Source organism: Corvus kubaryi, unplaced genomic scaffold (genome assembly GCF_017639235.1).
Source record: "Corvus kubaryi isolate FWS band 111438036 unplaced genomic scaffold, C.kubaryi_AGA036_p1.0 37395, whole genome shotgun sequence".
In the NCBI taxonomy this organism is placed as follows: domain Eukaryota; kingdom Metazoa; phylum Chordata; class Aves; order Passeriformes; family Corvidae; genus Corvus; species Corvus kubaryi.
Genome location: NW_024581134.1, coordinates 5,113,695 through 5,185,783, shown reverse-complemented (window position 1 = coordinate 5,185,783; position 72,089 = coordinate 5,113,695). Strand labels below are relative to the sequence as shown.

The following is a 72,089-nucleotide window of genomic DNA, read 5'->3' as shown; positions in this document are numbered from 1 at the left end:
TATTTAAATTCCAGTGTCCCTGGTATGGTTCATATTAGGATGTCATGTATCAATGCATTCCTAAATTTTGCATGCAACAGTCAGAAAGGAGTGACTTACAACAGGAATAGGCAGCCTGAGTGATGCTGGGGACTCCAAAACTGTGGTGAGGGATGCAGAGGTAGACAAGGGGTTCAGGGAAGCAGTTTAAAGCTGCCTTAAATCTTGGGGCATCTGGAGAAATACTTAGAAATCCAGGATCAAGGCCATGTGGCTGGAAGGTGCTCCCTGGTATCAGGAGCAGATAATTAAGATGCTCCATGGATGGCTGCAATGCCACAGCCGAGGCACGTGTCCAGCTGCAGGTGGGATGTAGGGTAAAACCAGACTTGGCATCCCCATCTCTTGATTTGGAAGGGATTCAGGAATAGACAGGCAGTATCTGCACCCTCCCATGTGCAGCCATCCCAAAAGCTACCAGATGTGCAAGACATCCACATCTTCCAGAGAGGAAAATAGCCAAAGCCCTGCTGATGCAGAACAGAGTCCCAAGGTCCCAGAAGTGAGGATTAAAGGGAGAGATTCTTTTGTACCACAGCATTTGGGAGTATGACTGTAGGACACAGGGGAGGCACTGGCATCATCCATCCACACTGCCTGAGCAATCACAGGAACTACTGCTTCTCATCTGTCAAGGATTGGAGCTTTCCTAAATCACACCTGTCTTCTGGAATGTGATATTTTATACTTGTAAAAACACAGATTCTTGCAAGAACAATGGAGCGCAGCTTATTTTTCCTAGAGGAGGTTTAACGCATAATGTGGCAAAGCCCTCTAGGTTTGTTGGAAGAAAGCTCATTCTCACACTACAGAAGTGCCCAAATTCACTCTCTGAACTGGCAGCTCTGGCAAAGTCACTCCCAAAAGAATAAAGTGTTTTCCAAAATATATCTCTCTCACTGCATCTGCTCAGAACCTTCCTCTACAAAGAAATGAAGGATGATGAAAATCTGGAGGGGGTCTGGACTGACATTAGCACCCCTATGACAATCCTTCTCAGAATGAAACTGAGAGAAATTTTCCAGGAAAATCCCTGCCAGGAGGAACTGCTCCTTTTCTGCCTCACGTCTCTTTTACAGCAGCATTAAACAAGTGAACCCAATGGTGCTACTCACTGCAGTGGAGGACAGAAAGAGGTCTTGAGGTTGCACTGCAGACGAATAAAGGCAGAAAATGAAGCTCTTCTCAGGTACAAACCTGCTCATGGATCTGTTACACAGACTCCTAGAGAAGCTGCTGAGACCTCCAGAGAAAGTTTTGCTGTAATTTTGACATTCAGACCATCGTGCACCTGTTGCTGAACAGTTGTTGAGGTTTTTAGCTGAAGCTTTAGATTTGTAGCCATTAATACAACATCTGATGTTTCTGTACCCCAGCTCCTGAATACAGTCATGTAAGAAGAGACAGGTGCAGGGAGCTGAATTGTTCTTTGAGGGATGGTTTAGAGTAAGGCGAGAGTGTGTGGGTCCAGCCATGGCAAAGCTCAGGAGATTATTCAGTTCTTTGGTGGTAAATTAATCCAGTCAGAGTCTTAATCAAATCTCCCCAAGTCTTATCTGGAAAGGCTCAAGGAACAAAGAGAATGAATAATCAAAGTGAGGAGAAAAAAAAAAGAGGCAAGTCCTGGGAGAAAGAAAAGAAGAAAGCAAAAGAAAAAAACAAAAGCATGTTCTACCACAAAAACACACCGCTACAATTGGAAAGAGAATTCTTGAGCTGGCCCCAGTGGCCACTCCCTGTGCTGCTGGAGATCAGATGTACGAAGCTGCAATTTTGTCTAGAATTGGAGTGAGCTAAGGACAGAATGGATATCCGCCCACATATTTTCAGCCTTCACTCTGTCTCCTGACTTTTGTGGGCTCAAGTTACATTCTTAATGCTCTTTCAACATAGTCATCTTCCATGCATGTCTCCAAGTGCCACTCAGAGATCAAAAAAGGGGAATACTACAAGAGATGTTGTCAGAAGAGATTGTCATGGGCACACCTTGGAAGAAACTTCATTTGCAAAACCCATATCTACCCAACCTGCACCAGGTGAGGGATGTCTCACCTTCCCAATCAGAGAGGGAAGATGCTGATGCTGCTCCTGGCTTGGTTCTTACCAGGTCTTTGGAGACCTGGATTCACATGGCTCATACAGAGCATGCTTGTGGGCATACTCAAGAAAAGATCTGGGTTCCCCTGCCTTAGACATCCCTCAGTTTCTCATCAGAACCAGCAACATTTTCCTACTTCCCAGAAGTGACAGGAGACAAAAAAAGTGCTGATGCTGAGGACTGTGTCTATACCTATAGGAAGGTCCATCTACCATTCCCCAGGTACCTGATAAGTTTCACTTGAATGTTCCCTTGTCTCTAGCCTGGGGAAGACTCCCCCATTCCTGGGTGTATCTCTGTACTCCTGTTTTACTTTTTACACTCCCTGCAGTTGTCCATTTTCCTTCACTCCCTCCTTTTCAAAGAGTGACTGTGGTAATTTCTGGTCTCCGGATGGGAAAAAGCACTCAGCAGTTCAGTAACTCCCTCGTGTCAGAACTGGTGGGTAGTGAAGGGAGGAAACCACCCCTCATCCTGCACCTCTCTCCTCCCTGTTTGGGATTCTTTTCAGCTAAGAAACCACAACAACTACTGAGGAGAGCAGAGCCAGGGTCTGCGCCTGTCTGGCTTGGAAGGGCTGCCTTCCCTGCCTGTGCTGCCTGTTCCTGGTGTTTCTGCAGGCAGGATGTGTCCCCAGGCCAGGATGTGTAGCTGGGCATATTTCAGCCTGTAGAATGTCTGCTCTGGTCCATAAAGTGCATTTTGTGATGTTTGCTTCCCTGTTTGTCTCCAGGACTTGCCACTCCCAAATGCATATTTCATCTCCCCTAGCACCCGCTGGTTTCAGGGAGGGCTGGATTAGATGCACAAGCCCCAGAGTAGGCAGGGGAAAAGGAGGACAGAAGGTCTGATGGAAGGTAGGAATTCCTGCAGCCAGCTTAGCTGCCAGCACCTGATGATGAGTCTGCGCTGCACGAAGGGGGACAGGGGTGTCCCATCACCATCTGGTCTGTCCCATCTTTAGGCAGTGAAGCGGTGTCGTCTGAGAGTTGTCACATCCATGCTCCAGGCTGAGGGCTGACCCGGAGCTGTGGCTGCCACTGAAGTCAGCTGGCTCAGGTGGCCGCTTGTCACGCGGTGGTTTTAAACCAGGGCAATACTTTAAAGAGGAGCTCTGGGAGGTAACCTGATCAGAGCATCAACTGCCCAGGGCTGGATGTTTTGGGAGCTATATTAGGAGAGCTGGAGCCATGCTAAAGGTTAGAGCAACTTTCTTCTCCAGTCAATGGAGACATGCAGTCATCAGATGAGATGAGGAAAACCCTCTTCCTTCTGCCTCCCAGCTAAGTAATCCTGCACTGGACCCTGGCAAAACTGCCCATGACCTCTAGATAGGTAGTGTGTGGAATCCATAATAACACAGTTCCACCACTGCCTTCAGGAAGTCTTCCTGGGAAGTTTGAAGGTCCTTACCACTTCAGGTGTTGGGTAGGGGCTGTTTGTTTTTAAGTGCTTCACCAAAGGTTCTGTTACAAGTCTTTCCCCCATTGAAACAGCTGCTGGCCATGGGGGTGCAGCAGCCAGACCCTGCTCTTTCTTTCCAGAGGAAATAAGGCTGCCCCTCATTTTCAAAGTGTCTGACACCATCATAGCAGGCTGCAGCCTGTGGGTAAAACAGTTGCTCTTGCAGGGCTGGGGCTGGCTGGGACAGATGCTGCTGGACTGGGAAGAGGCAGGCAGGAGGCTGGGACAGGCAGCAGGGCATAGGGGGCAGGAGAGGGTTCTGGCAGTACTGGTGGCAGGGGATGACAGAGAAAGGACTGGCAGTGCCATGGCTCCAAATGCTGCAGAGGAAATGCATTTCTATCTGTGTGCTTTGAAGCTGGATTTTATCCCTATGGCTTGTATATACATTTCAGGTTGGCAAGTATCCCACTGGAGTGCCGGGATGAGGATGGTCCTCACAGACATCTCTTCTAGTGCTTTTCACTTCTTTTTACTGAACCCATGACTTTAAAACCTGTGGGACAATAATCTTATTGCAGAAGACAAAATGGCACTCCTTTTGGTGGAGAATAAAACCCAGCATGGTAACAGCCTTCTGACATTTCTAGTGGCCAGGCACAAGTTTCTACATCTGTCTTCTTGGTGATAATTACAAAAAAAAATCCAAACCCAAACCAACAAAACCTTGCAAAGCTTTTCTCATTAGCAAAGGTAATCCCTCTTGGGCAACTCAAATTCACAATGCTGGGGAGAAGCCCAGACTGGAAACCAGAAGATTGCACACAGATGGGACTATAGAGTTAAGAACTGTATTGTTACTGGGAATGGCTGGTTTGTTTTTGTTGCTGGAGCCTGCTGGTGTTTTTTTCCTCTGGATGATTTGCAGTTCTTTTCTTTTTTAGGGATTTTGGAGTTTATTAGCCTGGCAGTGGGGCTGGTGAGCATCCGTGGGGTGGACTCCGGACTCTACCTCGGCATGAATGAGAGAGGCGAGCTCTATGGGTCGGTAAGTTCAGGCTGGGCTGATTCCAGCACTGCAGCCTGTGGCCTCAGCCATGTCACAAGCTGCTCTGTCACAGGTCCCCCACCTTCTTGGGGTGACACTGATCTCCATCCTACCCTTGATGCCACTGCTGTTATAGCATAAATGATATATAGGAATTGGGTTTGAGGGAGGATTCACTCCTGCTGTGAGAGCCCACAGTGGTGCCCAGCCCCCAGACATCACACTGAGGTTTTGCCTTTCAGACATGGTGTGGCAGTGGCCAGGTAAAGGCAGGGGGACATTTAGCATAAAGCCAGGAACTGCTGATGTGTTTTCACAGCCTGAGTAACACAGCAGTTGTATTCTCCGTGTGGTCAGGTCTGCACCTATCTGCAGGTCTTACCTTTGTATTATGGCTCTTTAACCAACAAAAGCTGAAATTGTGGCCTGAGTGTTATTGTGAAATTCTCTGTGACTCCTTTTAGGAGTTCAGGGCTGCTGTTCATGATTTCCTAGAAGTGCCCTTTTCATGCTAAAATTTTCCTCTGTTTCGACAAAAAACCCCAAGTGTAAACTCATTAAGTGTTATGACTTGCAGTCAAAATGCCAGGTCTTAACAGCTGGGCAGAGGTGCTTCCTACAGGTTAATTTAACTCAATTCCTAATTATTTAGCTCAATTAAGGGTGGATCATAAAATAAAATGAAATGAAATAAAGCAGTTTTAAACCAAAGCAGAAGGCACTACTTCCTCTCGCCATCAGGTAAGTCTCAGAGTACAAGTTAAAACTCATGTACTCTGCATACACAGAAGCTGTGAGAAAACCTTTGATTAGCAAACAGTAAACCATGAATTTGGCTCATTTTTCCTTGTCCCATTTCCACCTGAGACTGCCACAGACCCTTCCACCATTTAAGATGCAGTCGCTGATGTTTATCTGAGGTAGTTGCCCAGAGAAGCTGTGGCTGCCCCATCCCTGGAAGTGTCCAAGGCCAGGTTGGATGGGGCTTGGAGCAACCTGGGCTAGTGGAAGGTGTCCCTGTCCATGGCAGGGGGTAGAACTGGATGACCTTTGGGGTCCCTTCCAACCCAAACCTCTCTGTGATTCTCTGATCATCAAATACTGCACGCACCAGTAACTGTTCTTTTCCCACCTCATTTCTGTAACAGCTTCTACCCTGCACAGCAGTTAAATGCAGAGACAGTGGTTAAATTGCAAATGTACAAAAAAGAAAAAAGAAAAATCACCAGGATTCCATAAAACACAAAATCTCCTGAAGCACACTTCAGAAAGCAGGGCTGGAGCAGCATGTCTCCTGTCAAACCCTAAGGCTGCTCAGCAGCTCCTGCAATTGTAGTTTTCACTCGTGCCTGCTGGAGAATGTGAGCCTGTGTATTGCCCCCTTTGCCTTCAAACCCTGCAGCTCTGATTGTGAATCAAGTTTCATGATGGGTTAATTAAATTCTAGAGCCCGTGTTCATGTTACAACACAGAAACAAAAATAGGGTAGCATTTTACAACACTGAATCTGGAACCAGGATTGACCTGAAGTTAGTCGTGGGAGCTGTCCCTGCCCATGGCAGGGGGTTGGAATGAGGTGATCTTTAAGGTTGTTTCCAACCAAAGCATTCTGGGATCTTGTGCACCAGGCAGGACGCTGCAGGGACACAGTCAAAAGGCTGCTCCAAACTGTGCTGGCGTCACGAGCCAGGTCCCCAAATTACCCTGGAGTTTTAAAATCTGGGACACGTGGGTTGTACAATGATGGCTTTTCTAACTCAAAAGCCACTACAGTATTCTTAATTAAAGGTCCATAAAACAGTGCCTGACAACAGCATTAACATTACAATGGTATTTTGGGAGATCACAGTACAGCAGTATTTTTAAATTTTCAGCAAGTTTATTATTTCCCTCTGTGCCAACTTTGCCTGATGCCTGTGTTGATGCAGCCAGAGCCAGCCATCCCCACAGCGACACGTGGAGTCCCCTCGGGACACAGAGCTTTTCCGCCTGTCCCTGTTGACCTCGTGCCAACATTTCTGTAAAGCTTCCCAACGATTTCAGAAATGCCACTAATACTTCAGGCAGCAGAAGTCATGGGCAGCACCTTGCCTGCTGCCTGGATTGGTGTCAAGTTCAGTGGGGACATCCTGGGGCTTGGAAAGGAATAAATCACTCCTTGCAGAGTCACCCCAGACTCTCCAAACATTTTCCACAAACACTGTACTCCAAACTGCCTACTGCAGCACAGGGGAATGGGGGCAAAGCAACAGCCAGAGTTCAGCCAGTCATCAGGTTCCAACATATTCCAAGTAGATGGCATCTGAGAGGAGGGAAAAAACCCAGCCTGTATTTATTGACAGATCTGGGAAGAGAAGTCCGTGGTTCCCTGGGTCTCAGATGGCCAGGGCTGCGGCCTAGGACTTTTCGAGGGCTCACAACTCACCTCAGGCTTTATTTAATTAGCAGCAAAACATTGAAAACAGGTTCTGAGCACAGGTGAGCTCCTGGATTGTGTTACAAAACACATCTACTGTGGGCAGTAACATTTACTGAGCACTCCGTGTGCCGAGGAGGGGACACATTCCCTGCCCGGATAGTTTACAGTGGAGGGACACTGGGTGTAATATTAGAGCCCTCTACATTTGCAGACTGCCCTTCAGCTGAAAGGGCTCCCAGTCACCCTGGCAGTACCCTGATGGGATGGGATGGCTGGACCCTCTGCAACAGCACAGCAGTGCTGGCAAAGCCATCTGTGTCCTCATGGGGCAGGGGGACAGCCCTGCTGCCCACTGCAGCTGGGTACATCCCTGTAGCTGGCACATGGAGATGGGAGAGAGAGGGAAGGAGCACTGGACATGAACTAGAAGTCCATCAGCAAACAGCCACTGCCAACAGCCCCCAGCTGTAAGGGCTGGATGGACAGGCTGGCTGTGGCCATGGTGACACCAGTGCCATCTGTCCCCCCATGCCAGCATGGGATGCACCAGCCACACACCCTCATCACATCACCTGTCACCACCCTAAGTCTTCCCTGGGGTCTGACATCCCACATCCCTCTGGGTCTTGTTACAGCTTCCCATCACAGCTCACTGGCACTCCAGCAGGTGGAACCCTGAGGAATGCTTTCATTCCCATCTCAGCGCATTCAGCTGTGTGCCCTGAACTTCCAAAGCAGTTCTTGCTCCTGTTTTCCTGTTTAGACCCCTCAGATGTGCTGCCTGCTGCTTTTCCCATCCAAAAGAGGCGATTTGGGCTGCGTGATACCTTGGAGGGCACTGCTGCAGGGGGGACATGTCCCTGCCTGGCAGCACGGCCACCCAGTGAGTTCAGACTCACACCTGGACATGTTTGGAGCTTTGCCATGTGCCTAATTTATTCATGGGGCATCTTTGCAAAATCCACACCCACCTTCTCCTGCTTTTGTCTCCTTCCTCCTCCAACTCCAGAGCTCCTTGGGTCTTGACTTGTGCCCATTTCCAGCTCTCATCCAGGGGAAGCATCCCCAGCAGCACAGTCCCCGTCCTCAGGGGAGCCAGGAGAAGGCAGCTGCGAAAATGCTAGAAAAATAAAGTAAGGAAGGGTGACAATGTTTCCTATTTTACCTTTTTGACACGAGTGTCTCTTTGTTTCCCTGCTGCGCTGCCCACGGCAGAAGAAGCTCACCCGGGAGTGCGTTTTCCGCGAGCAGTTTGAGGAGAACTGGTACAACACGTACGCCTCGACCCTGTACAAGCACCCCGACTCGGAGCGCCAGTACTACGTGGCCCTCAACAAGGACGGCTCCCCCCCGCGAGGGGTACAGGACTAAGAGACACCAGAAATTCACCCACTTCTTACCCCGGCCTGTGGACCCTGCCAAAATCCCTGCCATGTACAGAGACCTCTTCCACTACAGGTGATGGTTCCTGCAGTGTCAGTGTACATACTTGGGCTCCCAAGCTTTTTCCCAGAGCACTCTATTAATAGTCATTCCATCATTCCTGTAAGCGTAGATGACCTAGGGAAGCACTTACATTGAATTCAGACACTGCTGTTCCTCCTTGTTTCCAGTGTATATCAAACCTGGGTTATTTATGGGGCAGGGCGGGGGTAGGGGAAGGGAGGGAACCCTACATTTAATCTTCCATTTTCATTCACTTTCGTTACCTGGTTGCTACAAGAGAGGCTGAATATTCAATGTTATAGTTGCTTAAAGGAACAAGTAGGTGAGCAAACCTGATCATTGGGGAAAAGAAAGTCCCAAAACAACAAAAAAATGAAGAGAAGAAAAGATAACAAAGACCACAGAACTGCTGCAGATGCTGCTGCTGAGCTGGGTTAGCTCCCTGCTAAGGAAAAGCCTTTGAGTGGTGCCCTGCTTAAGCAGCCCAGGAGTTTGCTACATGGATGATGCTCCATGGACCAGTCCTGATGTGCGGGGTTCTTCCTGCTGTTGGGGTGGGAATGGGGCGAGGAACATTATTCAGATGTAAGCATGGATACTGTGCATAAGGACAAAACTATTTATAAAATGTATATGATATTTATTTTATATATTTATTTATTTCAAAATAATTTTATTTTTAATGAGAGATGCTATGACCGGATTTTCATCAGGAAGAATAAGGTCCTACTGAACCAGGAAAAAAAATGAGTTTTAAGAGCTTATTGGCAATAAAATTGTCTTTATATTGTAGATTTCTTGCTAGCCCTTTTTTTTGGCACTCTTCAACAACTAACCCAGTATTTCCCCAGCAATATGAACATTAAATCCCACCTCTAAAAGGGCTTTGTACAATAAAGATCAATTACCTACGCCCCAAACTCCTGCAGAAGGATGACATCAAATTACAGGTCTGGGAAGCACCAGCTCAGCTCTTGGCAGGAGTCGTGGGCAGCTCAGTCTCCTTGGGGTGTGGTGCATCCCTGTGGATTTACTGTCCTGTTCTAAACCAAGAGGACAAACATCTGGAGCATCTGCTGTGTTTTGGATGGACCCATCATTCCTGCAATAAAACCAGCACACCTCGCATGAGGTTTACCTGCAGCACCATGAAAAATCGGTGGAGAAAAAGAAAGCAACAACAGCAATTTTAAACCCCCTCACTTTTAGGCAATTACCGTGGATGAGGATCATCCCTGCAGGCAGTGCTTGGATGTTTGTGGCTGTGTGGCATTTTCCTCTGCAGAAGCTGCCTGGTCACACAGTTCTGTCACCTTTCCTCTGCCTCCAGCTGGGCTCAGCAAACCTGGTGACATTTGGCAGCCCTGAGCCAATCCCATATTCCCATCTGGTGCCCAACAGTGCCAGGGAAACACAGCCCTCCTCCAGTCAGGCCAGGCCAGGGACGCTCATGGGGGAGGCTTGGCTGGGCCAGTACAGGCCCTCAGTGCCACTTGTGCCACATGTCTGCCCTTGCTGCCTGCTTGGGATGTCACAGACGTGCAGGGAAAGCTTCCAGCAATGATGCCAGTGTATGTTTTGTTCCCTGTGATCAGCAGAGAGATTTCAGCACACGGTGGGAGCAGGAGTGTGTGGTTGCAGAGGCACTCTGCAGCAGGAGGAGAGGCTGACAGCAAACAGGGTTCTCTGGAGTGTGCAAAAACCTGAACACCTACAGCTGTGGTGGCTTTGGGTTTTCCTTATCACAACTGTTTGTTCACAGTGTTGTTTCTTAACCTCTTCCTTGCAAAACAGTCATGGTAAAACCTCAGCTCCTTCATCTTCAGCCTGTGAATTCCCAGGACATTTTCACTGACCTACAGATGATCCACACCAGCTTCTCCGTGAGCTACATCACTAGTGGAGCAGCAGCCCTAGTGCCCAGCTCTGCTTCCGACTGTCTCTCGCCCTCTCTGCCACCTCCCATGTCCCTGCCACATCCCTTCGCTGTCCCAGCAGGTCCAGCAGCCACCAGACGACAGGCTGGGGTTGGCAATGAGGAGATTACAGGAGCTTTACCTTCAATGATCCAGACATGAAGGAATTTAATCCCGTGTGTGAAATAAAAAGAGTTTATTTAGCTTCTTCCTCTGAGTCACTGCCGAAACATCTCATCCCCGGCTGCTGTGTCGGGAGCTCGATCACTCACGAGATGTGTCCTCAGGTGCACTTTTGACCTTCCCCTGCATGAAGGGAAATCCCTCAGCCCTGGAGCCTCGCTCTGCCCCCCAGGATGGTCCTGCTCCCTCCAGCCAGGGCTTTCCATGGTGCTTGAAGATAAATCTGGTGGTTAAGATCCTGCTCCTTTTCAAAATGAAGGTCAAAACCTGATCTCAGCAATGCCAAGTACATTTTTTACCAGCTCCAAAGGGAGATGATTTGGCCCATGGGGACAACACTGGACTTGTTCTTCTGATACCCAACTCAAAGAGCTGCTGCAGCACAGCCTCCAGCCACAAAGGGACACACAGGTGCCAGGGATGTGATGCACAGGGGGTTTGTGTGGACACACTCACCTCTCCACCCCATCCGATCTCCCTTGGTCCGTCTGTTACCCCACCTGGAGATGCCAACTGCTCCTTCGGCTTGGAGATGTTACAGGGCTGGCAGATGGACCCTGCTAGGAAAGTTTGAGAGGAAAATAGGTTTGGGTTGCTTCAACCTGACAGAATCTTCCAAGTCAGCAAAAGCAAACAGTGTTAGTTTGGGGTCTCAGCTCATGTAGATTCCATGTGCTTCAGAGTCACAGCAGCCAACTGGAAAACCTCTCAAAGGGGAGGCAAAAGCTGGTGCAGGGGTGGCCGTGATCCCCAGAAACCCTACTGTGCCCCCAACCCCAGAGCTGTTCTACACAGAAGACTGTGGGTCTGGAAACACCACAGCAAAGGGGACAAAAGGCATCTCTTTCAACCCTTCTCCTTCCACCTGAGAGGGGTGGGCCTATTCTGTGGGAAACATTATCCCACAGAATGTTTCTGTGCAGAGCAGGAGAGAGGAGGTTCCAGAAAAGAGGTGGGAAAGTGCTGGAGTCTCACTATGGAAGGTGCAGAAACAGAGGGGAGCTGCCTGTGAGAGGCCAACGTGGAGCCAAGCACAGCAGGAAGTGCCCTTCTCCCTGGCTTTGGCTTGTGATCCAAGGCACAGGGATGGATTCAGTGGATTGTCTGGAGACTGACATACCAGTGGCAACATACACATGTTCTCATGGACATCCCCATGGAGACCCTGCTGCCTGTGGGGAGCTCTTCTGGGTGGAATGCACGGCTTAGGGCTCCTTTCTCCAAGGCAGGAAAGGAGAGGAGGCCCCAAAGACTCACCTCCTGTGGAGAGAGCGATGGAGAGCCCAAAACTGTAGAGGGAATCCAGAAACTCAGTGCTGGAAGGCAATGAAGGTGTCCTGGTGTTGTCCCAGCTGGCTGGACATCCAGAGAGATGTGCTGCAGCTGCCAGACTGTGCCTGAGAGGTTCCTGGAAGGGCATCCAGGGATGGACCATTCCTGAAGGAGAAAGGCTGAAATTCCTGTTGATGTGGAGACAAAGACATCTGCACCCCTTGGGATACTGCTGGTTATTGCTTTTTCCAAAGCAAGGAACTGCCTGAGAGCCCCTGAATTCTCATCATGGAAAACACCAAGGGCATCACCTTGTACCTGCGCTGGGTTTGAGCAGGAGCCCTGGGAAGCTAATTCCAAGGATTCTCAGGCTCTTCCCTCACTGTGCCACAAGGTATTTGGCACCAAGATGCCACCGAGCAGGGCAGGTCACCACATCAGACGTGGCCAGGGCACGTGTCCTCTGCCGCTGCTGCTCGTGGGCATCAGTGAGAATCCAGAGAAAAGAGCAACACCACACTGTGCAACTGAATTCCTAAAGCAGCTGTTGTGGCTGGATCTGGCTTTGAGGAACGCCTCAGGTATCAGTTACCATCTCACTCGTTCTCAAGCAGTTTTTGTGCACACACAAGGCCAGGGTGGTGTTCGAGATCAGACCTTGGCTGAGGACAGACCTAAGGGGTGACGCCACCTCCCCCTGCACCCACCTTCCCTGAGCCCCTGCCCTTCTCCAGGGCAGTATCCCCACGCCAGGCCACAGGCCCTTCCCAACACTCTCCTCCAGTGACCCCCAAGCCACCTCATCCCTGGGGAAAGCAGGAACAGAGCTGTGGCTGGATGAAAAGGTCACACACGGGATGAACCATTCACCCCAGCCACACACAGCAGGGCAGGAGCTTCTCCAGACCCCTTAACAGCAGCACAGCTTTCCCAGAGACACACTGGGAATTCTGCTGGTGCTCTATCCCAGGCCACGTCCCCAAGGTGGGTTCTACAGCACAGAGGGTGCACAGGGGGTTATTTGACACCTGAGCAGGTCTGGGAAGTTCAGACACTCCGTGATTACTGGAGCTGCTGCTGCAACACCAGCATTTTTCCATACTCCTCCAGCTGGGAACATTTAGGACATTTGGCTTTCCATAAACATTGAAAATCTATCCAACTTCAAAACTATTTTTTGCTTGAACTGATGAATTTAGTTTAATTTACTGTGCACAGAGCGGTTCTGCTTTTAAGATAAAGGCAAAAGCTGCTCAGGGTGGGCACAGCTGACACAGCAACAGTGCTGGTCAGTGCTGGGGCACCTCAGCACAACATTCAGGACACTTCCCAGCCCAACACAGACAGCCACATCCAGCCTGAGCTGCCCACTGCCCTCCATCAGTGCTCAGCCAAGTTAAAAGTCGCAGGGATATTTAAAAACATGCTGCCCACAGGGCCCCTTGGAGCACAACTCCAGTATCTTCACCCCAGACACCATTTCCACCTCCCTCAGCTTCACCAAGACCAGCTGTGCCCCTGAGCAGCCCCAGCACTGCCAGGGAACAAGCAGAGGGCACATTTAAACACAATTATTACACTTTTCTTTGCCTAGGAAAGGGGGTGTTTTGCCCAACAGGTGGGGATTTTGTAACTAAGGAAGGGAGAAGTACAATTAGGAGGTTAAAATATGGCAGCATGTTATTCTGATTTGACTAAGCAGAACTTCACCTCACTTTTAACCATCTCATTGCTGGATAACTCACTTCATTTTTAACAGACAGACCGGCAGAAGCTGCTATTAATTAATGTAATTTGAAAATCTGGACCACAACTATTTTCCCTAAATGAAATCAATGGTTACATCCACTGAAGTCTTTGTAGAAAACAGTAAAAGCTTCAACTCACAGCACAGTTCTTCAAAGCCACGTTCCCAGGCTGAATCCCTGTGGAGTTAACGCTGGACTGTGAATGTAACACAAGGCACGTTGATGTATTTTGGTCACTTTATTAAATGAGATATTAAATAGTTTAAAGTTTCAACTACTAAAACAGCACTTTGAATGGTGAAAACACAGATAGTATATTGTCATACTTGAATGCTTCTTCTCTTTAAAAACACATTTCCAGTCCTTATATATATTACAAAACAGCCTTATAGGAAGAGGAGACACCTTTTCTATAGTACTTAAGATATTTAATACAGAACTGAAAAGCCATCTAATAGAAACAAAGGCAAGTCTTCACAGCTGTATGATTTCAGCAGCCAAAGCTGGTTGATGGACTGAAACATTACTATACAACTGGGACAAAACATATACAATATCACGATACTAAGCAAAAACGCTTTACATCCAAAGGAATAAACAGGTTACAAAATGTGGATAATTTAGCAGGCAAAACTGTATTACAAGCAACGTTTTTATTTGTCATCTTAAGCCATTTTTATCTAGTTAAAACATCTAGAACAAATATAAAAATGAGCCTTTTATTATCTTACTGATGTATGTTCTGTCTTTAAGTACTGGTTAAAGCCTGATGTTATATTCAAAGCACATTGTTATGCAGCTAAAATGTCGAGTGAGAAACATATGCAAAGTGGTCCAGGTTTTACTTCAATGCTTATCTCGGATTCCTTCTTGTGCATTAGTCTTCTGTTATCCATAGGTTTGTCCAGGATGAAATAAAATGTGCCTTTCAATGTTGCCTAAAACTTCCACATTTAAGTCTTTGAGTTACTGTAAAACTCCATTTAACATTCCCAGGTTTGGTAGAAAGTATTTCTCTTATTCACAACATGTAGGAATATCGGTGAGAGTTGCCCAGAGTACATTTGCCTTCAAATGTCTGTCTCAACGTCTCACGCTTTGTCTCTTCTAGTGCCAACACGTCTGTCTTGCTCCCTCCCCCAGATCAGAGTTAACTGTAGAGCTGGCAGAGCACTAGAACACACTGAGGGTCTTTTGTGGTATCTTGTAATCAGAGTCCAAGACAGCAACTTGTCAGCTGGGTGTGCAGCAGCCCAACCAAGCTCTGTCCACGTCACAAACCAAGTGTCAGTCACACAGCAAAACATCGTGTGACATCTGCATGTTTAGATGCAAAACTTGTCCATTCAGGGCAAGAACTCAAAACTCCTGCAAGAAACTTTCCAGAAACCAAAATGATTTTAGTTCATGCCTGCATCAGAAGAGTCCAGCACAATCTGGAGCCACAGCCTCCATCCATCTCCAGAGCCCCCTGTTGTGCACACACCACTGCCTCCACGTTCCTGCTACTTACTTGTGCCCCCAGATTATCAACGGGGGTTTTTGGGGGGGTAAGAATCAACCAAAATCTATGCAAAGAAAAGCCCTATTTGTACTTAATTAGATCTTCACAAGCACAACAAGTGTGGGCAAAGAACATGATAATGATACAGAATAAACCAGAAATTTATCTCTGGCCTACATTAAAAAAAATCCAAAAGAGAACAAAACCAAAACCAAAACAGATCAAGCTCTTTGTGTCCTAACTCATGTTTTCACACAACTGAAGGGACGGGGAGGAGTGCACAACCACATCTCTATCAAGAAAGTAATTTCACGCTTCTGGCACCTCTGGAAGTTGCTACAGCACTTTCTCTGTATCCATGTCCAATCGGCAATGGTTCTGCCACGTTAAAGGGCATTCTCTAACAGGGTTTGACCCTGGCCACCATCACTATTTTACCCCCAAAACACCAGGAACTGAATTGTGTTGGCCCATCCCCCACTGCCGGCAATGGGAGGAGACAGTAGCACCAGCATGAAGGAGTTACCAGAAATGTGCTTTGCGCTGGACTCCACAGCGAGGGAATTAACGCCTGAAGGAAAAACATCTCCCACCCCCAGATCATCAGCTGTTATTCCATCACATGGAACTGAAAATAAGAAATGGCAGCAGACTGGGGAAGGCCCAGTCGTGTTTAAGGCTGGATGCACAGTTTCCCTGTGCCTCAGAAGGTTCAGAGCAGTAGTATTTACGACTATTGCACTCAATTCTGTTTCAGAGAGTATTTTCAGCTCCTGTTCCATTCAGCACAGATGATCCATGAAGGAAACTAGACTATTTCTCTTAGAACGTTCCCACTAATAGAAAGAAATGGGTAAGCAGAAAAGTATTCCATAATTTGAGGAATCAACTCTAATCAAGAACTCAGCTGTTTACAATTCACATATGTCAGACTGAACATACAGACCTGCAGTCCTTCCTAAGCTTCCCAAAGCTTCGCAGCCACGAAAAGCAAGCGTAGGAGTTTAGACAGGAAACCTGTGGAGATGCTACTGTAACGGGAGAACTTGTTTTCACTGAAAACAACTTGTTATCTCCTGTACTCAACATATGTAAGAAGATTCTAGGCAACATCACTGACAACAGGGAAAACATCGTGTCCTATTTAAACAAAGCTGGAACACTAATATGGAACATGGTATTTAAGGGGAGCAACCAAACTATTCTTTTTAATTTTTTTTTTTTACAGTTGAGTTCTGTTAGGCCATTGATTCCTAAAAAAATAAAAGTTCTTTCTCTGATTTTAACAATCCTTTAGGCTTTTAGTGCAAAATCACATTGATTTCCCTTGGGAAGGCCCTGGATTTTTGCCTCTCATTGGGGGTGGTGCTCGTTGTAGGGGTGGTGGCTGCATCCCACCAGACACTGACTGATACATTCCTCTCACATCTATGGTTGGGTAGCTGGAAGGATTCATGATTAAATTTGGTGGCTTTGGCATCATGAGGTGGCCCATGGCTGCTTGCTGGTAGGACATCTGCTGCTGCTGCTGCTGGTTGTACTGGTGCTGGAGCCGCCTGTTCATCAGGATCCTCTGGACACAACCGATTAACTGTGAAGGGAAAGCAGAGCTGGCTGAGTGCACGACCCGTCTCCCTGCTCCGAGGATCAGGTTCAGAGCTGAAATCAATTTGTTAGGGACAGCATGGCTGGGGGAAAAAGCCCCATTGTTATCACCATCCCTAATGTGATGGCATTCAGCAGCCCATTACTGGAGAAACCATTCAGGAACAGCATTTGGGGCTCAGTTCTCCCGAAGACTTGGCTATTGTGTTGCAGGCAGCATTTAGGTGAGTTGCCATGGCAACATGTACTCTACTGTGAAATTATTCCCAGGTATAAGTTACATCATCATTTGTCAGGTACCATTCATCTTCCCTTTGAAAGTCCCGCCTGTGGACTGTCAGTGTTTGTTTGCCTGAGAGAAAACTCTTCCCTCTGACGTCATCTGGGCAACTTTCAGATTCTGCCAAGTAATTTTAAGCTAAAACATTACCAACACTTTCTAAGATGTGTTTCCTAAGTGGCTGGCTGAGCTTTGGGAATCAGATTTCTCTTTACGCCTCATGACCTTGCAGCAAAGCACTTCAGCTCAAAAACCTGGCGAGTGGCTTTTTTATGAACTTCTCCTGCGTCTCCCCTCGCTGAGGCTGACCAACGAACTCCAGCACACTGCTGACCATTCAGTGAGGGATATTTACGTGTCTAAACATGCACTTGTAGTTTAGGAATGAACACACACAAGATCCTCATTCAAACACTGACAGTAGATAAATAAATGTAAGGTATTTTACCATCTGCTGTTTCCCGAGGACGTCGTTGTAAATGGCTTCTCGGCGCTTCACATCCAGCTCCTGGCTTGCCTGTCTGTTCAGGGCCAGGGCCTGCACCTGGCTCTCTGTCAGGGTTAAGTTTTCTTTCCACTGAAAAACAAAAAAACCCAAAACCTTCTTGGCACTGGTCATTTGAACAAAAGCCTGATGGTAACTGAGGCCCTGAGTCATGTTCACAGTTGCACCAAGAGTTAAAGCAGCCCAGCTTCTGTTCAATGCAAAACTGTGCTTCACCAGAACCAGAACTATGAATTATTAGTTCTTCTAACTGGCAATTAGAAGTCCACAAAATACAGTAACTACTTGCCTATAATTGCTATTCTGATTTATAGAAAAACCAGCATTTTCAGAGCATGGCAAATACTTAGGGATCTAAACTGCCACTCCTGTAAGGCTCTATGCCAGCTAAATACCACTGAGGGTTACTGCAGGGATACAGGTCACTACCAGCTGGAAATGATACTCATTAATAATGCAATTCATTAGCTGAATGACCATTTACAGTAGCAATATCTTTGTGTGATAATGTTTAACATTTTCCACTCCCAATCCAAAGCCAGGGTTATCCATTTGCCACTCACTATGGATGAAATGATGTCTTCAAGGGGCTGGATTCTCGCTGCAGCCACACTGTTGGTTGCTTCCACTACCTTCTCTCTTCCTTGATTAATGAGGTCCTGAGAAAACACCAGAAAATCAGTTATAAAGCACAGAAGCAACAAACACATTTCTTCCCCAACTTTCTTAATCTTTCTCTTGTACATACCTAGACTTCAATTACCTTTTTGCTTTCAATTTGCACAAGTCAATGAGTCTAAGCTGCCACCCATCTGAATTTCAGCACAGAGAAGTTGAACAACATGTATAAACCTGGCAATTTGTAGACAGCATTTGTAAAAACCTATTTTTGTACCCACAGGTTTTCAGACCAGCATGAGAATGCTGCAACCCAGGTAAATTTTCTGCCATACAGACTTGATAATGTTACAGTTTCAAATGTGGTAATTAAAAGTCTTCAAAGAATGCAGGTGATGTTCCAGAAGCCTGACAATCTGTCCAGGTATAGGTTTATATACATGCAAATTAAACTTCAATAAAGCTACATGCAAGCCCCCCTCCCAAACCTCCAAACTATTAAAGATAGGATATAATTACATAAAGATATTTAAGACTGACATTATCCACAATTTGTGACAGAAAACGCCTACAGCAACACAGACAAGTTGTGCTCTTTACCTCCAGCTGTTGGTTACTCATTGCTGACAGAGCACCCAAGTTATAAGGAATATATGTCTGAGAGTTGAAATTTGTGGGAATCATGTTGGTCCCTGTTGGCATGTTGAAACGCATGGTCATGCCCTGAAAAACAGAAAGAGCACTTGCCACTAACTCTGATAATTCTCTAATAACCACACACAGCCAAAGCAGCCCTCAGAGAGGGTCACAGGCACTGAACATTGATCATGGAGGTTTCCAAATCTCAACTCAGAACCACATTTCAGTCACAGAGGAACCCAAGTTCCAGTCTTGAATAATCTCTGAGTTTAGCTTAATTGTCATTATTTGATATATAAGTGACCAAGGCTTATTAGTACAGCTTAAATTGGTTAAGATGATTTTTTTATACTGGAAATCCACTACTTAATGTTGAGTTTTGACCAGCCTGTAATGAAATTCTGAAGAAGTGAAATGCCTAATTTATTAGCAGGAATGTAAAGCTCATTGCCCATATGGATTTCTCATAGGGCAGCTTCAGATTTTACTCCATTTATCTCCCTGTTTCTTCTCCCTCCCCAAACCTTTTCATCAGTTCACTCAAGGTGGTCAGGGACAATTTATACACCCACTATTTGTACTTTTAGTGGAAGGCTTTTGAGGGTACCTGACAATTTGCTTTATATATTCATTTCTTGGTCTATAAAAAAAATTTAATTGCCCCAAGACAAATTGAAAAGGTAATTGGGACTCTAAACCCGAGAAAGTTATTTTCATACGCATAAACCAGATTAAACAGCTTTACCTTCTTTTCTGCTTCATATTCTGCCCAGGCTGCCTTCCTTTCTTCTTCAGTGAGTTCCTCTTCCTCCTTATGGTCCAGGAGTGAATCATGTTCATGATACCCAACTATGTACTCCTTGTTGATCTGGAGCAGCTCTGCCAGGATCGTGTCCTGTTCAAAGGAGGAGATAAAGGAGGAGTCACTTGGCAGCTCTGCTCTATTCGCTCCCCGTGTTTCCCCTCTTGCTCCCTTCCTCTATGTGCAGCAGCTCTGAGCACTCCACAGCACAATAAAACTTGAAAATCATTTAAAAGTACAATTTTCCTCAGAGGGAGGGCAATGGATTAACAATCTGTTGCAGAGATGACAGTCCAGTCCTTAATAAACCACAGGAATGCACTCGGATTCCACAACAATAAATGCACTTTCAGAACCTAAGAAGAATGGAATGTGCTCAGTGACTTTTCCTTTGCTTAGGCTGGACAACAGACAGGACCTATCTACATTTATTTTATACAAACAGCATCTCTACAGCTTCCAAACACTGAGCAGCCCTTTGGTTCCAACATCTCAAATTTTTTTTAAGTCAAACCTTTTTGTCTGAAAGTCAAGGTGATGCTGCAAAGGATGAAGAAAAACACCTCCACAGGAGTATGAAAAACTGCTCCTGCTGCACCTCAGGAGCTCTTTTTCCAAGGTCATTATTGAACAAGGTTTTTACATGACTTGTGTGGCTGATGAGCTTCATGAATTAAGGAAGCTCCAATACACCTCACCATTCAGGCTAAAATTCCTAATATGAAAACATCATGGAACCAATCCTGAAAGTAATTACAGTCCTGGAGTTATCTGAGTACCTTCAGCCCCCTCCACATCCTGCCCTCATTCTGCCAGGCTTTGCACAAGCAGGAATCCAGCCTGTCCCACCCTGGCATTTTATAATCTCAGCCAAACAATGACTGGAAAAAAGTGCCCACCAACAAACAAGAGCTTTTGCAGCCACTCTGGGAGCTGCGTGTGGAAGTGCTGACCAGGGGTTCTGTCACAGCAGCTACAGAAAGCTGTTTGTTTCTGTGTGTTTGAAAAGTTAATTAGGTTAACCAATTCTCAATGAACTGTCCCTCTTTGTCCCACCCTTCTCCTATCTGGTCTGAATCATTGTTGTCATCACCAGCTCCTCCCAGAATATCCTGGGTGGGGTCGGCACCACTGATGGGCACAGGGAACAGAGGATGGTGGGTTTGGGGTGCTGGCAGGGAAGCAGAGAGACCCCAGGGATGGGGGTGACACAAAGCCCAGAGGAGGTGGCTGAGGAACCCAGGACATGGCACAGGGTGTGGGGGCTCCTGGAGGTGCAGGAACTGCCCTGGGAGTTCCTCCCTCAGGCAGCACAGCCCTCAAATGTGCTTTACATTACATCCAACTGTGTGTTTGCTTTGCTTTGTCTGAACTTTATTTTGTGTTGACTTTAATGATGGAAGCTCAAAAATGGGGATGGGGAATAAACTCACATTTAGTTCAATCTTACAAAAAAAATAATAAATCCACCTTACACATAAAAAAATCATCAGGATAATTATTTCTTTATATTTGTTTAGCTTGTTGATAGAATAATGATTATCAGTTGGTTTGTAAGCTTTAGGATGAAATCCTGGTGATGAATGAAAATACAAAGAGAGACTGAAAAAGGGGTTTGAATTTTTAAAAAGACATTTGTCTTTTTAAGAACCTGATGGAATTAAATGCTATGGAGAGATCAGTGTATTAGAAAGGAAATCCTCCATGAAGGAATGCAAGTTATGTTGTAATTCACAGGTTTTTCCTCAACCAGCTGAACATTTAATACTAAAGTTAAAAATAAAAATATTAAATAAGAAGCAAATTCTTCTAATCCTGAGATCAAAACTCACAAAGTTGTGAGTGTGGGAGCACAGTAAAACAGGTCTCTGTCCTGAGGTGGTATAAAATGCTGATATACTATAGCCAACTGAATCTGAACTATGATTTTAATCTGCTTCTCCAAGCTGTTTTCACCAAGTTTTCATTCCACATAAATAAAAAAGTAACTTCAAGTCTAATTCCCTGAATGAGGAATGGGGAACGAGCTCAGGGCAACAACAGTGCCAGCTCTGAGGGACACCCAGTGCCCCAGTATTGCCTTTGTCCAGTTCATGGTCTGTACTTCACTACTTTGTAAATTATAATGTCATTATTTCTATACTTAAATACAGCAAAGGTGACCAAGAGATCACTCAGCCTTAAGACACCTTTTTTGGACTGAAATTCCAAAGCAGCCCTTTCCAGCTGTGCAGGGACAGGGGATGAATGAAATCAAACAGTGGAAGTTAAGACTAAATAATTCATGTGAACCACATTCGTATCACAAATATTCCGTTAACCCCGAGTCTCTGCAGAGCTGTGACCAGAGGCTGTTTCTGAGGGGTGAGGGCAGAACACAGGAACCCGAGTTGGGGCACTTTTGCCCTGAGAACCTCCACACCTCGAGGTCTTGTTAGACCACACAGGGCAGAAAACTGCTGCTCCAGTTATAACTGGACATGACACTTGGATAAACTTCCAGGAAAACGACAGATTGCACATCTGCGCTGTCTTTCCTTATAGAATATAAAAGCATTCAACATCTCCTCCCCGCTTAACAGCACTTTCAAAGAAAACTGGTCTGGGACTTGAAGCTGGATTGTTGTAAAGCCGGAATTCTCAAGGATGTAATTTAAAATCAAGCAGGATTTGTTTCTTCACTCACTGATGACTTTTAAAACAATACAGAATGAATTCTCCTATCCCATTAAAAGCAAAATAATTAAATATTTGTTTTCTCTTACATCCAAGAAGTTGAAAAGGAGTATTTTAAGTGTTCCCTTATCTTTACCATATCTCTACTATTGGTCCCCACAGGAAGTTAAACAGGGAACTAAACCCCAAAAAGTCTTGGCAAAGGAAGACATGGATTAAGTTGACTCTCACCTACAGTGCCAGCTCACAGATGTGTTACCACAAACTGAAGTATCACCAGCACCCACTCAGATGCTAATTTCAATTTTCCACGGTTTCATGCAGTAAAACTTCTCTTCATTCAAAATGCATGAAAAAGTGACTGTTCTGACTTAAAAGTTCGGGTTTTAGTGAGTTTCTCTTATAGTGTCAGTTACACTGAGGGGAAACTCCTCACCCAGCTCATTATAGGATCTGTTATATTAACTATGGATTTTGTTGTGTTTCCTGCTATTCACCTCCATTCCAAGTGGCCAGCACTGCTCTGCACTAAAAACCTGCAACATCTTTGAACAGACAAAGGTTGTTTTTACAGCACAGAATTCCTGGTGATGGGCACCACTCACTTTTGGCAACATGGGGGTGTCCCTCTTCTTCTTCTTCTCCGAGTTGGGGTCATCCAGCAGGTCTGGCTCGAAGGTGTAGAGCTCTGTGAGCTCGTTCATGGTGAAGTGACGCTCCACCTGCTGCTGGTCCACCACCCTGAAGGACAGCGACTGCTTCGTCACCTGCCGGTCGTAGATTTTGTCCTCCATGGTTCCCTAAACACAGACACAGCCACTGCTCACCCACAGAAAATACTTACAGGTATAAAAGAGCCAAAACAACAACCCAGCTGTTCTGTTTGCCTTGTTTCCATGACCAAGTTTCTACCCCTTTCAAGCCCTTTGTTTGCTGAGCAATAAAAGGAAAAACCTGCTGGAAGCGGCACAGCAGGAATTGTGCAGGGGGCAGATGTCATCTAGCTGTTGACTAGAGGAAGAAAATTGTTCTTTTAGTGGTGTTTTTAAGAGATCCAGTTTTGCTTCAATTCCCCAAAGTAGGATTATGACCAAAAAATGGCAATTTTCACAGCATGTACCTTATTTTGCTGCTTTGAGCAGCCTGTAAAAAGGAAAACAGATACCATATCACTGTGGTGGAGGGCAGAGGGGAAGGAAGGCAGTCAAGTCTAATTCACCACAGCTGTGTACAAAAAAATTAGATCTTTGATGAAAAAAAAGGAAAATTACTTATTTTTTGGGAAAAAAAAAAAAGAAAAAGATGACTGAGAAGGACGAGAACAGCACAGCCTGTTCTGAACAGCGTAATTTAAAAAGGATATCAACAGTTCAAAAGTGCACAGAGAAAACTACAAAAATAAACTGAAGCCTGAAGAAAAACCCCATTTCTGACAGCAACGTGTCCCAGACAAGGATCTGCTTCAGCTGGGATGGAAATGGTGACTGGATCAAGGGTTAAGTGCTACTGAGGAAAGGTCTCCAGGCTGCTCTGTCACACCTGAGGAATCAGATGCTGAAGCAAGGCACTTCCTAACAGAAATAACAGCCTTACATAAAGCACAGAGCAGTGTCCACCAGAGTTATTACCCATCTTTAACATCTGCAGGGTGTGATACAAGTTTTCAAGTCAGGACAGGATGCCTTTTTATAAAAATCTCATTATGTCCCTGTGGTTTCATCCCAGCTGGACCAGCAGGGTGTGCAGAAGGAACTGCCCCAGGGCAGGGCTATTCCCTAACAACAACAACATCATCCTCTGCAGGCTCTGCTCCATTCAGAATTTTTTGTGGTGTGCAAATTAAAGGAGCTGAGACCCCCTGTTCAGAGTCTGGACATGTGAATCTGCTGGAATTCCAGAATTTGTGCTACACAAAGTGTCAGACAAGGGGGACTTAACAGGAAATAATTTCTGTTGTCATTTATTTTACTATTCTTTCCTTCAAGAGCTGCTTCAGTGGCCAAATGCTGCTACAGATCACGACTGGATCAGTGTGGATCACTACAGACCCCAACACCAGCCCAAACAGGTACAGTCCCAACAATCCCAGCTCCCAAATTTGACTGCAGGATGAAACAGCACAGAAATAGCAGCCAGAAATGTACCTGAGCCAAAAACCTGTAGACAAACACAGGCTTGTTCTGCCCAAAGCGATAAACCCTGAAGATGCTCTGGATATCATAGGAGGGGTTCCAAGAGGCATCAAAGATGATGACTCTGTTAGCAGCCACCAGGTTTATTCCCAGGGAACCTGCTTTAGTGGATATGATAAACAAGCGGCCTCTGGAACAGAGAAGAGTTGCAAAAATTGAGTATTTTGGAAAACAACTGTTGTTCCGGTGTTGCTGGGTTACTATGGAGTTGTTCATACACTGAAATAACTCTAAAACTTCATTAAAATAATGTATTAAGCATAAAACAGATGCAGATTTTACAAGAACAACACTTCTAGCAAAACATATACTCCCCAAAATACACATCAAGGCATTTTGCAAACCAGCTGTTAACAAAAACTGGCAGGGAAGAAAAAACTTTGAGGTTTGCATTTTCAAGCTCTAATGAAATTAGTTATATCAAATTAAACCATAATTTTAAACAGGCAGATTCCATGCCATTGAAACTCTTTCCTGGCCTGCAAACTTTCAGGGTAACTCTCCAATGACCCTGTCTCTTTGATATATCTGCTTTATTTGAGATTCAAAAAATCTCACTCAGGTTCACCTTGGAACCAGTTCTTGACAGACACTGGACAGAATAAACTATTTAAAAGTATTAACACTGGATTAGTTCACTTCTCAATTTAACTTCTTTTCCCCTGCACATTATAAATGACTGCAACATGATTACATACTTTAGTTTTTAAATAAATCTAGGAAGGTGAAGTTCCTTAACTTCATTCAAATACAAGTTTGTACCTCTCTATAAAGTCCCATTTTGGATGAGCAGTGGAGGGCTGGCAGCCAGTTCTGGAGGCAGCTAAGAGAGTTAATTTGCCCCTGAGTGGCACAGGGACTGCAGCCTCTTGTCCACACCCTTCCCAGGTCCTTATATACTTGAAGTAATTGCAATAAAAACATTGTCTCTGATTTAAATTGGTTACAATCTAAAGGACAATGAAAACAGCAAGGAAACACTGCTGAATACAATGGAATTCATCTGAAGTCAGTAACACGTTGCTGCACGTTTTCTGTGTGAGTTCTGACAAAAGATCATTCTCTGCCTGGTCTTAAGGTCACTAAGCTCATCAAAGTAATAAAAATAGGGAAAAAAGAAAGGAAAGGGGGGAAATGAAACATATATGTATCTCAGAAGAGACCTCACCTCACATTAGTTTCATCATTGAACTCTTCAGCCCATTTCTTTCTGGACTGAGCTGTGGTTGAGCCATCCAAGCGATAATAATCAATATTTCTGAACCATTTTCCTTCACCTGTAAATGCAACAGCCAAGTTATGAAAATGCTGATGGTGTAAATAACCAGACTGGTAACTCTGGACACACACAACTCTCTAAATAGTGAAGAACAAATATGGAACACAAAACACACTGATGTGACAATGGGAGACGACCACACGTTTTTGGAGGATACAGGCCTGTGCCACAGACATGCCTTGAAAATTATGTAGCAGAGCCTAACTAACAATATAGAAAGTATGCATAATAACAGAAAATAACAGCAATTGATTTGTGATGACAATGATCATCCACAAGCCTGCAGTGGCTTATACAATCCCTGAGCCAATTCTGTCTAGAATTATTCAAAGTCAGAATAAACGCTGTCAATATAATTTTACCTTCCAAAATGTACCCAGTACTTCTCCCTACCTATTCCTTCTGAAAATTTTATTTTTTTTTACAAAAGGACCAACTCCTCAAAGCAGTTTGATACCACTTGGAATTTAAAGATGAAAATTTATAATCAAGTAAGTGTTTTAAGGTTAAATTTAATGATTTGAAAATATCTGAGCTTTTTTTGAGGGGAAGTCCTCTTATTTTTCTCAATTTCTATCTGTTTTATATACAATTTATCTATTTATAAATTTGCAGAGATATGCCTTAACTTGGAGCCAAAGTTAATTTTCAAAGCCCCAAAGATGTTGTTACATTCAATCTTTAGGTACTGTAGCACTAATTGCACTTTTCCAATTGATCCAGGTAGGTTCACATTACAGCATCAGTGTCAGTCAGCCTCCCACACAACCAGCACTGGTAAGTCAATGCTCCAAAGGAGATTTCAAAGGTCAAACTCTAATCATTTTGGAACTGAAATCCAGCAAAATCTTTGGGTTTAATTACCCTGTGAGTTAACAGCAACTTTTGTCAGATTAGGGGGAAAAAAATAACTTCAGCTGATGGAAGCTCTTCTCTCCCCAGTTCACAGTAACCTTCCCTTTTCTCTGGCCATCAAGCTTTATGTACACAAAACTAACACCCCTGAGCCATCAATCCTAAAGAAAACAGCATTTCTGGGAGGCAGCACTGCTCAATTCAATCCATTGTGAGAGACAGATTGGTGAGTTCTGTCAGGAAAGGTGAATCTTGCCATGATACATCATTGAATTGACAGCCAGAACTACCACACATGAAAAACCCCAAGCTCTTTAAAACATTATCTCAGAATAAAAGCACGAATTCCTCAAAAAGACACCTTGTAATGTGTGAAGATGACAAAATTCAGAATAGGAAGCAACATCCAGGAACAATAAATCTGTGAGAGACGGATACTGGAGAGCTCCAGTCACCATCACTGAGACACTTTTCTGTTATCCCTAAGTGCAAACACGTGGAAGAGCTGCATGAGAGACTGGAAAGGAAAGGCAGACTTGAAGGAATTCTTCAGTCCACATTTACTGGGAATGAAACTCCGTGCAAGGATGAACAGCATTCTCAGGAGCTCTGGGAACATCTTAGTGAGAAATTCCATGCCATCTGAGCATCACTGGAATAATAATTAATTCAATATTTGCTCCCTAATGAAATCCATAAGCCAACCTGCTGCTGTACATATAAAGCCTGAATTCATATTTTCCATGTTTTGCATGGTGGTTTAAAGCAGCCTCATTTTCTTTCACTCTCTCTCTCCCAGGAGGAAGGATCAGGATTTGCCATGCACCAGAATTTAACATCATTTTTGTGCAGAATTTAACAAAATGCCTTCTTCTCAGATATGACCATTTAATCTGCTTAGGCTACAACAAGCATGGATGATACAGAATGAAATCAGAATCAAGAGCCCATACCGGGGCAGCAGAGACCACCTGCAGGGGAGCCCAATAACCCTGCCAGCTTCAGGAAATGTCCAGAGCATGCAATATTCCAATGAAAACACTGATTTCAAACCCATTCCCTGCAGACTGAATAAAGACTTGTGAAAGAGTTATGAGCACTGCAGTTGTTGAAGCAGACACTCACCTTTATAGATAGGAGGCTTATCTCTGTCAGACTTCTCCCTGTTAGCCAGCTCCAGGAAATCTTCTATCAAATCCAGAGATATTAGGGACTGGCTGAACACTAGGCTGAAAAAAGAAACAGGGAAACGCAGAATTCATCTCTGGAGTTATTTTCATCCTTGTACTGCTTCCTTTTTGTTCCCTCCTCCCTCTGATACGACCTTTGAGCCAAACAGCAAGATTCAGTGGAGCACAGGCAGGTGTGGGAAGACTCCCTGACAAAATTGAGTGTAACATGCTTGTCTGCTTCAGAAAACAGCCACAGCAGAACGAGGAGTGGATGGGGAACACTGTCAGACTAATATATTCATAAAGTCTTCAATAACGGGTCCAGAACTGACTTACACTTTGTCTCCCAGCTCCTCTGCCATTCGAAGAATTTCAAAGAGAAGCACCATCTTCCCAGAATGTTCCAACACCTCAGCATCTGCATCAGTGACAAAATCTTTGTACCAGTCTGGAGCTGGGCTACCAGGATTGGAAGATGATGTAGCTTTGCCTATTAAAAAAAAACCAAAGAAATAAAAATCAAAGATGAGAATATGGTCATTACTTAATTGCTTTGAGTGTCTGAACTACAGAATTGTTCCTTCATTAACTGATATGAAAAGAGTTAAAGAAGCAAAAAACCCCCAGTTTTTGCACTATCAGCAATTACAAGGCTGCACAAGAGTTAAGTATTTAAGTGATGCAGAGACAGAAACTCACCCTGACTATAATGTAGTTCCTCTAACACATTACATCTCTGTGTGTAAAAGTTTTACATACACACCCTCCCCCCCCCCACATTTACAGTATGTTTGTCACTGGGATGGGGACAAAACAAAAGATTTCTCACTTGAGCTGTCCCCAGAAATTTGAAGTACTTAGGGAAAAGGATTAGACACACATGAGACAAAAAGAATCAGAAAATTGTCTCTGTGATTCCAGATACAAGACAAAAGCTAGATTATTACAGGAAAAAAACAAAAATTAAGTGTGCAGCTGTAAGAAGTTTGACTAACTTCTTTAAAAAGGTCTTGTATTCCTGCTGCATTGGATCTGCTTGCTCAGCATCCAATTCAAATTCCAGATGCAACAAATTATTGCACATATATTTCCTAATCTTTCCATTAATCTTCCAGCAATATGTTTCAAAAAGTTGAAAAGCAGCACAGTTCTTCTTAAACTTACAAAATTTTGTACTTCTGAATTTAAAAATTTCACTGTGCAGCTTCCCTGCCTCAAACCCCCCAAGTGCTAAGTTGATGCCCCTTGTTTTTCCAGGACAAATACATTTATCCTGGATACATTTCCAGGATAAATTAGAAGTAGCAGGAGCTGTAAGTACGGAATTAAGGAATTTGCCATTCTGCCATCCAGCACAATTCCTGACAGCCCTCTGAAATTGCCTTTTGCAAAATGAAGCTGCCTCACATTTTCATCACTCTGTATTATCCTCACCTTCATCTGACTTTGTTGATGCAGGGTTGTTTGTAAGATCTTCTACATTTCCTTCCCCACCTCCACGAGATCTTGAATTCCAGACTTTAATGACTTCAACATCATTATCACTGCCACTTCCACTTGAGCTACACTCTTTCTTCACCTTTTTCCCCTTGGATTTTTTTTTCCTAAAAAGCAACATGATACATCCCATGATTTTTTTTTTTTAAATCCCACTGCAAGAAAACATATTCTAACATACATAAACTAAACATCCACTTTATAGAAATCACTTCAGTTCTGTAAGGGAAACCACACCAACAAACAAAATAAAAGCTCAATTACTTTGCATAATCATCAGAACTTAAGCTCATGGAAGTTTCATCGGAATCTGAAGCTATGAAGTCATCCATACTGTCTTCATCAAAATAGCCCTCAAAAAGAGAAAAAACAGAAATTATTAAGTGTGTTCATCCAGAAGCTTTTATTAAATCTTTAGCCATCTGCTTACTCTTCATTTGAACAATGGTAAGTTCTACAAAGGCCTGGCCTTGCAAAATGTTTTAAGAATGACAACATACCCAGCAAGAAAAATATGACAAAACCAGCAGCAAAATGACCCCACAGCAACAAAGATTTCCATTAACTTGACGAAACTTTACCTAGAGTTTGGCAGAGCTTATTTGGAAAGTTCTCAAGTGAGAGTATTTTGATATATCTAATTTACCTTATTTTCTTTGCTAATATAATCCAGCTGCAAACACCAAGGGTGAGTCCAGATTCTGCTCAACATCTGGAAATCCTGGAATAGTTTAGCTCCAGCTTTGCCTCTTCCACCTTCATTTCCACCACCTACACCTGACAATAAAGTTCAGGTTTTAGAGTGAGCCCTGAAGTGAGTTTGCCACACAGTGCTCCCCTTCCAAGAGCCCATCAGTGCAGATCTGAGTGCTCTTTCCAGCTGCACATCACACTGTAACATCTCTTGTAAAAGGGCTCAAATTACTCAGTCACAGCCATTTTTTCTCCTAGTTAAAGTTGTCCAAATTAGTTTTTCCCCTTCGTCTTGATAATGAGAAACATGATTATATATTTTACATAAAAGCACATTGCTCCCCAGTACAGGAATGTATATAAATCCTCCTAAAAAGACAGACATGTCTATTTAGGTTTTGTAAAAGCAGCCCAAGATGGAAAACACAAAATAACATTTGCATTTAGGTTTCAATGAATCTGGCCAACTAATTTGAGCTACCTTTAACGACCTGTAATGCTGCAGTATTCTACTACAAAACAAAACTAAAAAACCCCAGACTATTTGTTTGCTGACCAAGCACTTTAGTGCATGGTACAATGTTCAGAAAGTTGATTTTCACCTACCAATTGTGGCAAAATGCCCCTTATTAAATGCCATCAGTGTTGTCCCCAGGGAGAGCTGCAGGAACATACCTGTCAAATGATCCAGGTAATACTGGTACAGCTTGCACTGGATCGGGGTCATCCGCACCTCGAGCACGTACTCGTATTTGGGGGGCAGGAACTTTGTTAATGCTGTGTAATCTTTCCTCTGCAATTTTACAAACAGTGCTTCAGTCACAGAAACATGGGAACGACTCCTGAGAGCTTCAGGACTTGTGGCATCTCAAAGGACAAAGCACTGTGGATCAGTGACAGTGATTCTGGTGCTTTCCAGCCACACAGTGGGGAAATCTGGGCCAGTAAATAACAGTTCACCACAGGCCCTGCAGCAGAAACACACCTGCCCCACTCAGGTGCTCGTCACACCGAAGCCTATGACCTGCAAAGCCCATGGCCAGTTCCAAGTCCTTGCAAAGTTCACTGCAACTCCAGGAGCTGCTCTGGGAACCACTTTTGGGGTTTTTTTTTTAGAATACTAAACCCCAATTTTACTTCTGTTTTGGGTTTTTTTGACTCTTACATTACTCTGTCTCTCCACTCACCCAAAGACCACAAGAGAGCTGCTCTCTATGGACAGGATCTGTTCTGCACTGGTGCAGGGAGAAAATCATTTCATCCAATGCTTTTTTTAACTAAGGTCTATAAGGTAATGAGTTCTTCACCCTTTTGAACCTGAATAATTTTCCTTCTCTCTTGTTTTCTGCTGTTCTGATTCTCACAGATCAGAAAAAATACATATTCAGAAACAACTGACAAGCTATGGACCAGCAACTTTCTGTGCAGACTTTAAGGCAGCTCTTAAATGTGCATATGGAATTAAAAAAAGAGTATTTCAAAGCAACTCATATCCTACTCTATCATAAAATGCTCTTGTCTCCTAGCAGGAAACAGCTGTATTCTCTAATACTTGTATTTTAGAATACCCTGACATTTGGAGAAAAACTATGAAGTTTATCTAATCCCAAAGAATGCAGAGATCTAACAATCAGTGAAAAATACTAAAGTTAGAAGATTTATGGAGCTCTCAAATCAGAAGTTTACAGGCCTTTGGGTGCTTTTATCAGAGGGAGATGAAATAACTCCTCTCCTTCCCTGCAGTTAAACGAAGTGATGAGTTAGGGACAAACTGTTCTTACCTGAACACAGCCAGCCAACATCTCATAGAGGATGTGAGCACGTTTCTTCATCACTCTGACATCCACCAGAGTGGAGTCTGCGCACTGACCGTTCTGGATGGGATTGATGAATCGATTCCGGAATTCCTTAATTGAGCCAAGCAAATTCTCCTTAATGAAGTTAACCATGCAGTGATCTAGGAGAAAAAACCCAGATTTGAGTGGTTCAAAATGGAAAGCACAGTGCTGGGATTAATGCAAGCAGAAAATAAACGAGTCACATCTAAATACAGAGAAACGTCGCAGGCAGCTGCGCTGTATCAAATTCTTCTCTTCCAATCAAACTAAATATATCTTCTATGGCTGACAGGCAAATGTGTACTGAAGGAAATAAAAGACAACTACTCACATTCTATAAGATTATTCTGCAGTGGTGTCCCTGTCAGAATTATTCTTCTCCTAGACCGAATAGAATTCATTGCCTTAGAGACTGCAGATGCTTCATTTTTCAGTATGTGACCTTCATCACACACCACAAAGTCAGGACCTGGAAAGAAACAACTTTCAATCTCTCCACAATATTTTATTGCCACAAAGAACCTGAGAGCATGAAGTATCCAAAATTTGTTCAACCAGTGTTACTTAAAGGGCTTTTTAAACTTTTTTTTGTGTGTTTCATGGTGAGATTTTTTAGCACTGATTGGGTTCTCACTCAGCTTTTGCACAAGCATTCAGAGTAGCCACTCTGGTGAACTAAAGGTTGTTGCTTGTAAAGTCTTCATGGCAAGGATTAAATTCAGCTTTGCAGTATATTCCTGTTAAAATGGTCTATCCCTGCAGCTGGCTGTGCACAGCTGCACCTCCATCCATCCCATCAAAACTCAGTAAAACTTCCTTCTCTCCAGCTTTAGGCTGCCATCTACTGACACTTGGGCAATCCCAAAACACCCAAAAAACAGGTAACCTGAAATTTTTCATCAAGGCAAGAATATCACTAGGGGGACAGAGTGCAATCAGAAGTCTTAGATAATATAAAACAACCAGATTTGACCTGAATTACAGACAAGTGAATTGTCACCTTGCAGCTGAAAGTCACCTCAGCAATGTCCTCAGCCTTCTTCCAGGAGATAAAATATCACTCTGGCTTAAGTGAGCTGCACAAGGAATGTCAAAACCACACCACAACACATTCCCACAGTATGCAAAGCAACTCTAATAATAAGATAAATAATACCCAACTTGGCAGAACAGACTTACACACACTAATTGCTTTCAGATTTAGCACAATTTCTGGAATTTCTTTCCTTGAAAATGAAGTAAAAGATATTCTAGGATCCAACTAGTAACTCAGAAGAAATGTTTTACCAGCTCTAAACCTGACCTCAGTTCCACCACTCTCAACTCTGAAAGCAGCTCATGACAAGTTGCTGCACCTTGGAGAAAAGCCACCAGTTGGGTTCAGCAATTCAGCTCTAAAAAGGCCAATATTTGAGGAGCAAAGGAGGATTTGTCAGCAAGGACAGTCTAATCTTTTGCAACTTACTGAGAATACTTTTTGTCAGACTAAATTTAAACTGCCTTGTAAAGAACAAAATTAATTCTATGGCAGTGATCAACGACAGAGAATCAATTAACCTCTGACTACTCACATGCCAGTGCCAGACACCTTAATCATGCCATTTTAAGGTGATTTAGAAGTGATCTGAATCTCACATGTGAAAAGAAATAAATCAAGAAGATATTTTTTTCCAAGCAAAAAACCCGAACAAAACAAACCCCAAACTTTTGAAACAAGTCTAGAAGACAATTCTGAAAATCCACATATGAATTCCAAATGCACTTAGGCTTGTTCAAGCCAATGTATTTCTGAATTTTCCCATCTGCCACAGAAACATTTCCCCGTATTATTTCATGACTTTTGTACCTTCCCAGTTTTGACAGCATGAAAAACAGAGTGGCTACACACAAAGCCTTCCTTTAATTTTATATAACCATCTCCAGCAGGGACAGATCCTTTCTCTAGTCCTCATTTCATTAAAGACTGTGATTCATTCACATGAAGTTAGAGAAATTAAATTACAAAACCATCTCAAAACCTGTTGTTTAGAGTAAGTGAATGACAGTAAAAATATGAAAAAACCCCAATCTTAGTACAATTATTCATGGTTTGTTTGGCAGGCATGTAGCACTGATATCTTGAACTAACATCTTGGCTACAGTTCAGCAGCAGGGATTTTCATAAATGTGTGGAGTTTTTCCCTTGTTCTTAAAAAACACAAATGCAAATCATTATGGACAGAACATTCCTCAAAATATGATAAGGAATGTAAAACTTAAAGGGACCTCAGGGGATCATTTAGATCATTTTCTCCATCTGAGATAAGGGTTATGAGAAAGGGACAGACCTGACAGAAGTGAGAAACTCCACAGCCTCTCTTGCTAAAACACTGTGCAATAATACCCAAGCTGCTGCAAATCTGAATAAATTCTGCCCTTTCCTTTCCCCAAATGATGTCAAAACCAACTGATAACACTCCTTCCATTAACCAGCTTCTAAATGGTGGAAAATGTGTCAGTTTAGTTGGTTTTTTTCTAGGCTAAACAGCCCTACTCATGCAATCTTTCCTTACAGTCTTCACCTTCTCATCCTTACTGAACTTGCACATGTTAATATATTGAAATATATAAATGAGAGATATATAGAGGTATATATACACAGTTCTCCTGTTCCTCTGAAGTCTACAAGAACTTTATACAACTGTCAATTAAAGAGCAGTTTCCAAGTTAAACAGTGAGAGAATTTTTGTGAGTAGCAACAAGTAAAAAAAAAAAAATAAAGTTATTGAAGTGCTACAAGCAGAGCACAGCAGTGATCAATAACCAACAGCCCTTCAGCAATGGCACAAAGCAGCCTGGAAAACCTGCATGTGTATGTAATCCTGCCATTCTTCCACGTAGCAGAGCTGGGTAATTAATGAAATCACTTCTCCACCCATAAACTTTGGCTAAACCTTCCCCCTCTGGTCCCCTTAACAATGCAACACAAGCTTCACATATATAATATGTCTTACCCCAGAAGTATTCACCAGACACATCTCATTAAATTAGCACTTAAATACCAAATTTGCAGCTTTTTAAATGGGAAATGCTCTCAGAGGCCAAGGTTTCCCTATCTCCAGTCCCAGCAGCAAGCCAGCACATGGCTTTCTCCTGCACTGGAACCTGCAACTGTCCATGCTGACTCACCAAGAGAGCAAAAATCAAATGAGAATCTTGCAATGCACATTCTCATCCATTTAGCCAATCCAAATGGCTCCAAAAATTAGTGGGTAGCAACACATGGACATTTCTATCTTTCGGCAATTAGTTAAAATATAGAAAGAGATGAGGCAACATGAAATGCACTCAAGTTGTGCCAGGAGAGGTTCAGGTTGGGTATTAGGAAAAATTTCTTCACTGAGAGTGGTTAAGCATGGAAGGAGCTGCCCAGGGAGTCACCATCCCTGAAGTGTTCAGAAAATGAGTAGATGTGGAAGATCATGGCACAGCTTAGTGGGCATGAGTCTGCACTTGATCTTGGAGGTCTTTTCCAACCTTCAAGTTTCCATGACTCTATAAAAATAATTAAGGAGTTATTTCAAGGTTGACTTTCCTAGTGGTCTGATTCCCTCCTACCAACCAGTCCTAGAAGAGAAGAGAAGAGAACAGGAGGCTCCATGTTCATATGGAATTATTCAGAATCTGTAAGGTTCAGTGCCTTCCAAACCCAATTAAATCTACACAAGTCCATGACCTAATCCCAAACACTGCTCTGTCCCAGTGTCTGAAGAGGTCTGGAAGGAGAACAGGAACACAGCAGGGTAAAAGCATGGGATGGGACAGGGCACATTACACCAGTCACTGTCTCCTCCTAGCACTGCACTGTCCAACATCCCAGAGTCCAGCATTTTTGGGGTTACACAAACACAAATCCATGAAGGGACAGTGCTGCTGGAAAGACACATGGTAACAACCCTAATGTTTGCCCTTCCTTACACTTTCCACCAGGGAAAACTCCCACAACAATCAATCACTGTATAACACTATTTCATCACTGCACCAGAACACGACCCACTGAGCACGAAATTACTGTCCTGTCACCACTACTTTGACACAGCAATTCACACCTTTTATCCCTTTGCTTTGACTTTCCTGGCAATAGTCTCAATAAATGCAATATCCTGAGAAAATCAGATATAGAATAGCACTGACAGCACAGGGTTCCCCCCCTCTTTTTTGGTGTTTGGTTTATTGTTGGGGTTTTTTTTGTTCTCAGTAACTACAGCTTAGGTAGGAGGAGTCAAAAAACCCATTGGCAAGAAGTACATTTCCTTCGCTGCTTAAATAATGTGCGTGGAATCAACACATATATCAACAAAAATAGTTCATCAGCTGCTGCACTGGAGCTTCCCTGACTCCACAGCCACTGTAGGACTTACTCAAGCTGGCAGAAAATTAATGTTTTAGCTGCTCAAGCAGCCTTTCTGCAGAGCTGGAGATGCCAATTCCACTTGGCCAATGCCAATAACCACAAAGTTACTTTTCCCCTTAAAATAATCTCTTTGTCTGTTAGAACAGAATTCACAGCCCTGCTTTAGAAGGAAACTTCACAAAATCAAGCTCACCAAGTACAGTTATCAATCAGAAAGAGGGAAAAAAATAAAATCAATCACAGACTGTCAATGTAAAGATAATTAAGATCCAAGAAAACCCATCTCCATTTACTTTGCCTTCCATATCTGCATTCTCAAGGAGAAATACCAACACTACAGCAAAGGTGCCTTTTAAAACCAGTTTTTAAGACATCCTGCCTAACCCTAAGTTATTTTCAGGTATCAGCTGCCAGTTCAGAATTTGCAAGGAAATTTTGCTATTAAGGTGAACCTTCCTAATCCTAAAATTTTTACTCCTTTTTGGTGACCACCTGAGAAATCAGTTATATTAACTTGGAATACTTTCAAGTGCTTCCATACATGTTGACAATAAGTTTGCTCAGTTCAGCTCAGCTCAAAGCAGACATCTGTTTCTCAAGACTGAAAAAATAATTACCTGCTTTATCTGCATTCCCTTAATTAGCGCTTCATTAACACTTGTTTTTTCACACTTCTAAGGTACACTGTCTACTATTTTCATGAGTAGCTGCGCCCTTAACGGTAAATTTCCATCAGGGACAAAACAGCTTGTGGTTGTAACAAATTAACAGATTAAAACAGCCTTGGATCCCCAATAGACACCTCAAATTACTTTGCAAAGGCAGCAATGCTAGCAAATAAGAATACTTAATAAGAGAAGTTTCCAGAATATATTCCCTGTGTTTGATGCAATAGAAGAGACTATTACAGATATCTATTTACAAAAGCAGATGGGGGAGATTCTGCACTAATTTCTGTAACTCAGCAAAAGCCAACAAAAAAAAAAATCTGATTTATTTTTCTTTCCTCATATACATACACCTGGGAAGTACAATCTATACAGCCTGTATTAATTTTCACTTACCTGGGTCGACTAAAGCTTTATTAAATATTTCTTTAAGTTTTCTACTCTTCACATTCCTGCCTTGGGCCAGATTTCGGTACATCTCGTAGCCAATGATCATCACACCTCCCTCGTCCTGCCAGCGCTGCAGCATGTAGCTCCTCTCCTGAGGCCTTTTCACAGTTGCCAGCTCACAGACCTTCCAAAGGGGGAAAAAAAAAAAGCTTTAATTACTCTTAAAATACTCAAAGAATGGTGCAGCTTTTAATACTTACAACATATGAAGTAGAATTTTCACATAAAGTGCATTCCTTAGCCTGTACTCTGAGTGGTGGAACTTCCCAATTAGGCAAATCATTCAGTTATTTCATGAAGAACTCTTTTTAAGCCTTTTACCTCTAGTCTTTCCTCATCTTCCAAACCTTCTTGCCATTTTTCAAACTCATTCAGCCAGTTCAAGGCAGTATTGAGTGGACACACGACCAGAGCTGTCCGAAAATCCAGTTTGTCACATAGCAAGACTGTGTGGAGAAAACTTACTACCTGCAAGAGAAAAAAACAAGCAGAACACCAAATAAACACCAGGAAAGAAAGATAAATGTATCTATTCAATTATGTAATTAAATTACCAACAACAGCCTTGTTTAAACATGTTTTTTCTGTTTTAACTCACTGGTTAAAATTTCATACAGGTGTTTTTGGAGTTCGTACACTCCTTACTCTGTGTTACATGGCTGCACACATCCTTCACATACTGAGATCCACTTTTGAACTGCTGAAGGATTTCATAAATAGAGAACCTTCCCTTTACATTTCACCAATCACTTTCATAAATTAATTATTTCTATCAGGTCATTTTTAAGCTTTCTCCCAACACTCGCCCCAAACACAAAATAAATTCACAGTCAAGTTTCTCAGAAGTGAACTTCAGTCTTAAAGCAGTTTCTCACACTTGATTTTCAAGGTATTTCAAAGCAAATTCTCTCAGAAGAGCTCTGCAGCAGGTTATGGCAATGTTTTCCAAGGATTCACCCTGCAGCCAGCCTAGCTGTATGTTGCACATGACAACACCTCCTTGAGGCCTGGAAAAAACCCAAAAATCTTTTGGTGTCGCTCAGTGTTCCTGCTGGGCTGCCTGCTTTGAGCAGCAGCAAACAAAGGCAGGATTAGAAAAGAGTCAGCAAATCCCATGGCAGCTCCAGCTCTCCCACTGGACTTTTAATGCACAACAGCAGAAGTTCCTTCTGCAAAAATCTTGGTATCTGGCAACTCTGATTTAATAGATTGTTCAGAGGAATTTCAAACTGCATGACCGTGCTTGGAACACTGGGCAACAAAGTGCTTTTGAACCAAAAGGAGTTACTGGTTGTTCTGTGGTAAGACAAAACTACTCAGGAAGATTCATGACCAAAGTCCTCTGTCCTGGCCAGCAAGTCCCCCAGCTGCCTGATTTCCCTGATCTCTTTACAAACTGCAAAGTCTCCTAGAACTCGTGGTGGTTCAGCTCTTTTAAGATCTGAACAGCAAATAGCATCACAGAGCACAGCAGAGTGACTGGCAGATGGACACATGCAGAAAAAACCAACTACCTCAGCTTCAAACACCAGCCTTAAAAATGGGTTATATTGATATATGTTTCTAACTATGGCTTTTTCTTTGATTATCAAGAAGTTGCAGCCAAAATTACTGTCATTAACACATCTGGATCACTATAAAAATACCCTCTGCCGTGAAGTATTTAATCAAACTATATGGTGTAAAAGTGTAGGTGTAAAAAGTCCCCTCCACAACAGTTCTGCAAAGCATTGCAAATCTCCACTAAAAGGTGTGATTATCCCATCCACAACAGTTCTGCAAAGCATTGCAAATCTCCACTAAAAGGTGTGATTTAACTCCTGAAGAACCACACCACCTAAGCTAGAATCAAGTGTGAAAAATACACCTTTCAAAGGTGATTTTCAAAGTGTTCTACAGAACTACAGACTGTCAGAATACTGTGTCTGTCACTCCAATTTCCCTAAACAAAGAAAATTTTTATATTTGCTGGAGCTGGAGTTAAAAACCTGCTGTGCACCAGCACCAACCACAGCTGCAGCTTGGTTTGCCTGAACTGGTCGTACCGCGAGTGACCTCGGTCCCTCTGATCATCCTCAGCTTTGTTTCACTCCAAAAACCCCCACAAACCCACCAGCATCTGACTTTAGAAATAAAGTCTGGCATTACAAAATAAAAACAACCAAATCTGATAAACTTGTACTTTATCAGCAGCAAATGAATTTAAAAACAGTCAAGGAAATAAACCACTTAAGGGAAAACGAATGAGGAAGATAGTAAAAACCACAACCTGCTTACAATTATCACACTGTCTTAGAAACAGGTTCCTGGAGCCTCTCTCCTACCAGCTGTATTTATTTTCTTGTTCTGAGTTGCAAGGGAGCTACACAGAAATCAATTTTGTTTCTTACCTGTAATGTTTTCCCCAGGCCCATACAGTGAGCAAGAATGCAGCCAGAGCCAGGAGATGTCTTGGTTTTTTTTACAGATTCACAACAGCAATCCCACATGAACTGAACACCTGAAGGAAATAATTGAAGTTTTCTGATTAAACATTCACTTTATTAAAGTTCACCTGATAAGAGACAGCTGTGATCACTGAGATCATGATAACTCTTAGGAAAGCAGCTGTCAGGATAATTATTGATTCATTTCTGTCCAGTGGGTTGTACGTGGGATGATCTTTGTCTTGAATTTGATTATATTCACAGTTTCTCTGAAGATGTGGCAACTGGGATGGAAAACATTACTGTGAGGATGCAGACTGACTGATCTTGGGGACAGGGAGAAGAGAAAACGTTCTGGTTTTACCTGCCAAGGAGTTTTTATTCTAATTCAGTCTGCATAAAGTGCTGTGCCCCTGGAGAGAAAAATTTAAATTTTTTTCCTTTAAAGTCTTCCCTTACCATCTACTTGATGTGGTTTCAGTCTGGTCACTATACTCCTGTGAACCTGCACTAATGGTTCTTTGGTTTCTTCATCTTCATCTAAAACCAGCTTGGTTGTAATGGGACATTTCAGAGGTGAAGCATCTTCGATCTCTATCACCTGCAAACAGAACCAGGGCACCAGAGGAATATTCTCACATGAATAACATCCACCATCTGAGACACATCAGATTTAGCAGAACTGGAAGTCATAATTTATTTAGTAAAAAGAAGCTTTCAATTCTTTACTGCCTCACAACTTACTCTGGCACTGAAGTGAAGCAGCAGGGAACTGAAACAACTTTCTAAAGATCTCAGCATCAAATAAAACTTACCAAGGTCACCCTGCAGGAAACTGCAGATAAAACTTGTGGCTTACAAGGCTGCATGTAAGCAGTTTTCAAAAATTACCCATCAAATTACACTGAGGTTGAAATTTATCATCTTAAACATGATCAGGAATTCAAGTTCACAGAATTTTACAGAGAAATCAGACCATACCTCTCTCAATTTCTCTCTCTCCCGTTCTCTCTCTGCTATACGTTTTCTTCTTTCTTCTTCTTCTTTAAGTGCATTTTGCGTTTCTGTTCGAAGTTTATCATCTTTAATAATTTTTCTTATTTTCTTCCTGCCTTTTCCAGGAGACTTTGAGTCATCATTGTCCTCATTCTCGGAGTTACTCTATTAGAAATTAAATAAAGTACACATTAGCTAGAAAATTATGGCACAGACCATCAAACCCTTCTTTCTTAGACAAGCTCCCAGAAATTCTTATACACACAGGTGAAGTTCAGCTAACAAGAAAAAAGATGTCTTTTTTAAAAGTATGACAAAAGAAGTGCCACCTTAACTGTAATGTATTCTGAGATACCAAAGATAAGCCCCGCTGTGCAAAGGCAGTACTGAAGGCATTGTTATCATTTAATAGTTGCTAATGATTATTAATAAAGCATTTCTTTCCTGTTATACTGGTGCTAAATCAGATCAGCCCTTACTTCCACCACACAGGACAAGAAACCCCAACACTACTAAAGCTTTAATCTACAATTTGTCTCACCTACATTTAGATTAAAAATTCCATTTACTTCAATATCAAGCATTTTTATCAAGATGTAGACAGGAAAAGTTTTTAGTTAAACAATGTTTTACCTCCACAATGGTGGCACTTTATAAATTTTAGCCTGAACTGACATAGAGAAAAGTTTTAATTTTTTACTGTCCTTTGTGCAGAGCTGTTTGAGATACCCTGAGCAGCTGGCAGAAGAGACAGCAACTCCCCATTTATTCCTTCAAAACATGATACAGCACCTTATTCTCATTTTCACTTGACGAATCCTCCTGAACCTTTATCCTCCTTCGTTTCTTTTTCTGTTTGTAGCTGCGCTGGTTTTCTTCTGCCTCAGCTTTTTTGGCAGATCTATTAAAATACAAAAAGGCAATATTATCGATAAACCATAATAATCCACTGCCTTGCTGAAAAACAATGGTAAAGAAGTACGACATCATTAATTAATAAAATATGCACTCCTTTTGTGCAGTTAGGGCTGACTTCCAAATTCCTTCCTGCCCCTCAGCCCACTGGACACACAAAGCAATGAGAAAACCCTACAGAATCTCAGAACTGTCGAGCAGTAGTTTTATACTGCAATCCACCAGCTGACAGTGTGTATTTGACATAAAAATGTCAATTTTTTTGTCCATCTTTTCTTGTACTGGCTCATCAAATTGTTGTGTACGCCCCACTGTGGTACAAATTCAAAACTCCCCCGTTTGCTGCAAAATAAATTAATGTTCTATAATTCCTATAGATAAGTATCATCAGGGGTTTTAAGAACTGCTCCAAAGTGTTTAACTTTTTTAATCTCCCTGCCTAAACTGTTTTATTAAAACCCCAAATACACACAGGGTAAGCACAGTTCAGTTTTATTCATACCTTGTCCTTGGTCGTTGGTCATCCTCAGACTCACTGACCTCCTCACTCACTGCAGACTCGTGGAACTCGGAGTCATTTGAGTCATCACTGCTCACTTGAAAAAGAAACCAGCATTTATTTCATGGTGAGCATCGCTGCAAAGCCAGCAGCTCCTCACTGTACAACAAACTGGTTAAGAGCAACAAGCACTGCCAAGGTTTCAGACAATATGGGACCCATTAAACCCACATTTATAAGGAGCAAGGGGGATAAAAGGGGTACAGAGAAGAAAAGGTTAAAATTTAAGCACTAGCTGAGTCCTGGTGGATGGTTTATTGTGCCAACAAGCCTTGAGGTCTTTATGCATGAACATCTACATTTATTTTACAAGCAAATGAGAGAGTGCATTATATGATGGAGGAGAACCGTGCGGAGCAGTATGGAACTTCAGAAAACAAAAGATGATTTTTAGTTAAACAGAAGCTTTTGTTTCAAATGCTCTACGTGTCATTTTATAGCCATACTTCAAGAAAGGACCCATATTTACTAACAACATATGAAATTACATCACTGCATTTATGGCTTGGCATTTCTTCAGGTAATGCAAGCTCAAAACTGCCTCAAAAAGCAATTAAAAATGCGCCTTAAAAAGCAGCATTAGCAATACTCTCCTAAGCACTTTGAGGAGCTAGCAGTGGCATTTTTAGGTAATTAAGACACCAGCATGGCATTTAACACCTTTAATTTCAGCTTGACCTTGAACACAGTGGAAAGTTTAATTGTTTTCTGAATGACAAGGCTTAAAACATGGGTTGTTCTGTATACATGGGGAAAGGTAACATTAATAACATAGGGCTAAAAAAGGCAAACTGAAATCAAATACTTTGTTCTGTTTGAGGGCAGTCAACTACAAAGGTCTGCTAAAGAATCCTGAGCTGCCTCTTATTTGCACATTAATTCAAAGGTAATTTACAGTTATTCCCCCTGAAAGAAATGTTGTAGGTAGAGTTTTAATCCCAAATGGAGGAAAAACTTGAATATGCGAACAGATAAAAAGGAGAGTTTTCACAGAGGAAAATGCTAAACAAATCACATTGCATCTTTTATTCTGTGGAAGACCACAAAAGCTGGCTGGCATCAGTGCAACACAGGGAAGCCCAGTGCACTTTTCCTGGCCAGGAAACCCCCACAGGTTCTTTGTTGCTGCCTGCAACAATAAAGCCAGCCCCCAGCCCAGGCTCATTTCACAGTGCCATCTGCTGCTCAGCTCCAGCCTGCTCCACTGGAATCCCAGCATGGACACATTCCTCAGGCACTACTGCCAGTCCAAGAGAGAAATTACTTAAAGGACAAGGCTGATTTTCCCAAATTAGACATCCTGGGCTTGCCTGTGCTGTTTAAAACGGATATTCTAAGACTCCACCAGATTAATCCAATTCAGAGGACACAGTAAGTGGAGAGAGCTGCAACTGTATTCAGCATTTCAAACAAAACTATTTATCACACAAAGATAAGGGAATTCTAGATTTCATATACAAGGAAGTTTATACAGGGATTTTAAAATCACAGAAGTTGAGATCTCCATTCTGCCAAGCTTTGGACTTATTTTATAGAAGCAAGTACTTTTTAAGACCAAAAAAAAGATGTGGATTATGTACCTTTCCTTCTATTTCTGCGCTTCCCCCCTTCTTTTTTGTCTTTTGGTTTCACCACCTTTTTTTCTTCTCCAGATTCCCCATCACTCACGGTGAGCTTGTGCCTCAGCAGTCTGTGTCTATATCTGGGCTTCTTAGATGTTTCTTCTTCCTCTGAATCTGACTCAGAATTACCTTCTTCCTTTTCAGACTTATTGTCTTCCTTTTCATTCTCTCCTGTCACACAGAAGAGTCAGTACCACATACATACCAGTCACTTTCCTATCTTACATAAATTGGGCAAGAATTAAAATCTGAATTAATTTCGGCTAAATCCTGTGCTTTTCCAGGGAATTACAAGCAACAACATACCAGTTTTCTCAAATGTTAAGTATTTCACACTGCCTGAATGCTTGGAATGCCTGTTCCAATGGCTGTGTTAGCCAAATCTCTCCTGTGCACTTGCAGAACTTACTGTTCTGTATAGATTATCCCTCACAAACCCCAAGGACTTCTTAATTGCTTACAAAAATCAGACTGTAACAAAAAAATAAACATACAGGAGATTAAAAGAGATGATAATCCTCATGACCACATACATTGGCCTCTATGTGGCAAATACATATCAACCTCAATAATATTTTTTGCTGAAAGCTTTAACAACCATCATTTTCCCAAGTGACCCATGAAATCATGACAGGTGCCACAGCACCATTCTGTCCCAGAGGCTTTTTGGTGCTTACCATCATCTCCTGTGTTCTCAGTTTGCTTTGCAGGTTTCTTCTTTCCTTCCTCCGGCTGCTCATCTGAAGACGTATCCTCATCAGAGGAAAGATTGGCTTTGATTTCTTCTAAAAGCATTTTCTTGGCAATTCTTTGAAGTAAAACAGAAAACACTATTTATTCCATTGTTCAAGTAAATCGATGAATGACAAGTGTAATCCTACACCATTCAGAACTTCAAAAAAAGGGCTGAAAGCTGAACGAAAAAAAAGACACGTGATGAAAAGTCATTGTGGCAAGACAGGATCTATCAGCAAAAATCTCACACTAAATGTGATGTGTTGACTTGCTTTCAGAAAGCAGGTTTGTATAAAGCTTCTTTAGATGAGAAGTTTCCTGCTTTACAGCAGACTGGAAATGGTTATAAAATGTACAGACTTAGAGATTTCATTTTATTCATGGTCTATCTGGGTAACTAACCACAAGCACTTGCCTTACAGCAACTCTAGCAAAAACCCTTATGTGCTTATACCCAAAAAGTCTGACCAACACTACAAGGACCTGAATTTCAGATAAAAATTATCATCTTATTTCCTGCTCCACAAACTGTCCGCTCAGCTTCTCATGGCTTCACTGCAGAACAAGAAAGTTTCCAGCTAATGCACAAGTGACTATGGAAAAATGATTTGTTTACATGCACTTTTAACACAAACATCTTGCCTGAGTCTATCCAAGGCAGGATATAAAATGGTATGTCAAAAGCACAGGAAAATAGTGGACTTATCAGAGTACTTGTACTTCCAGGAGGAAAAAGGATAAACCAGGTCTTCCTCATATAAATACCAGGAATACTGTAGTTTTCATTCTGAGGTCATCCATTTTAAATGAAAGATGTGTTTTCTAGGTGAAACCTCATCTGTCTTGCCTTTTGGGAGAATTAATGTATACTGTGTATACATAGTTCAGGATGGGAAAGCTTTCACACCAGTCAAAACAACAGCTCAAAACCCATGGAACTGAACCACAATCCAGGCTTCACTTGGGAATGGCAAAGGAACGGGGATCCCTCAAGCAAAGCTGCTTATACACCAGAAAACTGCTTCTACAGAGCACTATAAAATAGGCTTTTAACAATCAATATTTCATTTTCCAGCCTGCAATGTGCCACCAAAACAAAAGAAGTTTTTCTAAGGGAATTTTCCCAAGCTATCTTTCCTGATACTCCACACAGTATTTTCTAATTTTTGAGCACTAGTGTTATTTTTTAAAAACACTCTCACACTAATTTATATTCAGTTATTATTAAAAGATGGAAGCAAAATAGTTTAATAAACATTTCAGATTGTTCAGTGAGTCAGACCATCCATCAGCATCCAAAACACACCCTCCCCCTCTCTCTTGAGAAATGGCTTGTGAAGAAAAAACTGATTAAAACTTTACCAAGCAGTACCCTTGGAGAACTTTAATTCCACATCTATCATGAGATCACAGCATAAACCCAATGAAAACTTACTTAAGTCCACAGAAAAGTAACATCCTCTTCCAAATGCTTTTTGCATTAGGTCCTCCCAGAGGATATTTGGAAAAGGGACTTAGGGTTTGACTGGTTGTTGATTTTTCTAAAACCCAGCACATCATGTGTAACAGCAACAGAAATAGACAGCTCCTCATGTAAGAAATTCAGACTATATTTCTTCCATCTCTTAATAGTCAGAACTTTTTCTTCAAAATGAAACTGCTTGGAATGTCACAGGTTGGCTTCCCTTTGACAGCTTTTCACATAAATTATTTACCCTTGACTTGTACTCCAGAAAATGCGCAGAGCAGTGCTCTGGCTACTCTTCTTGTTCAATAAAAACCCCAAGTTTTGGAAGAGAAAAAAACCTAAAAGGCCTGGGAAAAAACTGAAATTGAAGCCTGAAAGTCCTGCCTTTGACTTATTTTGGCAAGTGCATTAGCAAAGTTAACACAGCTTGTGGATGGCAACACTTACCTCTATACAAGTCACCTTTAAAAGGCTGACTTTGGTTCTTAGCAAAACAAGACCTTCATTTTTACTTGTTCTTTAATGAAGTATATTTTTAAGAGGAAAAGAATACAGCAAATGTATCTAACACCTAAAAAGACCATGCACAAAATCTACCATCCATAAAGAGAAGATGCTCTCATTTTCCTATTAATCATCAGCATAACCAACAATCAGATTGGGTAAACTGATTAGTTTCTAATTATTTATAATAATATTAAGAACTTATGGCTACAATAGAAAATTAGTCCTATTTTTTATCTAGGATAAAGACTTAACCACTTGCAACCAAACTGAGATGGGACTGTTTGTTAGTGAGAAAAGCTGCACTTTCTTCAACGCATTTAATTTAGGCTAAAAATGTGAGACATTATTAAGACGTTCAGGATTTAGAAGATGCCCATTTTTAATTAACTACAGATCTGATAAGAATGGTAAGTGTAAGCAATATTAGACCCAAAGAGATTAAGCCTTGTAAATGCATGTGACAAAATGACTGATGCAACAAATGGCTTATATGAATTAGAATAAATTGAGTACTGGACTCTGGAAGCTGGTTTTATATTAAACTACAATAGATGTTGACCAGGATAACACATCATATTTCTACTTTATGACAAACACATTTAAAGTGATCAGGTTTCTAAGCTAAGAAACTTCACATGGTAGCTTTAACATTTCAGTATTTGCATTAACAGAAGCAAGACAAACAAGCTATGATAGTGTGAAAATTCCCTCACTCACATTGTTCCAGAGAAAACCATGTAAATCAAAAGGGACTGTAATATTTACTCAGGTCAAGGACATAAAGGATTCTTGGCCATTCAGTTGAGCATCACCAATGGATTTAATTAAGAGCCACAGAAAGCCCTATGACCTCCAGCACGGGGTTTCAGGTAGTAAAAAATAAAGTAAAAAATAAAATAAAATTTTAAAATCCCTGCATTTCACTCATTCCTGCACTGATCTGCTGTGACCTTGAGCATGTCATGTTGCCCCACTCCATCTTATCTAAACTTATCGTGACATTTGTATGAAGGGCACTCTCCCAACACACATTTATACAGTGCCTTACAGAACGGGGCTGCAACCTCAACCAGGACACACAAAACCAACTCTAGAATCAAATAATAGCACATATGCACAATTTTGTATCGACTGGGCTTCAAAGGTATTTCCCCTTTGTAAGAACAACACCAGCAGAATACATTTCTAAATCATGAATTGATTACTATGGATTTTTAAGTCGTGCTAAAAGGAGCGAGTTTTCACAAGACAGGCAAACTGGAAGTTACCCAGGGGTTGCTTAGTTACACTGCAGGACTACTTTAAAAGCTCCTTCAGACATTGCAGCAGAACTGGAACAGTAGGTGCAGCCTCTCATGATGTGGAGTTAAGCCCACATGGTAATTTGCACCACTCTTGTTCATGAATTTCACAGCGCCAATACAATGGACTCTTTTAGAGATTGTTCAAAATCTTGGTGAGACAATGCTACCACTGTAAAAATCACTTTTCTTAAAAAGCCATGATTTTAAATTTTAGTTCATTATTGTGATGTTTCATTACCAATTCGATTACATCAACTCACACTCAGTGTTCATAAATACCTACTAATTATATGTAGAAATAAGGTTGCCTGAAATAAGCCCTTGGGTGGGGGATGATGGTGGAATGTGGCTAATAAAAGCCACCAGAATTCCAGCTAGAGCACTACTGGCTTAAATGGGCCTTTAGGATACTACTAGAAAATTCAGAACCCTTTAAAATATATTTTAAGAAATTAATATTTGGATGAAATGTCATACATGTCTAAAAAAAATGAGTGAAAACTGCCAAACACCTTGTTCTAAATACTGTGCTGTCTTTGTTGGAAGAGGCTGATTTTCAAGCTGTCAGAGTTGTATTAAATTAAATGCTTGGACAAGAAAAACGTTTTACAAAAATTTATTGTAACCATCAAATACTTAAAGGCATTCTGCATTAAATACACTATTAACTTCTTAATAAACAGAACTACTGCAAACATATCAAACAGTACCATTTAAAAGATCAGAAGGACCAATAATAGTTACACAACAGAAGATGAAAGCATACAGCACTGTATGGCATAGTATGACCCACTTGGATATTGCATTTTGGCAAAGATGATTTCAAGACTATTAATATTCATGTCATGCACAACCCCAGGTATGCAAATAACAGAACATCTAAACTAGAGACTTGCAAACAGGAGAGTTCCCACACTACAAACACCCAGCAGGTACTACGTACCCTCTTTGGCCTGGAAGAAAATAGGCAACTTCTCTGAATCAGTAGGTAAACTATTTAAACACTTTGTGTTGAGTAAACAGAAGAACAAGTTTTTAACTTCTTGAAATTTGTTCCATCTTTTTACAGTTTATAGCTCTGATTTTGGTGCCAAGTACAACACATGATTAAGGTAAAGTCAGACTGCATTACCAGTTAACATGTCTGAAGGTTGACAACACTGTTTATTGACAAAATACCTCTCCATCTCATGAATAGATGTTCAAAAGATCCCCTAAATAAAAACTTAACAAAGAGGCAGCTTCAAAACAAAGTACAGAAACTGATTTTTAAAGCCCGAAGTTGTATTACTGTTCGTTATCAATTAAGTTCATTCATTTCCCAATATAGCTCGAACTCATGAGTGAGTTCTGTCAAAAAAACATCTGTGTGGTAAATGCTGAACTTCTGACAAAAGTGTATTGGTTTAGTTATCGACCAGAAACTCAAAAAGCAAAAAAAAAAGGAAGAAAAAAAAATTTAAAATAATTAAAACAGGACTGAAATGAAAACAGAATTTTAAAAAATCTTGTTATACCAAAGTTTACATGTTCTGCTTATGACCCTGTGCTGTCAAGTCCCTAAAAAGCATCTTTCTTTAAACAGCTGAATTACTGGGTTAAATTTGATGACTAAAACCACACAAGAACTAATTCAGCAGCAGCATTTTGATGCCAAACTGAGGTCCGTAAAGGATATAAAACAGTGTTTTTAAAATTTACTTCAGCCACATATCCAAACATACAACTCTGTGAAACAAGGATTCCACATTCTAAACTAGTAAGGCTCAGAAGCAGAAAAAGACTCCACCAGCAACTGGTCCCACACATGCTATATGGCCAAAACAACAAAAAAAAATCAGTTTCTGAAATACTATATAAAAATTTGTTGAACAGCTCTTCAGTCTAACTACAGTGACTTCCAAAAAGAAACTGTGGCTTGGAGCTGAGCAATACTTCATGTTGTGCATTTACTCCTTAGGAAATGAAGCTTTTACATTTCTAGCCAGCTAATTTTGATAAGCTACAACGTTACTGGTAAAATATGACATGTCTTAGCTAACTGTATCTTACAGAGATTCTCTTTTATTGATTTCAAAACTGAAGCAATACATGTAAGCCACAATTCTGAAAATATCTATGCAAAGACTTAAAATATATAATTAGTATCTTTCATACCAGTTGAGCCTATGCACAGTGCTTGTAGAATCATGGCCTTAACTCACATTAGTCACTTTAGGTACTTTTTAGTGGATTAAAACTCAGTTGAATTAACAGCTGAAAATATCTAATACGGTTTTCCCCACATTTGTGCTTTCTCTTTATTGAGAAAAGTGTTTCAATTAAAAAAGCATATTAAGTAACAGTAATAACCAAATTAATTCTGAAAATATTGCAGCACTGCATATTGCACAGATGCAAATTGTCACCTTCTACTCCCAGAACTAGCTGAAATTCACATTTAGCAGCAGCAGCTTTTTACCTGCCTGCAAGATCCTTTGTCACCAACCTCCCACTCGCACCGGGAACCCCAGCGGGACAGTGCTGCAGTGCCTTGAGAACACCCCCTAGCCAGGTGTCTCAGCTACCACTTCTAAACACTTGCTTTGCATTTCTGGCTCTGGGCCTCTGTTTTCTGGCCCCGTGTTCACACTTGCGGGAGGCCCGTGAGCGAGTCTTTACCGGGCAGGCAGCCGTGCTTTTTACCACCTGCTTGCTCCTCCGTTGCGCCGGTTTGCGCCCACGCCTAGGGTGTGTTATAATCGTTTTTAAGTCCTTACGGAGGGTATCATACCTATTCTCAGGGTCGTCATCATCATCATCTTCCTCCTCCTCCATTGGGATAGTCCTTGATAGAGCCTCTCCCTCATCTCCTGCAAAAAAAGCCCAAGAGAAAACACTCAGTACATGTAAACCCGGCAACAAACAATACACGACAGCACAATGAACAACACAACATGTGAACTACATCTCCATCAAAATCCCAATTTATAAACAGCTTGGTAATACCACCTTTCTACCAGTTACCCGTCTTGACAGATAAAAATAAATGTAGTTTTTCAATGCACATTATGCTTGCTGCTACACACAACTTGCAACTCGTTCCTAATTACAAACTGTGAATTTGGGATTTTACACCAAAGCACAGAGACTAACTACTCTACCCAGGAATCAGAAAGAAGTTACCTAAGAAATTATTTGCCCTAAGAAATTATTTGCTCTGTCAGAAGCTCCTCTAGTGAGTTTGGCAAACTGAAAAGAAGGCACAAACAAATACAGGACAGAACTGCTTCCCAAGCCCATGGGCTGCCATGAGGAAGTACTGGAGAACATTAATCCTTCCTATTTTTGCTTTCAGACCATGAGTGTGTGTAAAGAGTTGTATTTTGAGAATTCCACATGCTATCCTTACTGCAAATATCCAAACTCAGCTGCACTACATGGCACTGTCCCATATACAAAGGACATAGAAACCAACAGCGTGGGACACCTGACAGAGAAGGAACAGCACAGTGTGAAGCCTGCCCTTAAGCTCCTCTGCACTCTCCTGGCTGGACTGAGGAATTTGGATTGTTTCTAGCACATTCCCAGGCCTGCCTCCTTGCTTTTCTCTCTTTTTTTCTTGCATGCACATCAGACAAATCTGCTAGGTAGTAAAATTAAGCTTAGGGAAAGAAACCTCACAATCCTAACAAGCTGAGGTTCCCTCATCCATAATTTCTGTTTATTTTCTATCTGTGGGGACTGGAGGACTGGACTAAAACTAGGCTGCGAGAGGCACACTCCAAGGTGATCACAGGAAGTCCCTCATTCGGATAAATAAAAGCATCCTGTTGGTTAAACCAGATCCTAAGTCTCATTTAATGATCAATCTACACAGCTTATTCAGACCCAGAACAGACTCCTTTATTAATTCACCTATTAAACCAAAAGCAGACTGCAGAGAAAGGGCACATTCTTCTCCTCTGAAAATACTCTAACATGGGCAGAATTTCATAGAAGCAAATGATAACTAAGGCTGAAAGAGACATCTGGACATGCTCTACTCCAAATCCACCATCAAAGCAAAGCTAACTCCAAAGTCAGGTCAGTTATTTCAGGGTCTTGGCCAGTGAAGTTTTAAGCATTTCCAAGGACAGGGATTCCAAAGCTCAGCAAGGCAACCAGTTTCAAGCTTTGACCATGCTCAGTTTAAGAACACTTCTTTGAGTGTCTGTATCAGTTTTCCTTGCTAAATGCTGTATCCACTGCCTCTCATCCTTTGGGCACACATCCAGCTCAGCCTCCCCTAAAACTGCCCATGAGCTGATTTGCAGACAGAAATTCAGACACCCCATTTTTAGCATTCTGTCTCCAGTCTAAACCAACCCACTTCTCTCTCAGTCTAACTCTACTGTCAATCATCCCACACCACAGACTTGTTCATTTGCACCCTGCTATCCATCTCTCCAATAATGACCCAATCTTTCCACTTGTGACCTGCAAATGAAACAACAGGTCCCACTGCCTCAGACACCTGCTGATATATTAAAACCAACTTCTTCCTCTTGGGCCGTTTCAATACCAAGTCCATGAACTGCACATGAGCAATTCCATTTCTAAGGCATTTTTCTCTGATGGTTCAGTGATGCTGAACACTGTCACTGAGTGCCATCAATTGTCTGTCTATAGGAGAGTTTAATGGCTGCGGCAGCAACCACACGCAAAGAGCCAGTTCATTACTATGCAAACCATGAATTATCTGCAATTTCTCCTGCCAGTGACATCACTGGGGAAAACACTGCTAAGGCAGCAGTCAAGGAAAAGCTCTACAAGTCCTAGTATTATCTGCACAGAGACGCAACATATGAAAATAAGCAATGACAGATTTCTAAGTAGCTGTTCTAAGCCTACATGGCTCTTGTGAGGCACAAAAATCATCTGCTTGATTTTGAAATGTATATTACAATGCCACACATCTCCAGAGTCACCTCCAGTGCACAGAACAGGAGGTGATAAATTTGAGTTCACCACATTATCTACTCCTTCAAATCAGCTTCTGCTGAACAGTCCCAGGGCAGGTGAGGTAAGGGCCAGGCTTTGGAAAGCTGGACTTCAAGGCAGTACCTGCTGCAAATACTGCCTGGGGTTCCCAAAGCACCTCCATTTACAGTGATATCTTTTTTTTCCTCAAGGTACAAGCTGCACAAACTGAAATCATGGAATCTTACAGCCACAGGATAGTTTGGCTGGAAGGGAACTTTACAACATGTGCTTCCAAATCTGTATCAGAAAACCCGACAGGCTGCAAACATTTAAATGCACGATTCCCTACTGGTGAGCGTTTTTTGCTTCTACATTATTAAATGTCACCCAAACCTTACAAAATTCCTGTTTATATTTTAATATGTGTACATGAACATCTTTTGCACACCTGATGACTGACAAAATCCTGCATCAGCAGACAGCATCAAGCTTTCGGTCACCGGCCTGATCTTCTGCTCGTCGCTGCTTCCATCGCCTGTGGAATTCTGATCATCATTTTCTTCCTTATCAGACGAGGAAGAGGAAGTGACAACTACCTTCTTTTTTGCCACCTTCTTTTTTAAGTTGCTCTTTTTACTTTCTTTTACTGATCCTCTTTTAATCTTTTTCTTAGTGTCTTCATAAGACTCCTCATCAGAAGAGGATGAGTCGTTCTGTTCTTTCTTGGAAATTTTCTTTTTGTGGCTTATTTTTTTCTTTTCTTTCGTTTCAGTTCGTTTTTTACGCCGCACGGCATCATCAGAAGAACTCTCCTCTTTTTGGGGAGATTTCTCAGTATCAGAGGATAAATCAATGTGCACTCTTTTAGCTACTCTCTCTCTCAAATTCCTCTTTTCTGTAAACACGGGTTCCTTTTTAATTTTGTCGTTTTCAGAAGAATTGCTACTTCCTTTCTCTGGACATGACTTATCAAGATCAGAAGAGGAATCACCTTGTTCTTTCTTCAAACCTTTCTTTTTCAGTTTTTCAGATTGCTTTGCTTTGCTTTCTGATCCTTTTTTGTTCTTGAGTCTGTCTTTGGAAGACTCCAACTTGTGCTCTTTCTTTGCCGATTTCTCAGTACTCTCAGAAGAAGAATCATCCTGTGCCTTTTTCTTTTTCAAATCCTTCTTTTTCTTAACTTCAGGACTCTCCTCTTTCTCCAGCGAAGACTTCTCAACATCAGAAGACTCATCGTGTTTTCCCTTTGCAGATTTTTCTTTTGAGTCTCTGTTTATCTTCTCCTTAGCAGCTGACCTCTTACCCGTTTTTTTATCTTTAGAAGAGTGATTAATTTCCTTCTCTGGGGAAGACTTCTCAGCATCATCATCTTCAGAAGATTTACCTCTCTTCTTCTTCAGATTTACCTTTCTCTTACTGCTTACTTTTTTCCTCTGCTCTTCTTCAGATGAATCATAACTATCATCTTTTTGGGAGTATGTTTTCTTCGATTTTTTTGCAGCCTCAATTTTACTCAACATTTTTATCTCTTTTTCCAACTCAGAATCATAGTTTGAAGAATCTGAGTAGTTTTGTCGTTTCTTTTTAGCAGCAGCAGCGTTTTTAGCTGATTTGCCTCTTTTAGCATCTAAATCTGAACCGGAACTGGAACTTTTCCTTTTTCGTTTCCCGTTTTCATCCTTTACTGATTGACTCTTTTGAAAATCTGAAGTCTTCTGATTATTTGCTGGCACTTCGCTGTTGCTTTCACTGTCTGAGGAACTGCGACTCATCATCCCTGCCTCTTTAAGGACAGCTGGCATCTCATCAGAGTCTGAGCTGTGATCTAAGTCATATGGCTTTTTGGATTTGGAAAGTTTGTTAGGACTAGGACCATCAGCAGTGCTGTCAGAAGAATTTCTTTTATCGTTTTTCCTCCTTGGCTGCTTGGATGATTTTCTCTTCCGTTTTTCATTGCTCGTGTCATTGCTGTCCTCCTCTGAGTTGGATGTCAGGGGGCTGATGTCCGTGGGGCGCCTCAGCGGGGTGGTCTTGACGCGCGGCGACCTCCGGAGATCCGCGTCCTCCACGGGCACAGCCTCGTTCTCCGTGGAGGGCTCGCTGCCAACATTATGGTTTTGTTTTACAGAATCACAGTTTGCTGCTCTAGGTTGAGATGCATCAACGTCTTTAGATGCATCAACATCTTTACTGTCCTTTTCTACACTGCTGTCTTGATCTTCAGCTTTAACTGTAGACTCTGAAAGGGAAACAGGAGTCAATTTGACAATCAATTCTTTTGTTCCTTTCGCTGATGATTTTAACTTGGTACCACCTTTGGTATCTTTCACAGGAGTGGTCAATTTTGTATTTGGATTTAGAGTCTCATGATCTGCTGCTGTGTTTCCACTGTCCTGCTCATCTGATGGCATCTGAATCTCCATAGCAGATTCCAGAGTCTCAAAAATATCTTCAGGAACAGACGAGGGGATGGACACAATATCCATGTCTAAAGCCTCTGTACTGTTGGGCTCATACTGTGGTTCTTCATTTCTGCCAGACTTTTTCTCTTCCCCAGGAGCTGCCTTGTTATATGTCTGTTCCACTGAGGGAACACTTTGATCCATGGGCTCACTGTCAGGCCGCTCCGACACAACTTTTTTCTGTGTCTGTACAGCGTCATCCTCTTTTAATGCCACATGTTCCTTTCCTTCATCTTTTTTCACCTCATTTTTTTCTGATCTAACCTCAGTTTTTTTCTCTTTGGTATTTTTATCTTTGATTTTAACATTCAATGCTTGAATCTCCAGGTTCAGGCCTTCTTCTAGTGACAGATGAGCTTTTTTCATGTCACTCAGCACAGATTTAAAAGCTTTCAGCTGGCACAGTTGCACTGTTGGGCTTATTTCTACATTTTCTGCAGCGTTTTTCAAAAAGCTTACAAAGCTAGAATTCAGATTTGTTGTAGTTTCAACCAGTTTTTTTGTTTTCTTAAGCAAGTCTTTTGGCACCATTAGTGCTTTATACGAATATGTTAGCGAACCTGAATATGAATTATCTAATTTTTTTTCTTCCCCATTACAATTTGCATTATTTCTCTTTGGAGAAAACTTGACCGTGTGGTCATATATTTTACTTTTTTCATTTTCAACTTTCATCTTTTTTTTGTTTTGTTGAAGTAACTGTTCTAAATTTTCAAAGACACTGTCACACGCAGTGACCAAGTCCAACAAAGGCTCTGGATGGCAAATATAGCAGTGCCACTGGTTATTTTCATCCAGGATAGTCGAGAGCTCCTTTCGGCCCAGGTTGCGCAAAATGCACTTTTTACAGAAGGCGTTATGGCAAAAGTCACAGCAAATCAAATTTCCACCTTCAGCACACCACCTGCAACGACATTGAGAATGGTAAGAGTCTTGTCTCCACATCAACAAGATGATACATTCCTAAGTTCACATATTTAAAAGTTCAAGTGATGAACAGATATCCATTACTTGGAACCGTTATTGAAAGCGCGCCTGAAAAGCTCAATTGAGAATTGCCAAGTCAGAAAATTCACGTATTACATTAACACTTCACAAAGCTGAAATGGTCAGTAATTTTCAAACACAATTTCAGCACTGATTTAATTCTTTAAAGAAGAGAAAAAATTAATTAAATCTTATTTTCCCTGTTTCTTATGAAAATTTGTGATTTCTTTTACAGCAAAATTAATAAGCTTAAGCCTTTCTAGCCTTAACTCATACATTACTACTGCAGGAGCACACGAAGACTGGAAAGTGGTGGACAATAAGCTCACAGAAACCAGAGACTGCACAATTTTGACTGAATTACACATTTAGGTATTTGACATAAGGACAAGGAAGTGCTTTAGCATTTCAAAAGTGGGAGATGTATCTGGAGAACTGAGTTTCTGAGGCTCACAAGGTTTAGAATGCCAGATTCTATCCCCACCTTTAAGGTGTTCAGAAGGTGGCATGCTATTTAATTAAAAATGTGGTATCTTACAAGTGTTTGTTATTAGATTTCTTTATAAAATGTCTGCCTGTTCATTACTAAAACAACAATCAGTCAGAAACACCCTGGGGCTGAGTATTTCTTGGTGACAAATAATTGTTCATTCAGCTCTTATGTACTTGTCTTTGTCAATAACATCACGATTGCAAGAAAAAGGATCCAGACACCAGCAGAGCTGTGGGTGTTACTTCAGTTTTTGTACACTCTGCAGTTTTTGTACACTTACCTACACTGTTCATCCATCCCATCCGAGTCACGACTAATGTCATCACTCATGTAATACTTGTAGCAAGTCTGGAAAGAAAGAGAGAGAACAAGAAATTCTTTATTAAATCTCAACTGGGCTTCAGCAATTCATTAGATTTCAGCATGCATTACAAGCAGCAGTTGCAAGGCAAGGCCCTCAGCATTCTAAGCCTTTTACATTTGTTTTAACCTAAAAAACATCTTCCATGGATAGAACACGTCCCAAACCATGACTTATTTAGATGGCTCAAGGTCTGTTTGAAAATTAAACAGGCTTTTGTTTGATGGCTGCATATCTGTGGATCTTAGAACATCAGCTGAATACTTCTTTCCAGTCTGAACATTTTTTTCCATCCATTTCCTAGGTAAATCAACACCACATCCTCCCTGACACGTTAATCCTACAAAAATTACAATTTTCAGCTGGATGCTCCTTATGTTAGCATGTGATGCCATAAGGCTATAGACAAAAATGTCTTCAGCATTAATCATGATGTTAACATCCAAGAATTCCATTTCCAGGTGCAAAATAAACATTTTCATTGAAAATGTGGTAATGCTAAGAAAAAAAATACATATTATTCAACCAGAATTATTGATAGCTTCAGTCGCTGAATTGTTTACACCAAATTCTGTAGGTTTGGTGTTATTTTTTTCCCAGCTGTTAGTGAAGAAGGTTCTCCCAGGCTTGTAGCTCTACTCTGAACAGGCATTAATACAATTCAGAATCCAGAAGAGGCTTCATCACCTGAATTTAAAATGATGATGCCCCATTATCTGGAGCAGACTTGCACATCTGTTCAACTGAACTATCCAAACAACCAAAAATCAACATAAAACCCCAGTAAAATCTGATGTTTAGACACTTGATGGAATATTCAGAGTCAAAGGAAAACAGCTTCTCAGGTCTGGGACTGTTTTACCTAAGCAGGAGAAAAGTAAGGGCAGAACTAGGCACAGAAATAATGAAAGAGCTGGAGTATGGAGACCAGGGGCTTCCATTCCTTCCTCTCACATTAAGGCCATGTTCAATTCAGTAAAAACAAAGAAAATCAAGGGAAACAACCCTTGATATAGTTCATGTAGCAGAGCTCCCAGTCAAGAGCTGCTACTGAACCCAACACCCTGACCAGGATACAAAAATGACCCAGGTCACTGATGTGCACTGCAGGAACCAGGGCAGCTACAGCCACGTGCTGAGGCTGTGCAAAGCCAGGAACAGGAGCTGGCACTCCAATGGAGATGGGGAAAGGGTCACCGTGTGAGCTGATTTTTGTAAAAGAAACAAGCCCGAAAGCAGAGAAGAGCCAGCACACCAGACTAGATGGGCATGGCTGAGACAGTTTGTTAGCTGAGTATGGAACACTAAAGAGAAGCTAGGAAGAGGGAGAAGGAGAGAAGAGCAGGGAAATGCTACATCTACTTTATAACACAGAACTGTATCTCTATCTTTAGCAATATCTTTATAAATACAGAAATCTCCACAACCATAGGAATATGCAAGAGAGATCTCTGCAGCTCTCCAAAAATTACCACAGGTCTCCACAGCAGGAGGCAGGGACATTTCCTTCCTGCCCTGTCCCACCTCTTCCCACTGCAGCCAACTCAGGGCCTCTGTGGAGCCAGCAGGAAGCCACACAGCTGAAAACTCAGATACTGGGCTTAAGGTTATGGATTAGACCAGCACTGCAAAGCTGCCATAAATTAGAACAGTCTAGGAGCTGGCAGAAACAGAGATGGCTTTGAAGCTGCTTTTCTGCTCCTTATTTCAATGCTGTTTTACATGGAATGCTTTAGCAGGAGATGCAGACTTGAATCTGTTCTTAAAATACATTATGAGTAGGCAGAAATTTCAGACAGATCATTTAACATTAAAAATTCACTAAGATTATACCCATAAAGCTGTAGAAATAAATAACAAAGAAACACAGGATATAAGAAAAAAGGAATATAAATTTGTAAGTATATTTGCCTTTTTTTTCCTCATTATAGTTTCCTTAATTGTAACAGCTAATGACTGAAAACTTTATTGACTAATGAACAAGAATTACTCCCACAAAATCCCACCCAAATCAACTAATATGACATTCTGAAACAAAACCAAACAGAACTGTTTGCCACATACCTTACATATAAGCACTTTCAGTGTAGGGTGTCTATAGATTGAATCCTTTTGAAAATGGTTCACCTGCTGCCCACAAGCTGTACAACTTACAATTCCATGGAGTCCTTCTTCTACGGAAAGGATTACAAACCACACATCAATTGTTTTCATTCTTATTTAAGAAATCTGTATGTACCTATTGCATTTTCTTACAATACTCTGGACTGTCAGGTTTCTCACATGCCTTTATTTCTGCACCCAGCACCAGAGAAATCTTTCTGTAACCATTTGCTATTTTAGGACTGTTTTTACCCCTGATTTCTATGCTTCACTCAGGGTGAAGATACAATTCTTTCCCTTTCAGAGGTTTAATTTGAGTTAACTGGTCACCTCCTGGAAACACACTTAAGTAAGAATCATCACTAAAATTCTTTCAGAGCAGCTCTGATATTCTGGATGACATTCCCCATTTAATCTCTTTTCAACAAATATCATTGCAGTTCATGTTTGTATTATGACATTTCTTTCACACACAATTTTAGTTTCTCAAAGAAAAGCATGAAAAACTCTTACAGAAAATGCAAGCAATCCTTGTAACAGTGCCTGAAAAATCTTTCCTCACATTTTGTTCTCTTCAGGATAGCAGTTTTTGGGTTTTTCTGAAACTACAATTTTGCTATGATCCACATGTTCTCCCCATGTTGCTGACTGCTCCCATGGTGTGTGCACCACTCTGCTACATTTGGTCAAGAAAGCTTTTTTTTTTAATGCCAACCCCCCAGTTCAGCTCAGAAGGGGCGAACTTGGGCCTGGCAGGCTCACTCCACGCCAGGCTCTTAAACTGACTAATTAATACTCTGAAATATTTTTGTTTTCAACAGCAGAAAAAGGAAAATCATTTGTGAAACCTCTATACTTCCAAAAACCCAATTTGTGATCAAGCAGATACAGGTTTGGTAAGAGATCACTTAACTGCAACTTGTCCTTTGCTGTCATGTTCAGTGATTAAGTCAATACAGTTTAATTTAATGATTACAATCTGAGTACAGACTCTGTATTTTTTCTATTTTTAATTAACTAATCATTACCCTAGAATTAGAACCAAGCACCAACACCACCATGTTAAGGAACTGAAGGACACAGTTCAGGCTCCCAGCAATCTGCTGCTGAAGCACAGCCTCAGATGGCTCAGGGGGCAGTGAAACAGCTGATCCACCCTCCTAATTCAGTGAAATTCGGAATACAGGATATGTTTGCACCCTCTAGCCATTCCTGACTGCACATCCTGCAGGGTCTGTGGACCTGCAAGTCCCTCTCACGAGCTCCAAACCAGCTCAAACACCAGTTTCAAATGCTGCTGTGACCGTGGATGAACACACCCATCACATCACACTCCTTGGGAAAGAATCCCACATTCTGCAGCACAGAATCCAACCCTGGCACACATCACAGTCCTTAAACTCCTGCAGGAATCACTGAGGGTCCCAGCCAACCCAGGGAGAACATGATATTCCCTGCCAAGTCCTGAGCCACTTCCCTCTTTCCCATAACCAAGGGGAAGCACTACGGCCTCCTTCCTCCAACCTCCAAGCTGGCACCAGGAAAAGAGAGAATTTATGAGGCAAACCTTTGTAAACCATGTTACTACTACAAATGATGATGATTCAAAGAAATAAACTACTACTAATTCATTAATACTGAGAAACTACTTAGTTAAAAACATTAACTGAATTTATCAGCAAAAATACAACCATAACCATGCTGCAGACACAAAACTTGAAAATAATGACACAGTGCCTCTTACAGTCTTAGATAAGAGCATTTGGTTGCTAGAAAGGCAAGAGTTCTGCTTCTACCACTATTTCTAATACTCACAGGACATGTAATTCCTACTAGAAATGCAAATGTTTTAAATATATATATATATATGTCAGGCACAGTACATGAGTAACCAGTCCAGATACACAAAGGAAAGCCTGCAAATTCCCTAGGGATGGAGATTAAAAAAGCTGGAAGGGCAGGTCATACAAACTGTCCTGGGGGTGCAGACACAGGCCACAAAGCTCAAGCACAAGTGTCTTATCTTTTTAACACTGTACCCCTGAAGAGTCCTGTTGGACCATATGTAGAATTGTTATAAGCACAAATGGAAAGAGCATTTTTATATGAACAGGACATCTTGCGTGGATAAAACAGAACCAACTTCCAAAGTTCATAATTTGGAGGAAACATCAATGCTCAAAATGTCACTGACACCACACGAGCCCAGGTGTATGCACAAGCACATTTCCACACAGTCACATTTCACTCCCCTTCAACAGATGGGGAAATAGCACTCAAAAAATTGCTTTAGAAGAGAGCAAGGATCTCAAATGATACAATGGGAAGCATGAACAGCGTGTGCAAGAGCTGTTTGTATGAATACCCTGGGTACTGCTGGACATGTGTGAGCTAAGATATTGCCAGTAGAGTTAACAAAAAGATCTGCCTTCTTATTGGCTACATTATACATAATCCTCCCTCCTCTCCTTTACTTTTGAGGGAAAAAAAAGAGAAGAGAGAAATTAATTTCTGTTAGTATTATAATCTACCTAACTTCTAAGTTTTAGCAGCAGCTATGGCAAACCAGCTGGCACAGCATCTTTTCAAAGGTAATCCTTACAAGGGCCCACTGGTCGGGAATTTCCCACAATTTAAAAGCAAAACAAAAAAGTCTTTATAATGTTTGAGGGTTTAGGATTTTTTCTTAGCTCACTGATGGATAATCTGCCTATACACGTCCCTGCTCAAACATGGTTGCTTTCTTGGTGAGTCAGTGAACGTTCCTGTATCAATGGTGCTCCAATATAATTCCTTAATAAAGGAATACCTGTAACACCTGATTGCAACCAAGCAACTGCACCTAATGAAGCATCCTATACCTACTGAAAATAAGGAGTTTAATGGGAACTAATCTTAGCTTTCACTGCTGCATTGCAGGGGCAGCAATGGAGGCTAATTTCTATCAGCTAAAATCCTCAATGAACAAAAAGCCAGAAGAGTGGAGGTATTTTTAGGATAATTTATCAGAAATATGGACAATTTTTAGATGTACCAAATGTGGTCGTAAGCAACAATTTAAACCCGTTTCAATAGATGTTTTAAATTGTATTTACCTCCACGCTTTTTGGGAGCTTCAGGTTTCATTTTAACGGTATTTCTGCTTCTAAATTCAGGCCCTTTAAAATCATCTTTGTCTTCATTCAGCACTGGCTCAGGCTGTACAACCACTGTACCTAGAATAATTTTATTTAGAAATTGGAAACCATTACACATCCAAGTGAAGTGCAAAAGTTCTGATTAATAAAGCCAACACCAAAAAAAAAAAGTGCAATCTGTTGACTAAAACTCAACAAAGTTTTGAATGCACAGATGTTCACAGAAAAAAACCCAAAAAAACCAAAAACAACACCACACATTTCAAACTACACCTGTGTTGCAGCTGTAGGACAGAAGCCAAGGACTGAATGGGCTGAGGAGCAAATCCTGCTCTCTCTGCCCTGCTGTGGCACGTGCAGGACAGGACTGTCACACTGCTGGGGGGGTGTAGGACAGGAACTTGCTACCAATAAAGGACATCACTTAAATCCCTCAAAACCCTTAGAGTAGCTATGCTTTTCTCTCTTTGCCCCCTTCTATTCAGTTTCCCTGAAACTGAAATAACTTGATTTATTTCAGCGTGAAATAAACAAAAAAGCAATGGAATAAAACCGGTTTTGTCTTTAACAACATTCAAAACTGACATTTTCATTTAAACAAAGTACTTATCAAAATTATGTGAAGGAAAAAGCATATCTTTCCTATTTAAGAGCCCAGTTTTGTTGTGAGGACACTGAAAATAATCTAATGTTCTGAAAAAATTATTTTAGAGTGACTGCTCTAAATACTGCTACTCATGCAGTAAACAGCAGCAATTTTTCCTGTAACTTTCATAGGTAAGAAATGGAGATTAATCCAACTCACACTGCAGCTAAGAGCAGAGGGATGTAGGCCTACAGTGTTAACTGTTTCTAAAAGGTGCTTAAAAATACATCCAATAATGGCATTCTCCTCCCAGAGTTAGTTTTGCCTTTGTTGATCTAATTGCTAATAACCTCAAAGACAGAACAGTAAAATAAGACCTCCAGGTGTCAGAGCTTGAGACTCCTGCAAAACAACAGAATAAATAATTTCCCCTCTTTTGTGATGGTTTTATACAGATGTCAGCAGGCATTGGAAATTAAGCCACCAGCACATCCTTGGGCACCCGTGGATTAAAATATGCTGCGTTCCAAACTGAAGGTGCTCAGGTTCCTCTTTTTGTGTGGACAGAAAACCAACAGGACCTTCAAGAGGCATTTTACTAATACATGTGCATTCTAGTGAATTATTTATGCTGCATCATAATCTTGGCTAATTTGCTGAATTCAGAAACAAAAGAAAAAAAGACATGACCTACCTTTAGGCAAGCTTTGCATATCTACATCATTTTCTGAGTTCTCATTTGAAATATCTTCATTTACAGTTTCATCTACGATTTGTTCATCATCTGACCCAACATATTTTGTTACAACTGTAGGTTTCCTGCATAGACAGAAAAAAAACCCCATGGTCTGACAAATAGTACATACGGCAATTCAGGCAAGCTTTGCCTGCGAAGCACCATATTAACTGTGAAAAACTAAGTTCTTTTTAAATTAATTGAAGACATTATGAAGTGGGATGCTCCAAGTTACTACAATACATAAATTGTAGGTTAATTTTCTGGTTTGGAATAGGAATTCTCCCCTCCCACGTGAAATAAAAATATATACTAATAAAATACTCTTGTTGCAAAACCAAGGTTTGATGTGTTTTTAAGAAAGTTACAGTTCCAGGAAAGAAGGCTAAAAGAAACACAAGTGAATGTCTGCTCATGAATTTTATACATCCTTCCAGGTTTAACAGGCAGCACAAAGAGAACACAGATATTAGCAAATTACAAAAAGCATCTTGGCAGAAGAGATGCTTGCAAGGAAACGAAGGAAATGCAGAAAGAAATGAAAAAGCTGTTGAACAAAAGGATCAGCTGACAGAATTCCACACAAACACAATTCAGAACTGAATCCATGAAAATGAACCAATTTACTATGTGAGAATGGGGAGAAAATAATACAGAATATGGAGCACATTTTTCAGTAGTCTGAAGGCAATGCATGAACTACTGCAGGATACTGGTTTTGTCAGTACAAGGCACAATATGATAAATGGATGAGTGAAAATCCCTTTAGTGATAAGACAGGAAGCAAAAAACGGGACTAAAAAAGTATATGAATGAAAAGAGTTCAGCAGGACACTGGATTCAAAAGATGAGGGAGAAACTAAAGCCAAATTTAAAACCACACTCTCAAATATGGCATCAAGACAAACATAAAAGGAAGACTGAAGAATATTAATTCCAGCAGACATGATAAAATAAAGCAACTTGGATTAAAAGGAGAGTGAAAAGAGATACAGACTTTTAAAGAGCAGTACTAAGGCAGCTGTGGAAAGCTCAACTCCCTGCACAGTTCACTGGGATTTAACAAAAATCACAGAGGACAGAATTTTAGTGACCATCAGCTGAGAGCAGATGAGGAGGACTTTGACTGGAGCAAGTCTGCTCTTACTTGGGACACAAATGATTTGTCTTCTGTAGGTTCAAGCAGCTGGTAAACAATTCACTCCATACTTTTTAGATCAAAGAGGGGGAAAAGGATTAAGCAGGCATACAGCAAATGGCAGTTTCTACACAGGACAACTCAACAGCACAGTCCGATGCTGCACTCTCCCAATAATAAAGCAAATAAAGCCTCTTTTTCTGTGCATGACCCAAGATACAGGTTTGGAAGAATCCTACACGCATAAATAGCAAGACTGAAGGAACTCTTGTATAAACTCCTTTGTCCTGAAGATATGGGATAATTTTGTCTTTGTTAATAATAATGAAGCTTTAGCATCTTATCCTTTCACCCTGAGAAATCATTTGAATTTTAAGTGTACTATGAGGCATTTGCTTTACCAGCACTCTGCTGATTTCATGGATTTATAACTGGTATGGACCAAAAATATTTGACACAGTGCACGCACTTTTCTACAGCTTCCCATACCCAAAAAGTAATTTATTGTTTTATTTTCCAAACCAACCTTTTGGAACGGGATAATCCTAAGGATTTGGTTCTTTCTGAAGAACTACTTCCCTAAAAACAAGAAAAAAAAAAGTAAAAGTCAACACATTTATATCCAAGGAACCTGTCAAAAAACAGTTTCTTGCATTAATTAGAACACAACTCAGAAGTCACCAGGGCGCTTCTAAAAAAATACTTTAAGAAGTGCAGCAGGAAAAGCAGTAACTACAAGTGGCAATTTCAACAGTGGCACCAGTACAGTTAAACTGGATCTGTGGAGTTTCAGATCAGAAGTCAGCAGCTTACACAGGCCTGTGAATGCTCTTCATGCTATGTGAGGAAACCATCCCCTTTTCCAACACACCATTCCAGAGGGTTCTGGCACTCAGGAGCAGCAGCAGCCTGCACCCAGGAATTGCCAGCAGAACAGACTCTTGTTATGTGGCTCATGTGCCAGAAAGCACTGGCTGCCTTCAGAGCAAAACTGATTTTTTCAGCCGTTTTTGCACTCAGATCACAACTAGGTCTGGGCAGTTTAAAATACCTGAATTTACAGCAGTAAAGGCAAACCAAGGCAGGACACTGGCACTTGTGTTTTCTCTACAATGTTAAGATACTGTCCACCAGAATGTTTCCAACAGGAGAACAGACAGAAGTAAGAAATACCACATGAAAAATTTCTGCTCTTGTTTAACACAGATCCAGTATGTCCATTTTTACTTTTTTTAAAAAGGGAGCATATTTGCCTAAAAGAACAGCTAAGTACCTGCTGTTATCTGAGTAACAGGGTGAAGGGTGATGACATTAACGGGTGCTTCTCACAATATTATTTATTGTAAAAGCAACAGACTGAACTCAGCTGCCGTGCACTAGACATCCAAACAGAATTCAAAAGCATTTTTATTCCTACCTCATCCCTACTGTTCTCCATTGAAGCTGGACTTCCTTTAGGTTCTCTACTTTTACCTATGGAGAGAAATTAAAGGAGTCCACTGAAATGCAAGGAACATCAAAAGTTCTTCACACTGCACATCACAGCATTGTTTGTGTTTCACCAGCCTGGTTAGAGATAACTGTGACTTTCAGAGACAAACTGCTGCACAACAAAAAAGACATTCCATTGTATGGCATAAATGTTACAGAAATAATTCAGAAATCCCTTTCAGTTCAGTCCCTGGGAGCCTTCCTCTGTTGGTGAAGAAATACTGAAGCACTGGCAGTGCAACTGCATGCAGAAATACTATCATTAGTGCATTTTTGCTGATATCTAAGTTACTACAAGTATTTTCTCTTACACATCTTGACATAAGAAACAAAGTATTAAATCTGGGATCATGGAACCACAGACGAAAATCTCATTTGATCCAAGATCTGACTGAGAATTCCTCTTTCTCAGTCTTGGGAACCGTGGAAAACAAAGCCTAAAGACCTGCAACCTATTGGCACCTGCTCCAATCCACCAGTCCTGGAAATGGAAAGGAAAGTTTGGAGTTCAGTGATTGAATGATTCTTGTATGAAGTTGCTCCAAAAGCTTAGGAACAGGGATTTTACAGATGCTACTGAGTAGGCAGTATAATTATTGGATACTTGTCAGGATTATTTGTGATTTTAACAGAAAACTACTAGGACTGCAACTTCTTTATCCTTAAACTTCAGTTTTGGGGAAAACCAAACCATTTTCTTCTATACTTTGAAAAAACTGAATCACTCACAGAATTCAATGCTGGATATTTGACCTCTGCTGAATTGTTTGAGTAAATTTCAGGGAAAATCATCCAGCCATTTCCACGTGTGAAGGGGGAAATAAAAAATGGAAGCAAACAATGCTTTTGGCCTTTTCAAATACCTGAAATTTCTTCTCTAGAATATTACAGGCATTCCCCTATTGTGAGGGAGGAACCTGAGATTTGGAAGGAGAGTGACATTTCTTCTGGAGCTTGGATAGTGCCCACCTTCTGTTCTTGACCAATTTTGCCCAAGTGATAAACCCATGGAAAATACCATCTTGGAGAGCTTGGCAGAGCTTCCCGTACTCTGGCAGCCCCAGGGTGTGCATACTCTGCACTCAGACTGGCAGCCTGATGCACATGTGCTATTCCCAAAGCAGCTGAACGTGCTCCAGTGCCAGTTTCTCCGTGTGCCCGGGCTGTGTGCACGTCATACCCACCAAATGACCCCACGTGCTGCAGCCATCCCCTCCCAACTCAGTGCTGACCCGGCTGCTCCTGCCCCAGCCACTCCAGGGCTCCCAGAGAGCAGGGCTTCCCCTGGGATTGCTGCTCCAGGGAACGAGCTGCACTCTTGGAGCAAGAGCAGGCAGTCTGGCTCTCCTGAGCTCTCCATGACTCTTCTGCTGGCAGCCATGCATTGGAGAGGAGGGAGATATCCAGTTCCAGTGCAGAGGGGATAAAGGAACATTATTAAGGCTAGAAAGCAAGTACTGCTTCCTATTTTAACTGACCTCTGTGTGTGGCAGGGACCTAAGTTTAGGGTATGAAGTAGTTTCAGCTAATACTCTACTGATTTCTAACACCCCACCCTCCTGGGCCACACTTAACCACCTTCATCATCATCTCCCTCCTCACAACACTCTACCCAATAGTTCATATATCCTCCAAATGCTGCAACAAAACAAGATCCATTACTAAATAAATCTGATTTGGCCCCAGTCACACCCATAACTTCTGCTTGTAATAAGCATCCTGTGGATTAAAAAAAAAGTAAGTACAGTTGCTAAAGACACTTTCATTATGCACAGAACATTAGGAGGGGAAGGAAATTTGCACAATTAATTCTGGCATTTCCTAGTATTTAAGTGTTTAATTCTGACTCTTCAACTTTAATATGTTCTTTTAGATCTCAAACCCAACATTAAAATATGTCTGCTATGAATTTGCAAATGTATCCATTTCACAGACAATCTGTGTTTTACAGCAAGGAACCAAATGCTAATTTTTAACTACAGAGGATAAAGGGAGAAGATTTCTTTTTCCCAGTGTGCTCCTCAGCAAAATTTCACTTTGAGATGCATCTACAGCACAGTTTATTTTACTATTCAGCTGAAGCATCATGAGTAGTTTCTTTTTCCTATGTAACAGTTCCGTTTGATGCTGGTGTTGAGGAAGTGAGTGCCACAGGCAACAGACTCTCTCTCTAAACAAAACATTAAAAGATAAAAACTACATGCCACAAAACCCATGGAAGATATTACTTAAGATAACAGGAGTTCGAAAATAAATTCTGTAATACAGCCAGTACACTCTCACTCTCCTGCACTCCACCACATCAACACAACTTTTAGCTCATTAAACAGTAGAGATTGAAAGGTTTTGCACCTGTATCCAGTCCAATTTAAAGTAAGAAACAAATTTAACCAGTTAAATTTGGAAACAGATTTTATTCAGTACTGACATGAAATAATTTCACTTTTAATCACTGTCAAAGTGTTTAAACTTTGTTACCTATGTGTAACTTAGAAGTAAAAATTTCCAATACCAATTCTGACCTAGAAGAGGACTCTAGGTTTTTTAAAAGTATTATTTTCTTTCCAAATGTTTCCAGCATGTATGTAGAAATCTTTTTCAAATTACTATGAAAGCATAATCTCCAGAACTTCTTCCACACCTACAAGGACTGCAAAAGCTTTACTACAGCAGAAAAACTGAGACACCGCATTTATAAATTCAGGAACGCTGAACAAGGAACTCCTAGCACAGCAAATACGTGTGTGTTTGCTATCTCATGTTTCATAGGAGGGAAATTGCCAGAAGATCAGATTTTTTTCATCTTTAGAAAGATTCAAATTGAAATAAATATTGTATCAAAGGCCTACTGTGTATTTATCCAGATATCACCACTTAAATCACATTAAGGCTTTGTGTAAGTACCCCAGTGAATTGTGATAGAGTGAAACAACAGCATCAAGTTATTTGACTTTAGAATCACATATACATTGAAAATAAACATAAAACATCCCTTTACCTATACTTTTGTTTTTAGATAATGCTGGAGGAGAGTTTGCGTCCTCAGATTCTTCTGATGAGTGAGCCAAGAAGTCATGGAGTTTCTGTACCAAAGTATTCAACTTGCTTTCACTGTTAAAATACAAATAATATTTAGAGTTACTTACAGATCTCACTCCAATTTATCAAGCTTGAAAGAAATTATGTTTAATCTCAATTAATGCATCTACAAGAGATTTAAACATCTGTTTCTGCACAAGTATATCAGAGCAAATAAAAAACAATTTTGCTAAATACTGAGTGAAAGAGTAGGTGCAGCTTTACTGGCAAAAAAGCACTAAGGATTTTGTTCATAATAAAAAGACTATTTTAAGTAATTTTCACTGTTTACAGTTATTGACACAATTCAAGAAAGTCTGAGTGGTAATGCTGCTATGACATGAAGACAGCAAAAAATTAATATCCTACTTGTCAGAAGCCAGACAGGTAAGAATAATAAAGTCTTTATTTTACTACCAAAAATGTCACCTTTGGGATATAAACCACGAGAACTAACAGGAGAGTTTCACCTGCAAACTTAGAAACAAACAGGTCCACTGAATATGAAAGTTTGCTGATGCCAAACTTTTATTAAATCTACCATCTACATGTTGTGTTGTGTTAATTTCATCAAGAAACAGCCATGCAGGACCAGATCATTCCTTTGTATGAGTACTGATAATTAACTCATAAAAAATAATCCCCTGGCAACTTTCACTGTACACTTTTAGACCCCAGGAACTGTCAGTCTTGTGCACATTTACTGATTACAGTAAAAAGCAACACCTCGATCCCAGGCTTTCCTTGAAAAGCTGTTCCATTTCATAACCTCCATGTTACCCCCTGGCATTTTACAGGGTTTATTTCTCCCAAAACTCCTACAATTTCCCAGGACAAGGTTTTTCCAGCTGCCCTGACTGAGGCCAAGGGCGCTCAGCCCCTGTTCAGAAGCTGCTGCTGAGCTGTTTGCTCCCTCCCCTCCTATCAGCCCCTCTGGAATCTGCCAGCTGATCTGTCCTGACTCATCAGGCCTTATCTGCTGCTCCAGACACTCTCCCACTGCTGACCTACCCTACCCCCGGCAGAAGTGAGCCCAGCTGAAGGATCAAGGATTCCACCCTTCCCACTGTTTTGTTTTCCCATTAATTTCAAAAGAGACTTCTAATAGCAAGAAGAAATTACATTTTCTGTGCCTGTTTTATTGGTCATAGGAATTTTTGAATAATCATCCAGAGCACTCACCTTTACCATCTCTACCATTTCTCTGAACACATCCATTTGTTAACTTCTGACTTTCAATTTAACTGTTATGGCTAAAAAAAATCCCATTTTATCAGAAGGATGTGAAGGTGAGTGCCCTCTTGAGCAGTGAGTGAAGGGCATCCTCATATCAATGCCAGTGACTATTCCAACCAGTGAAAATTACCACATATAACAGTGTAAACCATCCATTAAAAAAAAAAATCATCTGCAGTTTCTTTAAATCTCCTGAGGTACTCAAAATAAAACAAAATAGCACTTTGCAATGAAAAGATTTTCAGCATGAGTGAAGGGCACTTTTCTTTTGAGACTACATATGTACCATCAATCACTCGAGCAAGTCTGAAAGAGCGGAACAAAGCTCTTTAACTCTCAAGAGTACCTTAAAATTTTTCTCTCAATCTGTCCAAAACTCTTTCCCTCTAATTCCTGGACTCATGCTGCTACACAACTGCCAGTTCCCTAATCTTGGGCTTCCCTTTTTCTCATGGATGGAAGGCATACTCGGAAAACATTACAGAAGAGATGATAACAGTACACTGCAGTCTTAACAGCTTGCAAGTTCTCCTTTAAAAAGGAGATTTAATGACAATTTACTTGCATTAAGTGAAAAAAAAATTAGAGTTGTTCAGAATTATTTGATAGTAAAAGCATATAAAGAGATTTTATATCCATTCCAGATGGTCTGAAGAAATAAAGCACATTTAGAAGGCCACAAGAAAGTACATTTTTGGTAGTAAAAACAACAAAAAAAACCCCACACATGGGGAATTCTGCTCATTTAGTTTATAAATAACTTGTTTTGGTAACGCATTTTAGAAAGAAAATAGGAGCTATAGATGAGTTTAGTATTATTGTTGTCAATGCAAAACAAATTCAGAACAGTATGCATGTGTCTTTGTGACTAATACTTGGAACATTATCCACTATCATATATTAACTCTTATCCTAACTAACCTAAAATTATCATTTTCAGAGCAAAATGTGCTTGCTGACAACCAATCAAAAAGATGATATACAAACTAATACTAAAAAGTCTTCTCAACTTGGTTTTTCTCTTGATTATTCATATTTTGTGCCATAAGCCTTTGCTATGGAATACCAGGTCAAATCTAAGTAAAGGTGTTACACTTACTATACTTCACTAGAGAGAAATGTTAATTTAGGGCAACGCTTTACCTGGTTTTGTACAAAACACAAAATTACATGATTTTGCGTCATGCATTTATACTTGAGAATAATAATCCATCGTTTTTGTTTAAAGCTTCTACTGCAAAATGTTTATTCTTTGCAGTACAGATCCAGTCATTATTAAACTGATCACAACCTATAAACGCGTGTTTTTCAAAAAAACATCGGAGCCTAAAAATGTAGAACCATCCCTGAAGCACTACTGAGGCAAGCAGGCTCCTCTACACTGACAGTCCCCACAGTATTTATTAGTGTTTTCAGACTGGAGTTTTCTAAGCAAATGGCTTCCCCATCACTGTAGAGTTATTTCAACACTGTTCAGCCTAATTAAAACAGGACTGAACGGGAAGGTGCCCTGCTATTATTGGTTTGGCCAGGAACCTGATTTGTGACCTTGGGAACTACCTTGGA

General features: G+C 41.4%; 2 protein-coding genes across 2 annotated transcripts in view; one reads left to right on the top strand and one right to left on the bottom strand.

Annotated features, from left to right (window-relative positions):
* FGF16 (fibroblast growth factor 16) overlaps positions 1-9,246 on the top strand; it is an 11,372-nt gene extending 2,126 nt beyond the window's left edge. Inside the window, exons 2-3 of the mRNA XM_042040201.1 lie at positions 4,486-4,589; positions 8,224-9,246. Of these exons, the coding sequence (XP_041896135.1) occupies positions 4,486-4,589; positions 8,224-8,379 (260 nt within the window). The 3' untranslated portion in view covers positions 8,380-9,246. The remainder of the gene's footprint in view (positions 1-4,485; positions 4,590-8,223) is intronic.
* A 4,550-nt stretch (positions 9,247-13,796) lies between these two features.
* ATRX (ATRX chromatin remodeler) lies at positions 13,797-69,343 on the bottom strand. The gene is made up of 34 exons (XM_042040200.1): positions 69,208-69,343; positions 66,136-66,191; positions 65,245-65,297; positions 63,539-63,663; positions 62,217-62,336; positions 59,083-59,192; positions 56,938-57,005; positions 53,164-56,081; positions 50,545-50,623; positions 44,435-44,565; positions 43,716-43,928; positions 42,079-42,172; positions 41,454-41,562; positions 40,647-40,826; positions 40,125-40,266; positions 39,630-39,739; positions 37,561-37,707; positions 37,186-37,363; positions 32,060-32,197; positions 31,672-31,847; positions 30,566-30,683; positions 29,844-29,974; positions 29,462-29,550; positions 29,135-29,304; positions 28,037-28,190; positions 27,654-27,757; positions 25,563-25,671; positions 24,347-24,524; positions 22,808-23,002; positions 19,470-19,619; positions 18,686-18,808; positions 18,031-18,126; positions 17,411-17,539; positions 13,797-16,668 (listed from the first exon to the last, which is right to left on the bottom strand). Exons 2-34 carry the CDS (start codon positions 66,154-66,156, stop codon positions 16,390-16,392), a joined length of 7,137 nt encoding a protein of 2,378 aa, XP_041896134.1. The 5' UTR covers positions 66,157-66,191; positions 69,208-69,343; the 3' UTR covers positions 13,797-16,389.
* Positions 69,344-72,089: the final 2,746 nt, after the last annotated feature.

Bases quoted from the DNA above. Each gene is read 5' to 3' on its own strand.
- ATRX (XM_042040200.1), bottom strand. From the start codon at position 66,156: ATGGAGAACAGTAGGGATGAG. The intron at 24,525-25,562 runs GTGAGGTCTCTT...TCTCTGTTCCAG, and splicing joins AATGATGAAACTAATGTGAG to AGGCCGCTTGTTTATCATAT. The intron at 17,540-18,030 runs GTGAGTGGCAAA...TTTGTTTTTCAG, and splicing joins AAGACATCATTTCATCCATA to TGGAAAGAAAACTTAACCCT.